The sequence below is a fragment of the Miniopterus natalensis genome, chromosome 9 (genome assembly GCF_054644295.1).
Source record: "Miniopterus natalensis isolate mMinNat1 chromosome 9, mMinNat1.hap1, whole genome shotgun sequence".
NCBI classification, from domain to species: Eukaryota; Metazoa; Chordata; class Mammalia; order Chiroptera; family Miniopteridae; genus Miniopterus; species Miniopterus natalensis.
Window position 1 is genome coordinate 8,773,072 of NC_142089.1, and position 52,005 is coordinate 8,825,076.

A 52,005-nucleotide genomic window follows, 5' to 3' on the forward strand; every position below is an offset into this window, starting at 1 on the left:
TGATCTGAAGAGCAGTGGGGAAGGGGAGGGAATCTTAGGGCTTGAAGTTCTTTCTCTGGGAGACTGCCTGGTATAGAGCAGTGGTTTGCAACCAGGGGCAGTTTTGCCCCAAGGGACATTTGATGATGCAGAGATTTTAATTGTTCCCAGTGGGATGGTGCTACTGGCATCTAGTGGCTAGAGGTCAGGGATGCTGCTAAACATACTACAATACACAGGTCAGCCCCCCACACGATGAATTGTCCTGCCCAAATGTTAAAAGCTGTGGTTGAGGAGCACTGGTGTGGAGGAAAGAGCACTGCACTAGGGGTGAGGAGACCTGCAGTTTAGCTCTGCCCGGTTCTCGTCTCAGTTTGATTTCCCCTGAGACAGGTATTTGGGGGCAAGTAGTTTAATTGTGAGGTGATCCCAGAGAGCATAAGGAGGGAGTAGGGAAGTGAAAGAGAAAAGGTCAAGAAGCAATAAAGGGTGTGTTAATGAGGGGCTGTCGCGGAGAGTATCCAGGCTTACTTTGTTGGGACATTTGACAGACCATATAGATTAGAAGATGCCTTCGAGTTGTCCCACTGAGTGAAGAAATCGATGTTTTACCACCCCCTCCAGTCTCTTGTTATTGGGAGGGTGCTTACTCGGGGTGTCAATTCCCAAGCTCTTCCAGGCACCCCGAAGCCCTCGGTCAGAGAGATGTGGGAAGATGTCAGAAGTATGTCCAGGAATTGCCTGCAGATGACCTCCAGGGAGGACAGGCAGGCAGAGGGAATAAGGGTACCAATAATGTCTGAAACAGTTGAACAATGCAAGCCTGGGCCTCAGTCTCCCCATCAGTACAATGAAGGGGTTGGACTCGTTTTCTCAGAGTCCTTTGAGCCCTGATGTAGGAGTCTTGGCTTCTTTTGTTTTAGTACAACTCAGAGTGGGAACTGGGTGGAAGTTTGAGGAAAATCAAACTTGTTTGTTTGTTATCAAATGATCTTTAATTGAAATATTTTCTTTGTAGTTCTTGACTAGCTGGGCTTCCACTGCACCACTGTTGATGTCACCTATGATGTCATGAGGTTGGCGGCCATCAGGACTGTAGCCCACAGACTGGGCAGTCCCCAGGATCTCCTTGATGGTTCCAGAAAGCTCTCTAGCTAAAGATCAGTGGCACATCTGTTGGGCAATGTTGACAATCTCATCAAAAGTGATATTTCCACTGTGCTTAACGTTTGGCTTCTTTCTGTCTCTGGCAGTTCTTCGAGGGCTTTAATGATCAGGGCAGAAGCAGAAGGCACTGCCTCAATCTGGGCCTGTCTTCTGAACGGTCAGTTTCACTGTACTCCGCAGACCCTTCCAAACACCAGTTGCTTTGGCGATGTCATTACCAACCTATTTTGGAGACGGACCCAGGGGCCCAATCCTGGCAGCGAGGGCAGATGTGGCACCAACTTCCCCACTGGTGCATGGTGGAGGCAACTGGTAGCTGATGAACCCAGATTCGGGACAACTAAAGACAGCTGCACCTAGGTCTCCTCCAAGCTGAAGGCCGAAAGCAAATTTTTTTTCTTTTTTAAAAGGCAATCCTGAGTAACTGCAGACAGCTGTCCCTTCACCCTAGAGGGGCTTGTTTGGGGGTTGGCCAAGAGACCTCCCCAAATTCCAAGCCATTAGTCTACCCTCCTGGAAGCAGCCTACAGTGCTTTACAGAGTCTGGCCCCACCCCCCCCCCCTAATTTTCTGCCTCATTTCTCCCCAGACTCCTCTCACCTCTGCTGCAGTCAAGCCAATTTTTCAGTTCCTGCAACCCTGACACGCCAAGTGCCCTCCCATCCCTAAGTTTTGCACATTTGAAACTCCAGGAGGACTGCTTTGTTCCCCTCTGAATGCCCACAGCTAGAACTTCCTGGCACATAGTAGGTGCGCAATAAGTATATACGAATGAATGTTTCTTCTTCTCTTATGTGAACACTCCCTTCCTTCTCCCTCCAACTCCCACTGTGCACTTCTGCCCAGTTTAAATTTTGTTTCTTCAGAGATGACACCCCCTCCTATGTGTCCTTAAGGTACCCTCCCCTTCCTCCTGCCCCTCACCCAGCTGTGATAATACAGAATTGATTTTGTCCTTACTGGTGGAACGTTTCTCTTGTCCACAGACCCAATCTCAGGCTTGCTGGGACTGGGTCCGTCTTGTTCAAATGCTCAATACATTTGCTGAATGAATGAAAAACCTCACCCCTTCCCATCTCCACCCCAGGACACACAGCAGCAGCTAGAAGCACAGGAGTCCACACCACACTATCCGGGCCTGGGCTGGGGTGGGATTCTCAAAGGTTCTGTCAGGAGAGTCTGGGGATTTCACTGAACATCCCAAACCACAGCTCCCCACGGGGCACACACTGTGGACCACTTTTCATGCTTCCCTTCCAGGTCCCTAAATACCCCCACCCTCCCCAAAGATAACTTCCTGTCAATTAAACTCACTTGTTTAGGAAGAGACCTGGCTCTGCTGGGGACCCTTGGAAGGTCCTTCCTCAGAAACACAGATGTGTGCACAGCTGTGCGGCACAATGCGGTTTCCTCCTCTCCGCCCAAGATGACCCTTCCAGACTCCATGCCCCCGGGAGGCAGTGCCCTGACCGACGGAGGGCACCCGTGCACCCGGGTCGGCACTGCCCTGAGCCTGGCGCGCTGGGGAAACCCGCGCCCGCGTCCTCGGCGCGGTCCTGGGACCAGCAGCACCCGACAGGGCTGCAGGACCTTGTTGGAAATGCGAAAACCTCACGGCTACAAACAGTGGGAGACAGAGGGCCTGGCCCCGCGTGCCCCAGGCTGTGAGCGAGCACGGCGTCGGGCCGCGCTGGGCTTCACGCCCAAAAGTGTGACCCGAGCGCACCCAGCCGCCTCCACCTGGGCGCAGGCACCGAGCTCGGGCCGCCCGCCTTGAACTGTAACGGTGCAGAGACGCCGGAGCTCCCGGGGGACACGCGGGCACCCTTCTCACCGCGACAGCCTTTTTGTCCCGGGACAACAGCCTCCCCACTCGCCAGAGAGCCGTCCGCCCCAGACCTCCCTTCAGCTCCCCCCGAGCCCCACCCCGGGAAGGGCCGGAGGAGACGCGCCCCCTCTCGCAGCCTCGTCCCGCTCGGGAGGCCAGACGGGCCGGCGCGGGCAATCTTTGCCCCGGCGAGTCCTTGAAATCTATATTTAGTGCACGCCGCCCCTCCCCCACGGCGAGGCCGGCGGGCGGGGAGGGGGACCCCGCCCCCGCCCGGCGTGAGTGTCGTGTGTGTTTGCGTCCCGCGCGGGTTGCGCGCCCTCCCTCCGCCTCCGCGCCTCCCGCCCCCGAGGCCCGGCTGCCGCCCTGCGCCCCTCGCCCGGCCCGGCGTCGCGGGCCAACATGGGCCAGGAAGAGGAGCTGCTGAGAATCGCCAAGAAGCTGGAGAAGATGGTAGCCAGGAAGAACACGGTGAGGCTGCGGAGTTCGGGCCGCAGCGTCCCGCCCCGGGAGGCGCGGCCCGCGCGAGCCCGGGAGTCCCGGGGGCGCGTGCTGGCCGGGCGCCGCGGCGGCGCGTGCGGGACGCGGGACCCCAGGGAGGCGCGGCCCGTGCAGGGCTCAGCGCCCCTTTGGGAACTGCTGGGCACCTCCGAGTGGGCGTGTGCATTGTTCGGGGCGCCGGGGGTGGGGATCGTGCGGGCCCCGAAGGCGAGGCTTGTGCGTGTCCCTCTGGACGTGAAGGGCTCAGGCGCCCCGGGGTAGCTCGTGTAGGGTCCGGGAAAGCGAGGGAAGACCTCGGGACCTGGAAAAGGGACTTTCGGAGTCCGGGGACCGACGATGTGTGCAAAGCCAGGGGAGTGGCGGCGACAGAGGGGTGGACGGAACAAAATCCTGGTGGCCCCAGAAGTGTCAAAGAAACTTGAGCCGATGAGGGGTGCTGAGCCGCGGCTGCCCCCGCGCCCGGCGTGGTTCTGGGGGTGACCAGCGAAGGGCCCGGATCCCGAGACCTCACAGTTTCGGGCGCCAGGAGCGGCTCTGTTTGCAGTTTTCCCTCGGCCGCGGGGTGGGGCTGCGCGGGTGGGGGCGAACAGGTGCGGGGCAGCCGCGGCCCTCGGGGCCCGCGCGGTGGGGGTGGGGGCGCGCCGGAGGCCTGGGCTTTGCGCACCGGCCGGAGGTTGAGGGGAGCCCGGCAGGGCTGGCGGTCCTGCCCGCGGATACCCCGCTCCCCGAGCCCAAGCCGCCTGGGAGTTAATGTTTGACCCTTCCCGTGATCTTTGCCTCAGGCTGGCGCCTCGGGATTGCCCGGCCAGAGCAAACTTGGCCTTCGTTCCGGGAGGATCTGGGCACACCCGGGGAGGGAAAGGGGGGAGGGTGGCCGGGCGGGCATGCCCCCTCCCATCCCGCCCCGTCCCGGGGCCCTCCTCTTCCCATTCATAGCCTTGTGTTGGAGCGGGACTGGCGTTTCCAGGGCCTCTGAGACCCTGGGAACTTGCGAGAGGGATGGAGCCTATGAGAGGTTTTGAAGCAGAGAAAAGAGAGGCGTTGCTGGAACCACCGCATGTCAGGAAGCCCTAGAGTAGACGTGAGCAGTAAGGACTTGATGTTGATATAAAGGCCAGAGTCTCAGTTTCTTCATCAGTAAGGAGCGGAGATTACATGCCTGCTGGGAAGGAGTGTCACTGGATTTTTGTCTCTGCTGGCTGTGGCGAGGGTGGAGGAGATGTGAAACCCTTAGTAGGACTTGGGACGGTGCTCGCTAAGAGTTAGAGGATGAGATCTGCTTCTGCACAGCCAGAGAAACAGAAACCTGCGGGGTGCTGGCAGCTTCTCACCCTTACATCCCAGCCTGCACCCGCCCTCATTCCTGGATCTCCAAGATTGGAGAAACTGAGCCACAAGTGATGGGGGAGGGGTGCACTTTTTTCAGCTGGGGGGCAGCACAGCCCTAACCCGGTCTTCTGAGCTAAATCCCACAGAAAGTAGACAGGTTATCCCAGCCCTGCTCCTTGTTGACTCAGGTTTGGGCCAGGAGATTCTGGGCCTCTAGGTGAGAGGGGTAGAGGGTGGGTGGTAGGGTAGGGATGCTTAGGAGACCTGAGAAAAGCAGCTTGGTTAGGAGTAGGGTTCTGGCTGAGAAGGAAGGGGCTGGCCCTGGCTTCCCCTCACTCCTCTATGGCCATAGGCCCACCACTCATAGGCTCCCCTCTCTGGGCCTGGCTTCTCTCTTCTATGAAAAGGGAAGAGAAATGGTATTCCTTGGAATGCATGCCTGGGGAAGTATTCAGAGCTCTGCCCAGGAAAGATGCAAGTCTGGCCACAGGGTCCCTGTAGCTCAGAGCCAGTCTGCAGCCACGTCTGTGCCTAGGCTTTTCCCAGCGTCTGAGTGGGCACAAGCTCTGGGCATGTGATCAAGAAAGGTGGGGCCTGCTCCAGGAGCGAAAATAGGCCTGGCCAGGGGTGGTTAGGGAGAGGACACACTTCCTGTAATAAGACGGATCCTCCACGTTGCAACTCAGGCCCAGGGTCTACAGCCAGTTACCGAAGTCCCAGCAACTTAGGGCTTTTGTCAAATGCTGTCAGTGTGCACCCATTGAAACAGCTTTGAACATACAAGTACCAAGTCACAGCTACACACGCACAATTACACACAGCAAGTATAACTACACACACAGCCACACACAACAATAACTAAACAAGCAACTATGCACATAATTGTATATGGGACATGGCTACTGACCCTGACACATACACCGACCGTTATATTTACAGAAAGATACACAAAAACAACTCCACACATGGGTTACACATATGCATGCGGACAATAGCGATGCCCAGACGTGGGAAACTACAAACTTAACAAACAGCCACACTCATACATTCAGACGTTATAACACAGGGAACATCCCACAAAGACAAATAAACACATTGCACTTTGAGCTGCATGCCCACAGCGCCACTCCTGGACCAGAGACACTGCTGGCTGCACGTCCCATACATGCGTGCAGAGAGACACACTCAGCGATGCGACGCTTGCACAAGGCTTTGTGAGCCCAGCTACGAGCAGGGCTCATGGCTATCCTTCAACATGAGCCAGCTATACAGTGTGACAGACAGAGACACATGCCCAGTGGTGAAATGGAACCGGCTTAACACTGGTGGTTGAACTTTCAGGAATTTTGCAAGCCTGTTGTTAAATACAGTCATTAGTTTAAAAATTAAATTGTAAGCTTACAATTAAATAAATGTTTAAAACAAAGGTAATAAATACTCCAAAATCATCACTTCCTAATTATTTTACTACGTTTTCCATCATCTATGGTCTAGAGGTTATTTGCTTCTATTATATCAATATGATGGAAATACAATATAAGGGTGTTACTCCCCAATACCGCCTTCAGTCCAATGACAGCATGTTGGTAACTTGAAATTGGCAATGGGAGGAGTATTTACACAGAAATTGGCAAACAATACAAATCAGGGTTTTTTCCCCTTGAGAACTGGTTGTTAAACATTGACATTGACCAGCATACCTCTGTTGATATTCCATGACTGTACAAGCCTGGACAGATCTATGTCCATACCTACACAGCAGTATAGAGGTTTGGGCCTGAAATGCCTTAATTTGAATCCTAGCTCTGTTCCTAGTAACTTTGGGCAAATTACTGAACCTCTCTTTCTTGGATTCCTCTTCTGTGAAGATGGAATCGTCTGTGAAAATGAGGAGAGGAATAGTACCTACCTCACAGGGTCATCGTAAAAATTAAACACATAAAATACTTAGAACACTGGCCAGCACATAGTAAGCCTCTGATCAATGTTACACACAGAGTTATATGCCCACAAGTTTCCACGCTCACATGAACCTGTGGGTCACACCTCTGAAAACATACTGTGAACCCAAGCTCGAAGGGAGGCTGAGGCCTGGCCGCCCTTGGGCCATCGCCCAGGAAGCCAGCCTGGCAGGGGCAGACAGGACACAGTCGGCTGGTGCTCCCCAGGGAACCGAGCTCAGGACAGGAGGCTGGGGCTGGTTTCTAGGAAGTGGGTGGGAGGAAGGAGATAGCTGAAGTGGGTCAGGGCTATGTCAGGGCCTGGCAGCCGGCAGATTTTCTTTCTTTTTTTAAAAAATATATCTTTATTGATTTCAGAGAGAGGAAATGGGGGGGGGGAGAGAGCTAGAAACACCAATGATGAGAGAGTCGTTGACCGGCTGCCTAGCCTGCAACCCGGGCATGTGCCCTGACCGGGAATCGAACCCCGATCTCCTGGATCCTAGGTCGATGCTGAACTGCTGAAGCCACGCCCGGTGGGTTTTTTTTTTTCTTTTTTTTTCAGATTTTCAAATCTGAGTCTCCTTTCTCCCCCTCCTGGCCTCCCCTCCCGCCTCTGCTTTCTGCTTGATGCATTTGCTCGGGGAGCCATGGCTGTGTACTGAACCCTGAGGTCTCAGAGATTCAAACCGCCCTCTTTGTGCAAGAGGAATGAAACTGTATGTCCACAACGACTTGCCCATGAATGTTCCTAGCGGCCTTATTTGTAGTGGCCCCAACCTGGAAGCTACCGAGAGTCCATCCGCAGGTGGCACATGCCTGCAGTGGGAAGCCACCCAGCAGTGAACAGGAGCTGCTGTGCACGGCAGCGAGGATGCGTCTCTAAGTACGCTGAGTGACAGAGGCCAGATAAAAAGAAGCCTCTTACGGTGCTCTTGATGTACGATCCGTAAAAATGCAAGCCCATCTATCACGACAGGAAGCAGAATAGTGTGGCCTGGGCATGGGGTTGGGGGTACAAGGAGGGATGGATTACAGAGGGGAACTCGGAAACTTTGGGGGATGGTGGCTAGGTTCTTATCTTGATTGTGGTGATTGGGTGTATACATACGTCAAAACTCATCGTATTGTAGCCTACAATATGTCCAGTTTATTGTGTGTTCATAAGACGTCGATAAGTCGTAAAAAAAAAAAGCCACAGTCCTCACCCTGCAGAAGCTCACAGTTGGAAAGTGAGGAGGGGAGGGTAAGACACAAAAGCAATAATAATAAGCTGCAAAGTAATTACTTTAGAGGAAGAGGTTGGGAAGGGGGAGCGTACCCCGTAGAAGAACCGCAGAGCCAATGGCTAGGGGTCAGGGAACGTGGTTAGAGCTGTAGCCTGGCTCGGAGGGGTTTGACCCCAGCCTGGGCGACAGGGATGAAGCGGAGAGCTGGGCTGGGGCAGAGTCTTTTCCTTCTCCCGCCTTCCTTCTGTCCCTTGCCTGTCCTTCAACTGCCTGTCTGCCTGTGTCTTGTAACTAGAACAGTCTCCTCCCCACCTCCTCCCCTCCTCTTTCCTACCAAGACCACACAGTGGTCAGAGAGGGGCCTGGGGCAGAACCCAGGGCCCTCAGTCCTCACCTTGTGGCCTCCCACAGGAAGGGGCCCTCGACCTTCTGAAGAAGCTGAACAGCTGTCAGATGTCCATCCAGCTACTCCAGGTGGGGTGGGGGCGGAAAGCTTTGGGGACAGTGCTGCGGGTGGGGGGAGACCTCCAAGGGTGGGGCCTGGGGGGAAGTTCTGGGAGAGGGCTGGGGGATCCCGAGGTGCTCTGAGGGTGGGGACTGAGGCATTTAGATGGGCACAGGGGACCTTCCAAGTACAGGGGCCCTCTGGGTCTGGGAGAAAGAATGGTGTGTTTTCCTTGACTACCCCACTTCCTAAGGCCCTGGGCTTGTGGGATGTAAGAGGCCAATGATCCAGAGAAAAGCCCCCCATTTTTCAATCCTCCCTGTGTTGCGTATGTAGCCCCCAAACATTACCAGACGCTCTTGGCCCTGAAAATATCAGCACAGACCCAAGCTTTGGTAGCCAGAGCTGTATCTTAAGGTGAAACCACACCCGGGGGCTGGGAATGAGGAGGGGTTCTCATCACTAGCTGGACCCACCACCACCTCAGCTTTTCACCAAAGCTCAGTTACCCATCTGCGCAGGGGGCTGAGCCTGGGGCGCTGGCCCTCGCAAGGGGTGGCAGGTCAGGGCCTCAGTTATAGGATCAGCGTTATTATCTCAGCCTCAGGGCAGGGCTGGGGCTCTGGGGAAGTTGAGGGGGGAGGGGAAGGGGGTGGTTGAACCAGGGCAGGTCTTGTCGATTGGGGCAGCCAGTCCTGTGTGTCCATTCCCAGGCCAGACCCTAACCCTCTTGCTTTGCAGACAACCAGGATTGGAGTCGCCGTTAACGGGGTCCGGAAGTACTGCTCAGACAAGGAGGTGGTGTCCTTGGCCAAAGTCCTCATCAAAAAATGGAAGCGGCTGCTGGGTGAGAGGGGGCTGCTTTTCTCCCAGCACCTGGGACAAGACTGCGCCTGCCTCAGAGCAGGCACTCAGTGTGTGTTTGTTGAATGACTTAATACATGACCGATGGCCTCTAGTGGGGAGTGTCAGTGTTTGCCTACTCAAGTGTGAGACTTGTAGATCTGTAAGTTTTCATGACGTGTGTGCCTATGTGCGTATTTCTGTTTGCTTGTGTGTTTGTGCTTGTCTGTAGATACATAGTTGTATGAACATGTGCATAGGTATGTGTGCAAATATTTTTCTGTCCCCACGTGTGAGTGTGGATTTGCACACATATTTGCATATTGTATGTGCATCTGTGTATAAATGTGTGTGTTGGGGGAATGTGCAGCTGTCCCTGTCCCTGCCCTTTGCTCCTTCCTCCACAGAGCCATGCTGGGCTCAACTGAGACAGAGCTGAGTGAGCAGTGCTGCCACGCTTTTGTTTTCAGACTCCCCTGGGTCCCCCAAAGCTGGAAAAAGAGATGAGAGAGAAAAAGCCAAGAAGAAAGAAAAAGAACTTGACTGTTCCAGTTGGAAGCCAGACGCAGGCCTTTCTCCACCAAGGACAAAACAAGGGGAAGAGCCCAAAGACAGGTATGTTTTTCTGGGATAGAGAGAAGGGGGCTGACACTTGTCGCGGCCCCTGCCAGCAGTTGTGTTTATATATAACTTCACTTAATCCTCACTACCCGAGAGGTGGTTATTATTATTACCTCCTACAGGGCCCCCTCTGGAGCTCAACCAGAGGGACTCACAAGACCCAGATAGGCCATCTCTGGCACTGGCTTCATCTAGAAGGATGCAGGGACAGGAAACGGTGTTGTTGACACACTCAGGCCTTTCCTCATCAGCAGGAGTTCTCATAGGGGACGACACAGCATCCAGAGCTGTTCTCTAGCCCACCCAGGTAACAGCCCAGGTGCAGGGAAATGCGACCACAATGGGTGGGAACTCCCTGTCTTAGGCATCCTATGTCCCAAAGCTTGTAACAGTCCCATAGACAAAACTTCCAGGATCCCAACAAGGGCACTGACCAGTGACAAGATTCCCTGCACTTGGGACAGCCCAAAAGCTGTGGATTTTCACTAATTACTTAGAGTTCACTCACAGCCTTCCTGCCTAGACACCATTTACCAATCAAGGCCTATTGTCCTAGGAGCAAGTTGCCTGGAAATGCAGCTGACATTCCACCTTTGTCAGGGCTGCAGGAAAATGGCGCTGGGAACTTACTTGCCCGTAGAGCGAGAAGTGTTTTGCTGGCTCTTTATTCAAAATTCCCACTTAGTGACAAGGAGACTGAAGGTTGGGGAGCAGGACTTTCCCAGGATCACACAGCCATTATGTCACCGTGGCTGAGCAGAGAGTTGGGGCGGTTGTCTCCCCACCTTGCTGGGCGAATCAAGTTGGCAAGGGTCCTATTTCAGCTAAATTGGTGAACCTCCCTTGTTTTCAGTTTTCTTAATGGTAATTTATTATCATTATTTATTATATAAACACTATAACCACATTAGTGAAATTTAAAATAAGAATTAAACTCTGGCCGGTGTGGCGTAGTTGGTTGGAGCTTCGTCTCATACACCAAAAGGTGGTCGGGGCGCTTAGGGGAGACAGCCGATCAGTGTTTCTCTCGCATTGATGTCCCTCTCTCTCTCTCCAATCAATTAAAAAAATAAAATAAGGATTGAAAATATTTGTCCGCAGTGTGCCACCTCTGACAGATAAAGCGGTTTTTATTTTCCGCCTTCCCTCGGGCCCTGGGCTGCTCGCGTAGGGAATTTGCCCCTCCTGTGCGTGGGGTGTACTGACAACTATGTTCCCGTTCACTCCTCTTCCTGTTGTATTCTAGGTATTTTTTCCTGTTTCTGAATACTTCCCATAATGATCATTTACAGTAACTGCAGAATATTTCTGGTAGCTTCCCCTCTGCCTCCCCTTCGTTCCAGCTGGAGTGAAGGGCCAGAGCCTGAGGGGCCTGGTCGCCAGGGTGCTTAGGCCTGGCCCCTAAAGCGGCCTCGCCCACCGTCTACCAGACCACCCGCAGGGGAGTTGGGGGCTGGAGATCCATTCAGGAACATTGCACAGGCTGGAAAACAAGAAATCAGATGCCCTGGATTATGGAGCATAAGGACTTATTTGTGCTGGGCACCGCTGTAGGGACATGAATGATCTCATGTCTTCCTCCCAGACAGCCCCAGGACATAGGTTCTTTTCTTCTCATTTGACAGGTGAGGAAACCGGAGGCTCAGAGAAAATGACCTGCCCTGGGGCAGAGCTGGGAATACAACTCATGTCACGGCCTCCCTTTTTAGAATGCTAAACGTTGTCTGTTTGTGTGCCTGTAGAAAAGCTCTGGAAGGAAGGACGTTAAACTTAAATAGTTGCTACCTCTGGGGAGGTTTGCTTTCTCACTTTGTTCGTTTTTATATTTCTATACTGTTTGACTTTATAGCATTCAGCAACAAATATTCACAGAGCAGCAACCCTGTGCCAGCCGGGCACTAGCCTCTCTGTTTGGATGCGTCACTGAATATATTAGATCGCCTCCTCCGGGAGCAGACCCTGAGACTTGGGTTCGGGTGCAGCGGGTCTATTTAGGAAATGACCTCAGGAAATGCCGAGAGACAGCGAGGAAGTGAGACGGGGAAGGGAAGGAAGCCAGGGCAGGTGTGTTGGTGAGCCGGTTACTGCTGCGGGCGACCAGGGCTTAAATCCTGCTCGGGAACTCTGTGTGACAGTGGAGGGCACAGCTGGCTTGACCCACTTGAGGGCCGAGGAAGGTGGGGCACACCCCCATCCACCTAGCGCCTCCAGCCTCCCGGCTGCCCGGCCCAACTGGAGCCCTGGGGAGCTTGCAGGAGAAAGTCCCTGGGTCCCAGCGCCCTGGGGAGATGCGTGCCCGAGGAGATGATATGGGCTCAGCAAGGACAGTGTCCACCACAGTGAACAAAACCCACCGAACTCGGCCCTTGTGGAATTTACATGGGGGGGGGTTGGACAATACATATAATAAGAAAATCATAGTCTGTTAGAAGGTGACACCTGTGCTGAATTCAAAGCGGAGCTAAGTAAGTGAGATAGGGAGTGGCGGTTGCAATTTACAAACTGATTAATTTTATCAAACCAATAAGAAGGAAAATTATATTCCATAAGAAAAGGTAGCTACATGCACTTTGGAAAATGGGGAAAAACTTCACCTCTAACCCCACCATCCTAATATGACCATAGTTAGCATTTGGATGTATTGTCTTTCGATCTTACTTCCTCGTAGGCATTTTCTTGCAAGGCTTTAGACAGAGTATACATCTAATTTTGTATCCTGATTTTTCAGTTGTCATTTTAACGCAGCTCTTCTCTCTCCAAGGCCCATGTGCTTCTCCTCCCCTCCCCCTAAGGTGCCTGCAGGGGAGGCGAGGCAATCCCAGGAATTCCAATCTCCGTGGACTCCAGCTAGCCAAGGCCTGCCTGACGGGAGAGGGGCCTGCCAAGGAGTAGTTATTTATAATGAGAAACACATGACACAACACCTGTACCATATCTGACCCGTGGGATCGAGGGTAGGCGGGGGGCCCCGCCAGCACCACCTGGAGCTTCCTCTCCCGCGGCCCTGGCCCAGGTGGGCTCGATCACCCTCAGGCCAGCAGGCCCGGCTCCAGGATGCCTCCCCCCGCCTCTGCTCTCTCTAGATCAGTACTGATGCTGGCCTGGGAGAGTCTCACCTCTGATTTCTCGTCTTTCAGGAGAGACTCTGTGGATTCCAAGTCTTCTTCGGCCACCTCCTCTCCAAGAAGACCATCGATGGAAAGGTAAGGGGAGCCGTGGACTTCTCCGCCCCAGAGGTCCCGTTCAGCATGTGTACCTCTCTCTGCTTTAATGTAGGACGCCTGAGGCTGGGGAAGGAGGAAACCTCATAAGTTGCCTCTAAAATCTAGGATCCACACAGGGAGACTAAGTTGGGGGCCTGGGTGAAAAAGGTGAAGAGATCAGAAGTGCAGGTTGGCAGTTACAAAACAGTCACGGGGATGTAAAGCACAGCATAGGGAATATAGTCAATAATATTGTAATATCTATGTATGGTGCCAGATGGGTACTGGAAATATCAGGGGGACACTTTGTAAAGTATATGATTGTCTAACCACTACATATGCCATACACTGCATATGCTATACGCCTGAAACTAATATAAAATAGTATTGAATGTAAACTATAATTGAAAAAAAAATTTTTTTAATAAACAAATATTTAAAAAAAAAAAAACTAAGGGGACCCCTAAATCAGAGGTGTGGCTCCTTCACTGGGGTGGCTCACTAGTCACTGTTGCCCCATCACTGTCTGGGGAACATTCTTGAAGTCAAGCTGAACCCAGTGAAGACAGAGAGCCTATGCCTGGAGTGGGAACTCTGGTTTGGGGCTGAACTGGTTAGGATATCTAGCTCAGAATAGCATATGTCATCAAGTCTTTCATTCATCAAATAGTTATTGAGGGCCTACTATGTGCCAGGAACTGCCCTAGGTGCTAAGGATACAGCAGTGAACAAAAGAAACAAAATTACTGCAGCCACGAGGCCTGTATTCTAATGGGACACAAAAATACATATAATCAGTAAATTATACAACGGTTTAGAAGGTGACACGTGCTGTGGAAAACAGCAGGGTGAGAGGACTGGGAAAACATAGTCATTGGGCGGTCAGAAGAGCCCTCGTTGAGGACATGACCTTTGAGCAAAAACTTAAACAGATGAGGGAATTAGCCATGGAGACGTTGGGGTCATTCCCAGCCTAAGGAGCTGTGAGGTGGCCAGTGGGGCTAAAGTGAATAGTGGTACAGTTGGAGGGTGGAGTGAAACAGGAGCCACTGGAGGGTATTAAGCATGTAAATTATATGATCAGGCTTGTCAGGCTCCCTTGGGCTGCTGTGCCCAGAATGGATTGTCAGGGCAGAAGCAGAGAGACCAGGAGACTCCATAATTCAGACTCAAGATGTGACGGTGGCTCCAGGTGGCAGCAGGTGGGGAGAGCGGTGGACTCCTCTCCAGATAGATTTTGAAGGCAGAGCTCACTGGACTTCCTGACAGATTGGATGTGGGGCACAGGAGCAAAGGAAGGGTCAGGATGACTCCAAGACTTTTCGGCTGAGCGTCTTTTATCTACCTGCAGGGGTGGAGTTGCCGTTGTTTGGTGGGGGGAGGACTGAGCGAATCAGGCTGCGGCGGGAGACCCAGAGTCCAGGTTTGGATATGTGGGCTTTGAGCCGTGTACCAGTCATTCCCGTGGAGAAGCTGAATGGGCAGTTAGGTTATACCAGGCTGGAATTCTGGAAGAAAGTCAGGGCCGGGAATATATGTTTCAGAGTCGTTAGCGTGTGGCTAGCGTTTGAAGCTGGATGAGATCACTGCAGAGAGGTTGTGGGTATGGAGTGAGTGTGAATTAGAGTCCAGGAGGGAGCTCAGAGATCAGAGCAGGAGAAGCAGCGCCAAGGGAGAGGCGCAGGCCGGGAAGTGGCTTGGAGGTGGATCGGGGCAAAGGATAAGGGCCCAGGGGCCATATCGGATGCTGGGACAACCAGGTGGGACAGTAAGTTGGCTTCTAGGCGAGTGCGAGTGGGAGGTGTACAGCTATTTTAGGCCTAATGTACCAATAAGACTTCCACTGGAAAGAAAAGAAGAGGCACAACAGTTAGGTCGTTGAAGGCTTTATGAGGATGGAACAGGCCTGAGATGTTGACGGGCCGCCGTCTTGCCTGATTCGCACATGGCAGCTGATGAGTGGAGGCTCTCAGAGTGCTGCTTGGAGAGGGAGTCAGGCTCATCCTGTCTCTGAAGAAGAGAGCTCTGTGGTCCATGAGCAATGTCTGCCATGAGGGAGCCCTAGGAGGCCCCAGCGTCATCCTGGTCCTGAACCAGTGGTTCTCAACGGAGGGTCATTTAGAAATTTGTGGGAGCATTTTTGGTTGTCACTGTTGACTTGAGGGGTATCTTAGCTCAGGCTGCTATAACAAAATACCATGGACTGCGAGGCTTAAACAACAGACATTTATTTCTCACAGTTCTGGAGGCAGGGAGTCCAAGATCAAGGTGCAGTCGATTCTGTTCCTGGGAAGGGCCCTCCTGCTGGCTTGCAGACGGCCACCTTCTTGTTTCTTGCTCTGTCTGCACATGACTGGAGGAGGGGAGAACACTCTGGTCTCTCTTCCTCCTCTTATAAGGACTATAATCCCATCATGGGCCCGACCCTCATCTAAACCTAATTATCTCTCAAAGGCCTTGCCTCCAAATACTTTCACATTGGCGGTTAGGATTTCAACATATGGATCTGGTAGGACACAAATATTCTGTCTCTAATAGGAGTAGGGGAGGAGCACTCCGGCATTTAGTAGGCAGGGGTCAGAGATGCTAAACACCCTGGCATGTGAAGGGCAGCCCTGCATAGTGAAGGATTGTCCTATCCCAAAATGAAACACCACTAATCCAGTTCTGGATTTGATGCTATAATATAAACATTCACCATTTGTGGAAGGATTTATACCTTCAGGCTCCTCTCTTGACCTTGCCTGTGGCCTCGAAGTCTCCTGGCTCCTCCACATAATGAACTCTTTTTCTGATGGTCAAACAGAATATGTTTGTCCTTTCAGCAGTTGTGCCATTTCCTGCTGGTTCAGGCAGGCAACCCAAAGGGACAGGAGCAAGTCTTATAAATTCACTTTATCCACTACCCAGACTGTTTCCTGCACTCTCTACCTCTGCCTCATTTTTCTCTGCCACCCACCCACCTATCCATCCGTACATCTGGTGTACACATTTGTTGAGCACCTCCTTGCAAGCAACATCCTTCAGGGGTCAAAGACATGTGCACAACCTGGGTGACTCGTGGGGACTATGGCAAAATGGGGAGTACCTGCCCACCTGTAGGGGGCGCCCACTGCCTAGCCCCAGCTGGAGGTGGCTTTATGGACATGCAGGCCCAGTGTTTCATGTCTCCCAGCTTTTTTTTTTTTTTTTAATCTTTATTGATTTCAGCGAGAGGAAAGGAGAGGGAGAAAGAGAGATAGAAACATCAATGATGAGAGTCACTGTTCGGCTGCCTAGCCCGCAACCCGGGCATGTGCCCTGACCAGGAATCGAACCCCGATTGCCTGGATCCTAGGTCGATGCTCAACCACTGAGCCACGCCCGGCCGGGCTCCCAGCTTTTTAAGAGAAACTGGACATCTAGATTTTAATATGAGACCCCCAATTTAAACACTGGCAGCATATTTGCCTTTTTCTAGGACACAGTAAGGCAAACAAAATATATTTGTAGCCCTCCAGTTTGCAACCTCTAAGACAGGCAAAGATTGAAACTCCTGATCTCTGCCTTCGTATAGCTAATTACCAGTGTAGAGACAGACACCAAAATACTTGTGTGTTTTTTTTAAGATACAACACACAATGGGAACATCGGAAGAGTGTTTCATTATGATCTGAGAAGTCAGAGGAGACTTCATGGAAGAGGGTATTTGTGCTGAAAATTAACAGCTGAATGAGCAGGCGTTTGCCTGGTAGACAACCCGAGAGCATCCCAGGCAGAGGGAATGGCTCATGCAGAGGTGTGGCAGTGTGAGTGAGTATGGCGCTCTGCGAACTGTGGCTGGAGTACCAGGGACAGACGAAGGGCGCCGCTGTGTCAGGGAAGACGGCTGTCCCTTTTCAGCGGCCCCAGGCCCCAGCTGTGGCAACTGGTCCTGTTCGCACCTGAGCAGATTCGGGGCTCGGCGGTGCAGTAACTGAAGTGCCCTCCAGATGGCGCGCGGGGGCAGCGAGCAGGCCTCCTGGGGTGGGAGGGTTGTCTAAGCGCTTAGTGGCATCAGACCGCAGGCTGGTGCTGTCGCTGACACATCCGGGAAGCAGAAGGAAGCTGTGATCAATCCATTCCCCCACCTCCACCCTCTCTGCAATTGGACTCAGTTCCCAGTTCTGTGAATTGAAAGCAAAATGAGGGTGGCTGCCTGAAATGCCACCTAGAAATGAATTCCAGCCAACCAGGGCTCCTAGCCAAGAGGAGGCACTGGGACTGGGAGTGCGTTGCCAGGAAGGTGGGGAAAAAATGCAGCCAGCAGCCTAGTCTCGCCCAGGTAAGGGGATTCTGGAAAACTCTGCCCTTTAGATACACAGTGAAAAGTATTAAAAGGGATTGGAAGGCAGGCAGACCTAGATTTGTAGTCTGACCTTGGACAAGTCAGCTCAGCTCTCTGAGCCTCAGTCTACTGACCTATAAAATGGGGATAATGACCCCCTTGAAGGTTATTGTGAGGATCAAATGAGGTCATGAAATGTTTAGCACTGTTCCAACCCATGTAAGTGCTCAATAAGCACATAATGCTTAGTAATAATACACTTAATGTGGTAACCTATGCAAATTGCCTAACACTTTGTAGAATTCTCTTAGGTGCTTTAATCCTGTTAACTCTATAAGATGGGTACTATTATGATCCCCAAAACTGAGGCACCTGGAGGAGAAGGTACTCACCCAAAGTCACATAGCTACAAAGTGGTGGTGTCAGGCCTTGAACCTGGGAGTTTGGCTTTGGAGCCTGGGCTCTTAATAACTATAGCACCTCCGTGTAGGCATTCCCTAAATGACAATGTTATTACTGTTCTTTGCTATGCTATCTTCTCCCAAGCAGCATCCTCAGGCTCCCCCTGGTGGTTCCCCACTGCTGAGCCCTAGACATTGAGGATGTGGTGATGGGGCACACAGGTCAGTGAGAGGCAGCACCAGGAAGGATCTAGAGCGCCATCACAGTTGTCGGAGATGGGTTGTCCAGGTCATAGGAGTTGACAGACACTGGCTCAGAGAGAGATCCTTCTCTTAAGTCACTGGCCTTCCAAAGAAGGCCTGTCCCCCAACCCAGCTCATCTATGTCTAGAGCCCTTGGATGTACCTTTCAACTCTCTGTGTTCAGCTCCCTCAACTCATTCTGTATTCATTCATCAACAAAGGTTCACTGAGTTCCTACCCAGAGCACTGTTACAGCTGCTGGAAGACAGTGGTGAACAGGCCAATGGGGTTCCTATACTGTGGAACCTGTAATCTGGAGATGGAGGCAATGTTTGTAAACACATAAACAAGTTAATTATAGACTTGGATAAGTGCTATGAATGCAAGAAATTAGGTCATGTGCTAGAGAGTTGCAGGGCAGGGCTGGGATGGGGAGGGAAGGCCTCCCTGAGAATGTGATATCTGAGCAGAGGCCTGATTGGTGGGAAACAACCAGTCATAGGAGAATCTGGAGGAGGAAGAGCCTTTTGGGAGTAGGGGCCACCTGTGCAAAGGCACTGTGGTGGGAGGACAGGTATGTTTAGGGACCAGAAAGCTGGAGGGCAGTAAAGGCCTCAGTGAATGGTGAGGGGGGTGCGGCATGAGATCATGTCAGAGGATGGTCAGGGGCCAGATGAGGGGGGATGGGAGGCCACAGTGAGGAGTTTACTTTATGCTGAAAATAATTAGAAGCCATTAGAATGTCAGAAGCAGGGGAGTAATGGGGTCAGGTGTGAGTTTTTAAAAGCCCCCTCGCCCCTGCCCAGCTGTTGTATAGCAAGTAGACTTTTGTAAGGGGGTCAAGACGATGCAGGGAGACTGACTTCGGGGCTCTTGTGGCTGTGCGGGGGAGAGCCCAGTGGTTGGGGCCAGAATTGGGTGCAGGGAGATTCATTTTGGTAGAAGGCAGCCCCTAGACTCTCCAGTTCATACCCCTCCCAGCTGTCTGTCACCCACACCTTTCCCTGCTGCTGAAATCTGACTCCAGGAGAGAGCTGGTTGGATCCCAGCTCCCCCATCCGTGTGCCCCGCTGCCAGGCCACCGGGTTGTCAGGCAGGGCTGGGTAGAGTCCAGGATAAGTTAGTCATAAAACAGTAAGGTTCAAACGGCATTTTTAAAAATATAAAAGCTAGAAATCCCTTTGGACAACATTTTTGGGAAGTTAAAATATAAACCTTATGAGAACAGAGCCTTCCCTCCCCAGCACACCCCACTGAGACACCCTGGAGGAACTCAAGGCTCCAGAGAGCACATCAGTCCCAGTGGTCCAAGACCAGGCCAAACAGCAAGGTCTAGGGGACGGAAAGGTCGCCGGCAGAACTCACCTTGAACAGTGCTCGGCGGGATGTTGGATGAGATTCTCTCGTAACCCCAGATTTTTAACGAGGGGAAGCCTGGGCCACTCAGTCGGCCTCACTGTCAGACACAGCTCCTTGGGCCTCACTTTTCAGAAGCCCAGCAGCATCTTCCCGAAGGGAAAACCTGCATCCATAGCTTCAGGGCTGTGGCCTGGGCAACTCCAAGAGGCACCCGGGCGCCAATGTGAATGGCGCCCCCTGGAGGTAGGAGACACAGCTGCCCTCGGGAACCAGCCACCGGGGCTCAGTGCAGCCAGAACCCAGAGTGGAGGAAGGAGGGGCCCCTAATTTCTTCAACTCTGATGAGTCAGCTCTCCCTGGGAGGCAGGGGGCTGGCTAGCACCCCTGATGGGTGACGAAAGAGGAGACTGGGAGAGCCAAGAGGTGACGGCATAGACATGTGGCCTGCCTGTCCCCTCCCAAGAGTAGTGCAGAAACCTGCCTGAAAGGGAGGCTGTTGGACAGCTATCACTCCATCCTCTCATCTGTGAAGTGGGGCCAGTAACTGTGACTCTCAGGCTCGCGGAGAGGAATAGGTGACAAAAGGCAGTAAATGGTGGCTTTAGCTGTTACCATCCGTAAGCCCAAGGGTTTGACCAGATCCTGTCCCTCCAGCCCCCGCCCCCTGGCGCTGCAGCCGCCCTGCGCCCTCAGCGCAGCCCCTGCAGACTGTGCCCCTTCGCCCTTCCCTGCGCTTCTGCCAGGAACGCCTTGTCCTGCCCCCCAGTGGCCAGCCCTACTCCCCATCTCTTGCTGAATTTCTTGGACCAGATTGCATGGCGCTGGGACCTGTGTGACCTTTCTTAAGCCATGTGGTGAGGTCGGGCATCGTGACGCTGATTGTCACCGGCCACCACCAGCGTCATCCAGCATCCTCTTTGCAAGGACCCGAAAGGGATCAACGTGGAGCTGAGAATCTGAACCTTGGCCTGTTTTTTCGCGTTTTTGTTTCGTTTGTTTGTTTTGGCTGCATTTATCAGGACTTCATTCTTTTTTTTAAAAAAAGTATTTTGATAAAATATATGTAACAAAACTTGCCAATTTAACCTTTCTTTAACATGAGAAAAAAAGAGATATTTTATCATTTCAAAGGGACTAAGATTTACCAAATATTTAAAACAGGTTTTCACTGCATGTTTCAGGTTTTCTGGCTACTCTCAGTCATTGAGGTTACTGTATAGGTTTTGTTACTGTGGTGAAATATACATAACAACATTTTCTCATTTGAACCGTTTTAAGTGCACAGTTCAGTGGCATCAAGCACATTCGCATTGTTGTGCAACTGTCACCCCATCCAGCTCCAGAACCCTTCCATCGTCCCCAACTGAAACTTTGGGCCCATCAAACCCTAGCTCCCCAAACCCCCTCCCTCTGCCCCTGGCAACCACCATTCTTTCTGTCCCTATAAATTTGACTATTCCAGGTGCTTCATATAAGTGAAATTATGCAATATTTGTCCTTTTGTATCTGGCTTATTTCACTTATAGTATCTTCAGGGTTCATCCATGTTGTAGCGTGTTTCAGGATTTCATTCCCTTTCGTGGCTGAATGATAATCCTCTGTATGCATATCCTGCATTTTGTTCATATATCATCCATCTATCCGTGGACAGTCAGGCTTCTTCCACCTTTTGCTGGCAGCTCCTTGACACTGCGAAGACAGGAAGCCTGTCTGAGCCATCAGCACACAATTACCACTCATAATTGTCAAATGTTTGAAAAAAAAAAGTGTTCCTCATTACAAAAGTAGATCTTTTTCATAGAAGATTTAGAAAATATGTATAAGCAAAAGAAGAAAATTAAAATCTCCTATATAATCTCATCTCTGAGAGATCATTGCTATTAATATGGTGTTCCGGTCTGAATGTTATTGACCCCTCCCTCCCAGAATTCATATGCTGAAGCCCTGGCTCCCAGTGTGACTGAATTTGGAAGTAGAGCCTTTATGGAGGTAAAGTTAGGAGAGGTCATATGGGTGGAGCCTGGCCCAATAGGAGTAGTGTCCTTATAAGAGGAGACAGCTGAGAGCTCGCCCGCTCTCTCCCCACCGTGTGAGGATACTGTGAGAAGGTGCCGTCTACAAACCACGAAGGAGAACCCTCATGTGAAACCAAACAGCGCCTCGTGGATAGTTTTGGGCGTTGTTACACTGTTCTGTAACCAGTAGAGCACAGTGATGGGTTAAGAGCCTGGGTACCCGAGTTCAACTGCTTGGGATTCTGGTTCTATGGATTTCCAGGTATGTGACCTCAGTAACATTATTTAAAATGCATCTTTGAATGCATCTGTCTCCAAAATGCACTTTAAAATACAACTCTAAACTGGAGATAAGAATGGTAGCAACCTCGTGGGGTTGTTAGGAGTTTAAAGGAGATCATTGCTCATTAACTGCTTTGTTTGCTTGATGTCAGAATGTCAATTACTGATTGTCATCCTCAGATCAAACAGCAGCAAATCGAAAGCGGAGACCTCCCCCAGAACACCCAGCAGCCCCTCGAGCCCCACCTTTGCCCCCTCCGTCTGCCTCCTGGCACCCTGCTATCTCACAGGGGACTCTGTCCGGGACAAGTGTGTAGAGATGCTCTCTGCAGCCCTGAAGGCGGATGGTGAGAGGCCCTGGGCCAGGGATGGGGGAGGGAAGGGCTTCCCAAGGGCAGATGAGATGTGGTCTTTCTCAGGGCCATGGGGGAACAGGACACTGTACAGCCCCCGGTACCAGCAAGCCTCACTGCCAAGGTCATGTCTGGCTGATGCCTGTGTTTCCCAATCTCTTTTAGATGATTACAAGGACTATGGAGTCAACTGTGACAAGATGGCATCAGAAATTGAAGATCATATCCTTGAGCTTTGCCAAGGCTGTTGGTGCCTGGACTGTCCAGCAGCAGGTCTCCCAAGTGCAAGGGACCCAGGACAGTGAGCAGGGAGGAAAAGGGCTCCAGGGACAGCTCCCTGCTCTGCCCCTGAACCAGAGTTCTTCATTCTAGCTAACATTTATTAAGTCTTGTACCTGCCGGCCTCGTGCTAGGCTCTTTATGAACAGTACCTCATTCAGTGTTGAGAACAACCCACAAGGTAGGTTTCCTCATTAATCCCGTTTCACAGGCGACGTAACTGAGGCTCAGAGAGATTAAGTCACTTGCCAAAGCTCACACAGCAAATAGTAGTGGCATAGCTGGGATTGGAACCCAGGAAATGGGATTCCCGAGGCTGAAGACCCAACCACTGTGCCAGACGGACTGTGTCATAACATATCTAGTTTGCGACGTCAAGTAGTTGAGTAGACAGTGAGGACATCATTTCTCATGCCCAGCCTTCCCCCTTCTTCCAACCTCTGAAGATAACAGCTCCCATTTTTTTATTGCCCGATATGTACCAAGCACTGTGATGGGCAACTGACACTTCCTACCTCTGTTAATTCTCACAACAATCTCTGTGAGGCAGGGGCTGTTGTTCCCATTTCACAGATGAGAAAACTGAGGCTTAGGAACTACTGGTGGCAGAGCTAGACTAAAAACCTTGGTCATTGGATTCCACGTCCTGAGCTCTCTCCATATGCCCCATTTTCTCACTCTCTGAAAGGGGCCTGGTGTGGGCAGAGGAGGTGACCACCTGCATGATATGGGCCCCAAAAGATTTGTCCTGGAGGCAAAAATCCCTCAGCGCTGTGCCCCATTGAGTGAATGCTGGAGTTTCTTTTACTGGAGGCAAAGCTTTGCATGTCAGGGAGCAGTGGAGGGAGGGGGACAGAACACCCAGGGGAGAGGGCGTCTGGTGTCACACTGAGGTGACCCTTTTGTGACCTCTTGGGCTTTACCTGGGGAGCTCAGCTGGGGTTGGGGCGAGCTGCTGCCTGAGGCCGCTCTAATACACTCCAGCACATCTGGGGGTTCGTCTGCATCATCACCCCGTTGTTAACAGCACGTCTTGAGCTGTCCAGCATCTCACCACGTACAGGTTCATAATGTCTAACGAATTCCAAACACAGAGCCCGGGCTTCCTCTTTGTCTTCCCCCGAGCAGCTGTCCCTCCAAGCAGGTCCCTTCCACCTTCAAGCCCATTTGAAGCAAAGGCGCGTGGTCCAGGGCCTCGTCCCACTCGCGGCCTCTCTGTGCCTCCTGCCCCCACTGAAGGGGGGAGTCCGAGCTGCGCCGCCCCTTGGGCTCTGTTCCTGGGGGTGGGAGGTCGGGCCGAGGCCTGCGTGTCTGTCGGCCGACAGCTCTGTGCTCTTCAGGGCGGCCCTGACTGGCTGGCAGCCGTGGGGCGTGCGTGTGTCCTTTGAGGGGCCCTTGGCACCCAGGGCCTGCTCCGCCTGCTCTTCCCCTGCGGCCTCGGGACAGAGCCGGCCCTCCTGTCCCCACGTGAGCAGGTGCCTCCGGGGACCCCAAGCACGGGTTTTTAAGCAAGTGGTTTGGCTTTCAGATGCATTATGGCATATTCTTCCTTTTTACATTTTTTTATTGTACAAACAACAAAAACAAATTATACCACCGCCCTTCCCACAGCTTCTAGCAAGTCAGCTGTTTCCCTTTCTCCGCGTTGCCCGCAGCCTCCCCCTCCTCTGGGGCTTTTCCCAGCAAGGGCTGCATCTTGCTCTTAGGAGATGAACAAATGCTGTCCCCGGGGCTCCTGCAGAGGGGGCCCGTCGGGGATGCAGCATCTGCAGGGACAGACGTCACTGTGGGCCGCAGCCAGGGGCAGCTTCCTGAGCGGAGAGCATTGGGGGGGGGGCTCTGGCTCCCAGCCCTGTCTCTGCCGGGAATTTGCCGTGACCTTGAGCGAGGGCCTGCACCCCTCCTAAGCCTCAGCTTCCTCACCTACTAATGAGACACCTAACTCTGACCAGCCAGTCCCGAAGTAGGTGCCGGGGACGGTAATAGGGTTACTAGAGAAAGGGGACTCTCACTGCAGAACTGGGGCACCAGGCTGAACAGAGCTCAGCCATTTCTTTCTTTTTAATCCTCACTGGAGAATGTTCTTCCCATTGATTTTTAGAGAGAGAGGAAGGGAAGGAGGGAGAAAGGGAGGGAGGGAGAAACATCGATGCGTCTCTGGATTGGTTGTCTCCCGAACATGCCCTTGGCCGGGAATCGAACCTGAGATCCTTTGGTGGGAGGGCCAATGCTCTAACCACGGGGCCCAGCAGCCAGGGCAGCAATGTCTTCATTGCAATACTTCTTAGAGCCTTAAACATGTGGCTCCCAGTCTTGTTTTTCTCTGCCAGCTGGACTCACAGCCCCTAGGTAGCTAGAGGTGATCTTCACCTTTTCATCTTAGCCCCTAAATGCTGAGCTCTTGCTATGTCCCAGACACCACACTAGTTCATTATGCAGCTTAGCTCACAGAATCCTCACAACAGCCCTGTATTTATAAACAAGGAAACTGAGGCACGAAGAGGTCAGGTGACTCACCCGAGGTCATACAGAAGGCTCAGCCTAACCCTGGGTGCCCATTCCTGGCGCCTCGGACACCACAGAGCTTGCTATGACCTGACCTCACCACGGAGGCTGTTCCTGTCCCTGATCCGTGGCTAACCCCGTATGCCCAACTGAAATCCCCTCAAGTGCCACAGAAGTGCCCGACCCCTGTACAAGTCCAAGTTGAGGAAGAGTCAGCCCTGGGTCTCCTCAGGCTTCAGGGAGGCTCCCCATCCTCCTGGGCCCCTCCTCGAGTGGCTGGCTGGCCCTTGACCATGTCACATATCTACCAGGAGCTCAAGGGCACAGATATGAAGTACCGGAATCGCGTGCGCAGCCGGATCAGCAACCTCAAGGACCCCAGGAACCCTGGCCTGCGGCGGAACGTGCTCAGTGGGGCCATCTCCACCAGCCTCATAGCCAGGATGACAGCAGAGGTGAGGGCGGGGGCCTCTGCACGGTGGGCTGGGAGGCCAGGCCCCTCCAGCCCTGTCCAGGTCTGAGAGGCGGTGGCTTGTGACTCCGTGAGGATGAGCCAGGGGGCTCACAGTCAGACCATCTTGGACTCGCTGTCTCTGAAGGCTCTGGGCCATCAGGATAGTGAACTCGCCTAATACATATTAGGACTGTGCTGAGCACTTGAGACACACTGGCCAGTTCTGTCTTCACACCAACTGAGGTGGGAACGTTTATTATACTCATTTTACAGATGAGGAGACTGAGGCTCAGAGGCTCTATCACACAGCTAGAAAATACTCAAACCAGGAGGCAAGCTGTCGGCTCTCAGACCACCCCCTCTTCACTGCTCTGTTCCCTGCCTCCCGCTCCTGCCTTGTTCAGTCCCATAGCCCATTACCCAGCTCTGGGCCCCAGCCAGGTCAGGAGTCTCTGCCTCCATGGAGCACAGGCCAAGGTGGGGAGACTGATGTACTTACAAGTATGTATATTTTACAAGTATGCATAAGACAGGTGATAAGTGCCATAATAGAGCCACCGTGGGAACTTATATGAAGGAAGACTTCCTCCAGCTTGAGAGGGTCAGTAAGGGAAGGAAAAGGGGTCAAGCCTGTTCGAGGAAGTTACAAACGGGGGGGGGGGGGGGGGGGGCTGTGCCAAACTGCCTGAGTTTGAATTCGGTCTCTGCCACTTAGCTGTGCAATCTTAGACAAGCCACTCAACCTCTCTGGGCCTCAGTTTTCCTATGTGTAAAATGGGAACAACAATAATACCTATCTCCTAAGCATTAAATGAGTTGAGAAGGTTAACATATGAAAAGCCCTCCCCAGAATCAGTAAATGATAGGCCCATTCACCAACCATTTCATGTAACCCTCAGCACAATGCGATGAAAGAGGAAATGTTATCCCCGTTCTGTGGATGAGAAAACTGAGGCCACACACAACTCATAAGTGACAGATGGAGGGTGTGAACCCAGAGCTGTTTACTTCAGAGTCTACATCTTGGGGAGACCTTGTGCATGCCCTCAGGCATGAGGGCTCTTTGCTGCCAGAGCTGACGGAGGGATTCCCCGCAAGCATCTGGAGATGGCGCCACTAAGCACTGGGAAAGGGAAGTGGCCCGGAGAAGGGGAAGGGAAATGCCCGACATCTGGAGGCTGGGTGTGCCCTCAGGGCGTCTGGGAATCCTCTGAAACTGTTGGTGAGAGTGGGCCTCTGTGTGTGTGGTGTGTGTGTTTAGCCTATGTATGTGTGGTGTATGTAAGTGTGGTGTGTGTGTGTGTGTGTATTGTATGTTTTTCTGAAGAGAGTGTTCACTGACTTCCTCAACTACCCAAAATAAAAGGGATAATATCCTTGGCTTTTGGATAAAACAGGGAACTTGGCACAGGTGGATCAGGGTTATCTTTCTGCCTAATTTAAAATATCTGATCTTTTTAGGCAAATAGCAGTGTGTGCCCAGAGTTACACATTGCAGCTTGGCTTTACAGCGTATGCTCCCTCCCTGCAAGGTGAAGCTGTGACCTTTATGGAAAGCCAGCCTTGTGTTTATTTCTCTCTGTCCCTCACTGCGGGGCTCTGGGGTCCCTCTGCTTCCCTTTATGTGTGTGCTGTGGGAATGCTATTGAGAGACTGTCTTACAGGCAATTCCAGAACCATGTTGGGAAACCAAGCCCAGGGGAACCAGAAGCAAGACTTGGCACAGGTTTGAGCCAAACCCAGCAAGTTCCCAGAAGCCAGAGGTCAGAACAGAGCTGAGTGTCTGGATTAGGACAGAGACAGGCCCCAGAAGTCCCAGCAAAGCAACTGGCCAAGACAGACATGTGGATGAAGTCGGGCCCCACCCAAGGACTGATCGCTAGAACAGGGCAAGCGAATCGGATGATCAATCCGGGCCCAGGAAGAGGCTGGCCAGGCCGAGGGGAGCAGGCCAGGAATCCAGCAGGCCCTTGACAAGGGACTGCCAGGGCCAGCCGCCAAGGACCGCTCCTGCCAGCAACCTAGTCAACATGGGTGTCAAGGAGGTTTTCTTCCTGGGGTCATCTTTTAGGACCATTTTTGCTCCAATAGGAAAAATAACAGCTTGGTGTTGGGCTGCTTGCTGCGTGAGGCTCAGAGGACAGGGGCTGCTGTCAGGGAAGGTCTGGGACAGTGGGTGCCCATGTAGGTGGACATCGCTCTCTGCGTCCCCTAACTCCCTTTTTGTGTCTTTCCTTGCCCACTTGATTCCCTCATTCCTCCTCTCTTTTCCTCTCTACCAAGACATATCAAAGAATGGAGTGGGTTCCGAGATACCCATTAGAGCTGAGCTCGGAGAGGGATTTTCTCTGCTCACTGTTCACCCGGCATTGAGACCAGTGCCTGGTGCATCATAAGTGCTCAACAAATATTTATCAAATTCATATTTGGGCCCTTCCCTAGCAGTGTGTACAGTGTGAGGAGTGTCTCTCTACCTTAATCTCCCTCACTTTTCTAGCTTATTTTCTTTTTTTTCTTCTTTTTTTTAAAAATATATCTTTATTGATTTCAGAGAGAGGAAAGGAGAGGGAGAGAGAGGTAGAAACATCAATGATGAGAGAGTCATTGATCAGCTGCAGCCCGCAACCCGGGCATGTGCCCTGACTGGGAATCGAACCCCGATCGCCTAGGATCGACACTCAACCACTGAGCCACGCCCGCCCGGGCTCTAGCTTATTTTCTATATCACCACACTTACTACGTGTGTCTCTGGTGCTGCCGCCTTCTAAATGAGTCAGGGCAGAGATAGATAAATGGGTTGGTGGGTGAGTGGATAGATTTTTTGTTCTGTTTTTATTTCTCAGGTAGCACGTAAGGCCATCTTTCCACAGTCTGACCCCCAGCCATGCCTCCCTCACTCCTCACCCTGAGCCCCACTCCAGTTACCCTTCCCCAAACATGTTTTTCTTGTCCTCTGATCTTTTGCATGGACTACTCTCTGTGCCTAGAATGTGCCCTGAAGTCCAGTTCAAATGTCAGCTTCTTCAATGAGCCTTTCCTGCCCCTAAGTAGTGAGGAGCCCCACACTGGAGGGGGGCTTTCCCTGAACTTTGTATGCCTTTGTTTTAGTACTTCATAGGCTGTCACCTTATCTTGTGTAAATGCTTGGCTCCTACACCAGATTAGCATTACCTCGGGGACAGGAACCAAATCTTATCTGAATCCTGAGGGCTTAGAGGCAGCAGTAGACTGAAACCAGCTCCTACCAGCTCAAGAGAGATGGTTACATGTAGCTATTCCCAACTTTGTATTCAGTTATATCACATTAGTAGCTTGAAATTGGCCATGATGGAAATATTTACACCATGGAAATTGGTAAATACTACAAATCAACCACCCCTACAGTCAAAACTGTTTTACCAGCATACCAATGCAGTTAAAGGCATCCACTAAATTGGCGTCCAGTAGATTTTGAATGAATGAATGGGAAGGCCCCCTGTGAAGGGCAGACTTGTTTCTCTCCAGGAAATGGCCAGTGACGAGCTTCGGGAATTGAGGAACGCCATGACCCAGGAGGCTATCCGTGAGCACCAGATGGCCAAAACGGGCGGCACCACCACTGGCCTCTTCCAGTGCAAGAAATGCAAGAAGAAGAATTGTACCTATAACCAGGTAAGGTGAAGAGGGGAGGGGCCCCTGGTGGAGGAAGCTATAGGGGCAGAGAGATGGAGAACCAGAGAGAGCTCAGGGAAGAGCCAGAGGGGGACAGGGTTAAAACTCCAGGCTGCAGAGAAAAGGGCACATCTTGATACACCAATATGTGCCCGTGGCTTCTAGAAAATCTTCTGCATGCACAATCGCCCAGATTTGTGTCTGTGAGGCTGGGCCGGCATGTTCTGGCTGGGCCTGCAGCAGGACTGAGAGGAACCAGACACGGAGCACAGAACTGTAGAGTCACAAATGGTTGGAAGGGAACGTGGCAATATAAAACTCAGCTCTCTTACTTCACACACAGGGAAACTGAGGCCCAGACAGGGGACTAACTTTGCAGCTTTGTCCAGGATGGCAAAGATAGTCAGTGGCAGAGGTAGTAATAAATCTAGATCTGGACCTTCCTGCCTGCCTCCCAGCCACCTTGGCGTGTAAAGCCTAAGGGGTTTACCCCGAGTCCTAAGGGTGAAGACCATTGCCCCTGTCTGGGGAGCCACACGAGGCTATGCAGGCCCCTTTCTGGAAGACTTTAAACCAGAGAACCACCTCCTGTTTCTGGGTGGCACATACTATGCCCTTGGGGCACCAATGTTCTTGGATTCTGATTGGTACCTAGTCATCCTGGAACTCTGTTCATTCTCCCGTCTGCTCTGAAAGCAAGGTTTATCAAGAGCACCTTGCTTGTGGGGGTCTGTGGCTGCAGCCACAATAGTCAGCCTTGCGATTCAGGAAGCATCCTCAGAGAATCCCAGTTCAGGAATAAATTCTAAGATGCTTGTGCAAGCTCCTGCTCCTCCAAGCACTTTCCATGTGGAAGGTGTGCTTTGTGTGCCTCTCCTCCCACTGGAAGTAACCACCCACTAGCGAGGTTTGTCTCACAGAGGGACCCCAGTGTTATCCTTCCTCCAGTTGTCATTGCTCTCCAGTGATAAGGCTGCACCAAGCTGTGTCCTCCTGGTCGACTGCTGGGCTCCCTCATGAGCCCGGGACTACCTCCCACCCCATAGACTCCCAGCTGACATCATTCACAGCTGAGTGTCAGCAAAGGGACAACGCGCTGTATGTCATGGCCATCTATAGAAAATCAAAACAGCGACTGTTAGATCTGGAAATGCCCGGGATTTGCTGTGGAAAACCCGGTTCCTGCCCCTGAATGGTTTGGGTAAGGGGATGAGAAACTAGAAAACATAACATTAAATAGTCCCAGTGATCCTCAAATCTCTTTTCCTCTCCGGGCCTCTGTTCTTCCACCTGTAAAATAAAGAATGAACTAAGTGATCTCTAGAGGTGCTTCCAGCTCACCCAACAGGGCATGTTCAGAGGTGAGTCAGGGAATACTTGGTGTAGGAGATGAGTCTTGAGGCAAGAAAAGAAAGATCAGTTCAGAAAGATCAACAAGAGTGAAAGTGCAAAGGCCAGGCTGAGCCGTGAGATGCTGGAAGTGAGCTGATGGGCCTGCAAGAGGAGAAGGTATACATGACAGGGTTCTCAGCGATAAGGGAATTCCCAGCGTGGGGTGGGAAAAGCCGTGCTAAGCTCTTGGGATTTGGACCTCCTCCTGCAGACAGTGGGAGCTATGGGAGGTCCTAGAGCAGGGGGAGTGACTTCCTGAGTGGTCTTTCTGTCTCAGGTGCAGACACGCAGTGCTGATGAGCCCATGACTACCTTCGTCTTATGCAATGAGTGTGGCAATCGCTGGAAGGTCTGTATCTTTCTCCCTTACCCCCGCCCCGTCATCCACAGGTGCTGCCCCACATAAGGAGCAGTGTGCCCACAGCCAAGAAGGGGTCTCGTGCACCAGAGGGCTTCCCAGCCTGTGCAGAGTGGGCCAGCAGAGCTGGAGATCGTGGCGGGTTGGTGGTGGTGAGGCAGGGAGAGTGTGCATGCATGTTTTTGTTTGGAAGGCTCCCGGCTGGGATGGGAGCAGCGGCCCCCATTTTGTCAGAGTTTGGGAAAGTCTGTCATTTGAGCACAGAGGGAATCAGTCACTCCCACCCCATCCCCCAGATCCACAGAGGAAAAACAATGCACTGCACTTGGACCACACCTCTCTACAAAGCGCTTTCACAGATGTTATTTCCTTTGAACCTGGCCTCAGCCGCCGAAGAGGAAGGCTGAGCCCGGCAGAGGGGCCTCGCCCTCAAGTGCTCCCAGGCCACCCTCCCTTCCCAAGGCAGCTCTGGAAAAGCTTACATTACCCAAGGCTGTCACCCGGGCTGCCGCAGCTCCTGCGAACGCAGAGGTTTTCTTTCCAGACATGGGAGCCAAGCAGAGACTCGTCCAGAGTGCTCCTTCCTGCCATGTCTTCTGAAGGAGCTCAGGCATGTGGTTAAGGCCAATTTCCAGTCCCACAGGACTTGCACGTGCACCGTGTGACATCCGGGCCACCAGGCAGGCTGCGGCTTCTCCACAAGTTCTTTGCAAGGAGCCCCGGGCTGAGCGTGGGGCCAGGAGTCAGCAGCCCTGGTTTCGGGTCTCTGCTCTGCCCCACTCGCTGGGTGACCCTGAGTGTCGCACTCCCTCCCTGAGCAAGAGCGTCGATGCCTTTCCCCAGTGACTGACGCGAAGGGGATTATGTACGCACGCACACTTTGCAAACAGCTAGAGAAATGTTCCTTTATGCTACTGCTCTCGCTTTCTGACGAGGAAACTGAGCTTCCGAAGTGCGGCCAGGCTTAAGGTCACACAGTCTGGAGCACGAAAGGCAGTGTTCCAAGTTCCTGATCGATGGAGTTTCTAGACTTGACTGGGGGCCTCGATAGCCCTGGGGCCTCGTTAGATCTGCCCTAGTTTTAAATGTGAAAGGCAGACGATTGTGTCTTTTCCCTTCATTCATCTGTTGAGCACTTAAGGATCGGGCCAGGACAGCAGCCTCGTGGTTTCGAGTATGGGCTTCGGCATCAAGTTCAAATCCTCATTTTATCGCTCACAAAATGACTTAGCGAACTGACCTGAACTCTCCAGGCCTGGATTTCCTCCTCTATAAAATGGGGATATTACTATCTAGCCCACAGACCTGCTGTGGGAATTAGGAGAGGTGATTCACATGAAGCATTAATAGGGCTTCCGATGGCTCATATGGTATCTTTGTCAAATTAGGAAATGGCGTCCCTGCCCCCGAGTAGACACAGCCTTGCGCCAGGGTACAGAGCTTGGCAAACAGAGCAGAGGCTGAATTTGAGCCTCAGCTCGCCCCTTCTGCCAGGCTCTCTCGTGCAGTGAGCAGCCTGTACAACCCTCCAAAAAAGCCCTGGGCACGTATGTTCCTGGTGCCTAGGAACCACCATTCTCGTTATTCCGAGTTTGTCGCCCACTAGTATTACGAGAGCTTAGGCAGGTCACTTAACCTCTCCGAGATGCTTCTTTACCTGTGAAAATGGGAGTGACAGTGCCTGCCTCCTAGGGTGTGAGGATGAGCGAGTTAATACGTGTTAATACCTCCTAGCCCCCAATAAGTAAGTGCTCAATAAAAGATAGCTCTTGTCATTGTTACTGTGGGGGAAAGGACATTCTGCCTGCTGCAAACCCAGCTCCTCCTCCCTTAGAGGTGGCAGCTACATGGCCTCTGACCACTTTTTCGGGTATGTCCCCTGCCATGTGGAAGGCCTAAAGTCTAATCAAGTGATTAGTGATAATCATGATATTCTGACCATGAGCTAAGAGCACACCGGATGTCTGGCATCAAATTTCCATTCATTTATTACCCAGTATCCTCACATTGGCTGACATTATGATCCCATTTTACAGATGAGTGATTCGTTCAAAGTCACACAGCTAACAATGACAGAGCTGGGATTTGGACTCTGCTCCATGTGGCTCCAGACCCTTCTTTTCCATGTCCCCTCCCCCTGCCCCTAGTCTCCTCGGGTGACACAGGGACAGCACTAAAATTCTGTTGCCTTTTTGGTTTTGTAGTTCTGCTGATATAACTGCCAGCCAGGATTTCAGTGAACAAATTGAGGAAGAACAAAGAGAAAGCACTAAGCCACCGTAACTGGAGAAAAAAATAAAAATTCAACTGAAGAAAAGTGCCGAACTCTGACTGGGGTATAGGGGTCAGAGGGAGAATCCTTTTGCAAATTAATCACCAGTTGGTAATAACGACTGGCTAACTGAGGGAGCCTAAGTGGGCTACGGTGCTAAGAGTCTGTGTTGACAAACCTCGTAGAAACTCAGAGACTCGGGTGTTAAATCTTTGACAGTAGGTGGCAGACCTTTGCTTTGAGTCCCTTCCCCCACATCCGAACCTCTCAGCCTTTTCTGGACTGAAAAATAACAGACTGTTGCAAATCTTACCCCACCCCACCCCACCCAGAGTCACACACGCAGGATACTTGGCGCACAATTTGGCTCAGGCATATATGACTTCCACACCACGTAGAAAGATTTCTTCCCTACTCCGCATCTTTTCCCAAACTCTCTTCCCTGTTCATAGCTGCCTTTGGGGGCCTTTGAGCCAGGGAACAGATTATCTTGAACTGAGTCTTTTTGCCTGAAGGGTATGGTGGTGGCCCCGCAGTTCCATGGTCCCCGGAAGGTGCTGAGTCTCGGAAGCTGCCAGGGCCCTGGCCATGAGGTCCTCACAGCTCCATCTGTGGCCCAAGCTTCATAGGATGTCTGCAGGGAGAGTCCTTGTCATGCTTCTCCCATGATGACATCGGCTTGCTTTTTAAGCTGATAGGAACTTTAGGCAAAACTGGAATCTTCTGGAAAAGCCTTGGGAGCAGGTCTGGTGGGCCTGTCCTGAGTCTTAGTCCCTGATTGTCCCTGGCCTCTGGCAGCCCCAGCCTGAGCCTCCTGGGCTCTTTGTTTCCTAAAATGGCTAGCATGCAAGAGCCTGTGAACTCTTGGGAGCCAGAGCACGTCACTTACCCTCTCTGAGCTGTTTCCTTACCTGTAAAAGGAGTGGCACTAGCGCCTGTCTCATAGGGTGACTGTGCAGAGGCCGCTGGGTCTCCATCTGCCTCGATGCACCCTTAGGGCAGCTATTCAGAGTAACATCAGCCCAGGTTCTTCATATGCCCCGGGCATCATCCACTCGGACTTGGTGTCACCTCCCTCCTACCCGCCAAGTGCCTCCTCCTAGATGAAGCCTGTGAGTAAACTGTGTACAGAAATCTGCCACCATCTTCCATTTTTCAAGTCAGATTCGGGGTGGGTCCTTTGGAAGGCTTGAGAATCCTCTCACAGAAGGTACAGCACACAGCCTGTAAGTGGCAGAACCAGGACGGAAACCCAGGTCTCCCTCCTGTCATTGTGCCTGATGCAATGAGAGATCCAGGGCCATACACAGTGCTTGGCGTGTACCTTCCAGGAATTCCCAGCCTGGAAAGAAATCACAGGCACAGGCTTCCATACCAGGCAGGATGTGATACATGCCCGAGGTACGAATATTACCCACAGAAGTGTGGAGGGATGTTGCTCAGACACCCAGGAGCCCCTTAAGCTTTAATCTGAGTGGGAATCCCCTGGGGATCCTGTCTGGGGTGGGACCTGAGATTTTTCATTTCCAACAGCCTCCCAGGTGATGCCCATGCTGCTGGTCCTCACTGAGCAATAAGGGTTGAGATACCCAGATTTGTTTCTGCATCATCTAATCCTCCATCTAATGTCTAGAAAATAAAAGTAGAACAAAATAGCAAGTACTCTTAATTTAAGGATGTCAATAAATGTTACTTTCAGGCTTTTTAAAGGTGGTACCCTGAAGCGATTTTCAATAGTCACTGTCTAAATATTCACTGTGCTCCTGGTGTCATAGGGATTTACAACCTAGGGGAAAATACAGAACTGAATCTCCACCCTCAATAACCTTGCTGTTTACAGAGGAGATGAGTCAGATTAAACAGCAAAAGAACAGGTCGGCTCCAGTCTGCACATCTCCACAGGACACATCTACGTTCACTAAGGACACAGAAAAGCCTGAACAGGCCCCAGACTGTGTTCACCAGCAGGCGTCTACACCCTCCCAACTGGTCTTCTTGTATCCCCCCGGACCCACTTGGGTTCGTGCTCTCCAGGGCGCAGGCCAGAATAGACATTTCAGAATTACAAAGCTGGTCGTGTACAGCCTGTCACTCTACCACCCCCATTTAAAACCTTCCATTTCCCCCCACTGCTCTTGGCCCACACTCTGTGCTCCAGCCACACTGGCCATGCTGTGCTCCCCTTGTCCTACAGTCTTTGCACACGCTGTTCATTGAAGCACACGATTTAACCCCATCTTCACCATCTCAAAGATGACGAGAAGCTGCCTCCAGGGAGTTAGACCATCCCGCAGTAGCCCGATCTCAAAGATGACAAGGGCGGCCCAGCCAGGCGGGGCTCAGCGGTTGAGCATCGACCTAGGATCTAGGAGATCACGGTTTGATTCTGGGTCAGGGCACATGCCGGGGTTGCGGGCTAGGCAGCCAATCAATGACTCTCTCATCATTGATGTTTCTCTCTCTCTCTCTCTCTCTCTCTCCCCCTCCTTTCCTCTCTCTGAAATCAATAAAGACATATTAAAAAAAAAAAAAAATGAAGAGGGTGTGAGCTGTAAGGGAGTTAGCATTAACTTGGGCAACCCAGGAGGGCTTCCTGAGGGAGGGGAGATTGCTGCCTCGCAGGAGGAAAAAGACCAGGTCAGGCGAGGTGAAACAGGCAACGAGCTTGGGATGGAGGAGCGAGGGTCTCAGCAGGAATGTTATGGCCAAAAGACCTTGAAGACAGTATAGTCAAGATCCCATGACAAATTTAGAAGATGTTTCCAAAGGTTACAGGAACCTGAAATACTATATGGAATGAGAAGTCTTTCTTAGTCTCATCCAGACGACCAAATCTCTAATTTTAGCCCTGAGTTTTCTTGAGCTCAAGACTTAAGTCACCAAGTGCCTATCTGGATATCTCCCCCACGTCCCTACCCTGGCCCTCCCAATACAATTAATCTGAAATTGTGCTCACATCTACTCTTTCTTAAGTCCCATCTTCTGCTTGTTTTCCTCTTTGTCAACTACTAGCTCATTACTGAGGACCGTCTTTGACCCTTTCCCCTGCCCCTTTCACTTTATCAGCTACCAGTTGTAGAGTCTCTCACTTGTCCAACCCTTCTGTCCATTGCCATCACTATCAACATTGTCTTTCAGGTTTTCTTTTCTCTTGGACTTACACAAAGACCTTCTACTCGTCTCCCAATCCAAAGCACTCCCTGCCGTCCCTGCATCTTCCCTGCATGGCTCTGAGCATCACTTCCTTAATCACCTTCAGTGGATTCCCACCAGCTAGCAAAGAAAATTCAAACTCCTTGGCTTGGCCTTCAAAGCTCCCCTCCACCTGCCCTCTGCCCGTCCTTGGTGGCTTATCTTCTGCCCCTGCTGCCCATGTGCTCCAGCCTAAGGGAGACATTGCCCGGTTCTCGAAAACCTGATGGACCTTCCCAAATGTGACTGCGTCTTCTGATTCTCTCTCCCAAACCTTGTCCAAATCTTCCCCATCCTCCCAGGCTCGTCGCAGGTGTACTGCACATCTATGAAGTCTTCTGGCCACGAGAGATGGTTCCTCAGAACTCCAGTAGCTCTGTGAAACTCTAATAATCACACTGCAGTCTACCATGAGGATGGCAGTGATGGTTTCTTTGTACGATGGTATCTGTTGATAATCGATTAGTTTTTAAGCATTTGCTAGCTGGGTATCTCGGACACCATATGTAGCTTCTCCATGCCTCCTTTTGTCACCTGTAAAATGGTGTAATAGCACATAACTCAAAGGAGTGTTATGGGGACTCCTTAGGATTCATTAGAATCACGCCTGACACAAAGTATTCGCTGTTATTACTCTGAGTACAGGGGAGTCCTTTATATTGCTCAACCAGCCCTCAGACCCCATGAGCTAGGTTACTATTATTATACTACTTCTTTATTGTAAAATATACATAAAATTTACTATCTTAACCATTTTTAAGGGCACATACAGTTCAGTAGTGTTAAGTACATTCACATTGTTGTCCAGGCAATTTCCAGAACTCTTTCCATCCTGCAAAACTGAACCTCTATACCTATTAAACAACAATTCCCCATTTCCCCCTCCCCCAGCCCCTGGCAAGCACCATTCTACTTTCTGTCTCTATGAATTGCATTACTATATATTTTTTACAGATTGAGAAAACCAAGGTTCAGAGAGTAATCTGCTTTTAGGAGACAGAATCTGAACTTGAACCCAGGCCCCTATTCATACCACTTTGAGACATGGCTTCACCTCACAGCGCATGACGCATTTTACTTCCCCCATGACACTGATGGCCGCTGTGTACCCAGGCCCTCCTCTGTGCCTGTGCCCATGTGTTTTGCAGCCATTCTCACATTTAATCTTTTAAAAAAAATTATTGACTTTAGAGAGAGAGGAAGGGGGGAGAGAAAGAGATCGATTTGTCGTTCCACTTACTTATGCATTCATTGGCGGCTGCCTGTATGTGCCCTGGCCTGAGATCAAACCTGCTCTAACCGACTGAGCGACCTGGCCAGGGTCTCTCACGTTTAATCTTCACAGCAGCCCTGCAGTCATTGTAGGGGGTGGTGTCCTATCTCCCAGCCCAGTGTCTGGTATAGAATAGACACAGTAAACATGTTTGGTGCGTATGGGCCTATTTGATGCCTTTAAGTAGGCTAACCAAACTAAATAAGTTTGTTGTACATTTTTAATGCAATTGTTCATATTTTTTTGAAAATGTCGATTCTCTCAGGAGAAAAACACCTGAAATGCATGAAGGTCATAAAGAGCTTCCCAATCCTCTCCACTCCCCCCCCCTTCCTGCAGGGTCAATCTGCTCTTCTCACCCCAGGCCAGCCCCCATCTGCCCCCCATCTGCACTTCATCACTGGCTTTTGCTGATCCACAGCCAAAGGCAAAGACAAACAGGCAGGCAGGCAAGGGGACATAAGACTGTCCCTGCTATGCTTCCTCCCCCTGCCACTCCACCCCCACACTCTTCCCTCTAGCCATACCCAATCCTGACCATTCTGGAAGAGATGGCAAATCAAGATCACAAATATTGAGGCATATTTTTAAATGTTTAACAAATGTTTCTAATACAAAAAAATTACAGCGTAATTGTGCGGCTCACAAGGTAATTATAAATTTATTAAAACATAATAATTTACAGTGCTCCATAGGCACTGTGGTCTATTTTTTTTTAATATGTCTTTATTGATTTCAGAGAGAGGAAGGGAGAGGGAGAGAGATGAGATAGAAACATCAATGATGAGAGAGTCACTGATCGGCTGCATCCTGCAAGGCCCCTACTGGGAATGGAGCCCAAAACCCAGGCATGTGCCCTGACCGGAAGTCGAACCTTCGTCCCCTGAATCCTAGGTCGACGCTCAACTGCTGAGCCACGCTGGCCAGGCAGTACTGTGGTCTATTAATAAGAAACAAGCTTAAGGATATACAAGGAGGGTCTTTAATCAAATTGGTCAGTGTATCTGACATAACCTGTAACTCCATCTGGAGACCCTGGACAAATGGTTCTCCTGGCCCCTTTCCCCAGGGATAGGCTGTGCTGCTGGCTCTGCACACAGTAGGTGCTCATTGTTTGCTGAATGATGGGACAAATACAGTTTTCCAAATTGGTTATTGAAAACCCACACACTATAAGCATTCCTGAGAAACAATGAAGTCCTGAACAATGAGGCAGGAAGCCACCTCCTACTCCAGTGACCCAGCCCTGAGAGTCCAGCTGAAGGGTGCAACAGGAAGCCCCTCAGCCACTTTCTTTCCTCGGTCTTCCACTCCCCACCCCCACCCCCACCCCACCCCCAGGGGCACCAAACACAGTGGTGCTTCCCAGTTCTCTCAGCCTCTTCTCCACCCTCTGGAGGTCCCAGGTGAAGAAAGAGAAAAGCACTTACTCACAGGAGGCAAGCAGCCAAGCTGGGCTGAGAGAGTCGCCCTGCCCCCAGCCAGGCCTAGGAATAAAACAGCCGAGGACAAAGAAGGGTTTAAAGCGCTGGAGCAGAGGGAAGAAAAAGCCTAAGAAAGTTTACAAAGCAATCTGTCAGGGCAGGGGTGAAAAGGGAGCCCTGCTGGGCTGAAGGGCTTGGGCGCTCAGCTCACTTCGCATTAGGCCCAGTTAGAAACCTGCAATTATTCAGCCCAAGTATGAACCGATCTCCCTCCTCCTGTCCCAGAGGTTTTCTAAGGGAGAGGCCTTAACTTGCTGGGTTCTTGGCAGCTCCAGATACCTCTGCTCTACTGGGCTCAATTCACCAAGTTGATTGAACCCACCAAACTGGTCCAACTTCCAGTTCCCTCTGGATTTCCAGCAGAAACATTATGTGAGGATAAGGTCACCAGCAGATCCGCACAGCTATGGAGCCACTCTGACTTCCCAGATTTTCTGAGCCACTGAAAATATCCTCAGGCCTTTCTGAAAGTCTTCCCAGCCACCCAAGGCAGGATTAATAACAGCTATCATCTGGGTGGTCACTTTAAGTCATCTCACTTAGTGCTCACCACTGTCTTAGGTGTGATTACCCCATTTTACAGAAAGGGAAACCGGCCCAGAGAGATTAAATGACTTTCCAAAGGATACACAGCCTGATTTCAAACCAGGTCTGTTTAACTTAACTGCCTTCTGGTGACCCACGGTGATTCCATTTTTTTGTGTGTGTGTGGTACCGATATCAATTTTAGGTGGAATAAGATGGTACAATTCTGTGATATCTAAAAGAATTCCTAGCCGCACAGTTGGGGGTGAGGAGTGGGAGAGTTTGCCTCATGGCTGGGTTGAGTCCTAGTTCTTTTTAGACACTTGAGTAATTTAACCATAAATAACTGGGCACTGGGAACAGGACACTCACTAATAAAAGCATAGCCTGGAGTCATGTTCGAGGGGGGAAAAAAAATAAAAATCAAGTCACTCAGTGGGTGGATGTATCTGCAAAACAAAAGAAAAGCCCCTTTCCCAGTGCAGGCAGAGAAGTCTCCTGTACAGTTAGAGACAACAGGCTTCTGGGCAGGGAGCCAAGGTTCTGGGGATATTTATAACTTGAAGAGGGTGGGAGTCCCTAATAAGCTGCTATATTCTTTTTCCATCACTTCCCTCTCCAAGGCTACAGTGAGCTCAGAGCTCTTCCCCACGCAGAATGCCTGCTTTTCCTAGTGCTGGACTTCCATTGTCTAATTTTCTCATCCTGGCTGGGGAAGGGGAAGGGGGCAAGTCCTTCCGTTCGGAAGAAATCCAGTTGAATGCAGCTTAGCTGCTGCTGGTGTTTCTTGGCTAGCTGCTGTGGTCTCAGAGGGATCTGCCTATGAGCCTGTGGTTTCTGAGCTGCCTGAGAATCTGAGGTCTCGGGAATCTGTGAGTCTTCGGGATCCGCCTACGATCTCCGGGCTTTGCCTGCAAGTCTACGGATTCGAGCTCTACCTGCGGGTTTGGGATATCCGGAATCGGCCAGTAGTGATCTCTAGAATCTTTCCAAACGCCTGAAGTCTCAAAGAACTGTGCCTGCGTATTTGGAATTTGTTTGGGGCCTCTCGGATCTTGGAGCCGGCAATCTAGTGGATCATTTGCAGGCCAGGAGGTAAGTCTGTCAGTTCGTTCTCGGCTCGGGTTTTCGGCTTCCTATCTTCAGCGGATCAGACTGCTAATATCTTGAGGGCCCGGGGGGCTCAGGCCCTCAGAGGCCCTTCGGTGCCGGAGGCCGCCAGGAACCGAAGCAGACAAGCCCTCAGGATGATAAGGTCGGTTCTTCCCAGCGCTGGGGTCTGGCTCGCTCCTTCTTACGCGCCCTATCCCCCGCCCTCGCTCAGGGTTTTGGCTTCCCCTCTGCTAGGCACAGCTCATTCAGCCCGCCCCTCAAGGGGCGCCCTCTTTAGAAGGACGCGGTCAGGCTCCCCCCTATAGGGTTAATTGAGACGGAGCTTGGGCACCGCCTGTCCTAATCGCGGACTGCACTCGCTAGCTCCCCGGCGGCGCGGGGCCTCTTGGGAGTTGTAGTCCGCGTAGCAGGATGCGAACGTCGCAGGCACTGCTGGGCGATGTAGTGCATGGGCGGAGCTCAAAGTTCCAGCGCGGCCGCTGAGTCTTCCCTGGGGAGTGGGCAGCTGCCTCTTTCCTCTCAGGCCCCAGCTGTCAAAGAAGGGCTAATCCGAGCGGAACCCAACACAGGCCAGCGCCTAAACTAAGCCAGACGTCGCAATTAAGGTCCGACTCAAGATAAGCTTCTAGGGACGTGAGAACTTCCCTGGCTTTATTGGGCTGTTGCCTCCCACGGAAGAAAGCGGGAGATACTCTGCCCTGTCTAGGAGGACGCGCTTCTTTCTCCACCCTTTTGTTCTTTTCCCTCCTTGGCTTTTGGCCCCTGACTGGCCTTTGTACGCGGGAATGGAACTCAAACTCCCGGCAGGCCACAGGGCCAGGCGCAGGCGTGATAGAGGCATCCAGCCATGCTACAAGGGGCGGGCCTAGTGTTCGGCTTCTAATTGGTAGACCGTTTTTCGAGGTTCGCTCGCTGATTGGCTGAGGCAGCTGCCGGAAAAGGCCCAGCCTCGTGATGGAAGAGCGGAGGCGTTCTGTGGGCTGGGCTGAGAGCCTCCTCCCTGAGACTGCAGCGGCTTGACCCCGCCGGGCCCGCGAGGGACGGAGCCTGGGAGCTGTCCTACTAAATTCCCGCATTGCCTCCACCCCGTGGTGGCGGAGACGCAGAGGGCAGGTCGCGCTCTAGGGTCAAGGAGGAGAGTGACCCTGCCCGGGTCCAGGGCCCTCCCCAGCCGCCTGGCGGCCAGAACTCCAGCCCTGGGGAGTGGGCAGGGCCTGTTTTCTGTGCCTCACGCCCTGCTTTTCGCCTCCTTTAGTGCTGTCTGCTAGCTGCTTTTCCTGCTCTCTCTCCTGGGAGGCGAATCCTTGAGCCCGAGATGGCAGCCACCCTGCTCATGGCTGGGTCCCAGGTAAGCCGGGGGTGGGTTCGCCGACCCTGCCTCTGCTTACCCACCTGGTCCTGGCGCTTCTGTGCTCTGCAAATCCCTGTGGGAAATTCCCTGGGAAAAGTAATTAGCTCGCGTCGGTATTGTACCTATAGGGACCCAGTACCAGACCAGTTTAGCCACAAACAAGCATTTATTGAACACCTGCTGTATGTCTTTAAATACCGGGGGGGACAAAAGATGGATGAGACGAGCCCTCCCTCCTGCTCACAATCTATAGGGAGACAGATGCATCCGGCTAACCTTGATACAACGTGATAAGGGCTCCATTTGCTGTAGGAGCAAAGTGCTGTGATGTGGGAACGAAGGAGTGGGGGTGATTAATTCTGTCTGAGGAGTCCGAGGGAGGAGTGGAGCCTAGCAGAGGGATGGGGAGGGGTACTGAAGAATAGTTGGTACTGGAACAGGGCCTGAAAGAATACTAGGATATCCGGAGGAGGAGGGCCCAGCTCTTCCATTCGTAACTTATTTTGCTACTTACATTCTTTTTATTTCTTGAAAGCTTTTGTCACTTAAATATTGGTCAATTAAAGATTTTCTTCATCTGGAATAAAAAAGAATAATAGGATCTCTTCTAGTTTGGGAAAGATATTCCAGGAAAAGAGGAACATTGTGAGTAAAGTTATGGCACCATGTAGGTGCTAGATGTGTTCTGGGCAAAGTACATCTGGAGGATAAGTTTCCGGTGTGGGGCAGGGATGTCTGATCATTGGACCAGAGCAATTAACTTGTGAATTGCTCTCTTCTTTACCATACCTCTTTTTTGCTTGTTTATTTCTTCTTTGGACTCTACAAATCAGATTTAATACCTTTTGCCTCCTCCGTAATTCTAGCCATGTCTGTAACTTCAAGGAGAAAATCTGATTCTAACCTCCAAGACACCAAGTAATGAGGAAGCATTGTGTGATTTCAGGCACCGGTGACATTTGAAGATATGGCCATGTACCTCACCAGGGAAGAATGGAGACCTCTGGACCCTACACAAAGGGACCTTTACAGGGATGTTATGCAGGAGAATTATGGCAATGTTGTCTCACTAGGTAAGTAAGGATTCTCTACCATTCTTCACCCTACGTTTTTGAGACTGTCAAAAATGACTTAGCTCTTTCAACACAACCTAGTTGTTTGATTTTGAAAGCATTTAGTTGGGTATTGGCTTGAGTTGAGTCCTCAGACAAATGTTTGAGTGGGAACATCAGTGTCATATTGTCTATTTTTATTTATTTATTTATGTTTAATCCTCACTTGTGGATATTTTTCCCGTTGCTTTTCAGAGAGAGTAGAAGGGAGAGAGAGGGAAAGAAACATCGATGTGAGAGAGACACATTGATTGGTTGCTTCCTGCACATGCCTGGACTGGGGCCAGGGCCTGCAACCAAGGTACATGCCCTTGGCCAGAATCTAACCTTTGGGCCAACGCTCTAACCACTGAGCCAAACCAGCCAGTGCTCATATTGTCTATTTGTAAAATTTATTTATTGAATTGAGAGCGGGGGGAGAGAGAAACATCAATTTGTTGTTCCACTTACTTATGCATTTATTGGTGGATTCTTGTGTGTGCCCTGACCGGGAATCAAACCTGCAACCTTGGTATACCTGGATGACACTCTAATCAACTGAGCTACCTGGCCAGGGGCAGGGTCATGTAGTCTAAAAAGAAGAATGTTTCTGTACATTTTGGAAACATTCAGATTTCTTGTGCCCTGAATCATTTGCCATTTTCCAGCCTGTTTGTACAGATCACTGACCAAACAGGTCTCACATAATGGTGCTTGCTAGGATATAAATGTCCCCGTAAATGGTGCTTTTACTAGAAAATGATGAGGTTCTGACCCAGATTCATGGGAGAACAAAAGCCACCTTTCTATGTTTGTTTTGGCTTCAGTGCCTTAGCTTTGCCTCAGGTCCTTTATCTGGAGTAGGTGCTTGTCTAGAGATGTTTCAGAGTTTATCATAGATTTTGAGTATGTCAAATGTTGTCCCAGGAAAATCCTGAACTAAATGAGATCACAAATTATATTAGTGAAGGAAGCTAATTTTTTGATGATCTGCAAACCTATCTTTTCCCTCAGCTATCCTTTGGTCTGTGTGAAACCAGAACAACAGTATATTCTTGAGCTGAACAGCCGTTAGCCTCACTTTGTCTCCTGTTTAGATTCGACAAAAGCTAGCAACCATATGTGGTTCACTAGGTCATCTTCAACTCATTGAGGACTACTCCTTTTTTTGAAATCTTTATTCCTATAGCCTTTTCCAGAACAAAAGGCAAATATGAGGTGTTTTCTTTTTTCTTTTTTTAAATCCTCACCTGAAGATATATAATTTTTTCATTGATTTGAGAGAGAGGAGAAACATCCATCAGTTGCCTCTTGCACATGCCCCAATGGGGATTGAACTCACAACCTGGGTATGTGCCCTCACCAGGATCAAACCCAAGACCCTTCAGTGCACTGAAGGGTGCTCTAACTACTGCACAACCTCACCAGGGTGAGGAGTTTTCTTTTTAAGTTGGGCTTTCTCTGATATCCCAAGTTTCTTGGATCCTTCCTTTAGAAAAGCAACTAGAAATTAAGTTACCTACCCATATCTATGGCAGCCTGTTACCCATATATTCCACTCAATCCAACAAAAATAAGAAACAAGAATCTTAAAGAAATATGAATTTTCATGTCTATGGTTGAGTCCAAGGAGCACTTAGGGATAGAAGCATGGAAGCACCAAAAGTTTTTGCCTAAATAAGTTTAGGAGTGGGTTAAATAATGTTAACAAGGCTTTTTTACCTCAAGACTCTTTAGAACCTTTAATGTGTTATCAGGCATTGTGAATTTCTAAGAAGATGTTGCATGCATCATCTACCAAACTAATTTATCCATGGACCCTTTTCCCCAGCATACCGACCTCTTTCTGAAGAGTGTACTAAGAAACACAACTTAGAAAATGCAGTGTCTGTACAAAGTGTTTTTTGTACACAGTGGATATATATTTTGATTTTCATTTGAAGACTGTACTTAGTCAGTGCCAAGAATGTTCTAAGCTAGGCATCTTTTTTGCCTTCTCCAGCCTTCCCACCTCTATTTTCCCTAAAAGACCACTGAAAAGTAGCATTTGGCAGTCACTTTTTCTGTCAGCTGGTATAAATAGATAGAAATGCATTTTTCTCCATGCTAACCCAGTAGGTTCTTAGTAAATGTTTTATAATGGTAATGATGAAGGCTTGATCAGTTAAGAACACATACATACATGCATTTGCACATAAAATATCTAGACTCCTGGCTCTTAGAGATTCTAATTTAGAGTCTCTTATATTCTCTATTTCTGGTTTTCTCCTTTTGAAAAACCAGGAATATATACAGTTTTTATAAAGAACCAATAACTATTGATACAGAGCATGAACTTTTTTTCTTTTTATTCTCACCTGAGGACACTTTTTCCATTGCTTTTCAGAGAGAGTGAAAGGGAGAGAGAGAGAAACATCAATGTGAGAAAGACATATTGATTGGTTGCCTTCCACATGCTTGGTGCGGGGATTGAGCCTGCAACAGAGATACATGCCCTTGGCTGGAATTGAACCCTGGACCCTTCAGTTCACAGGCTGATGCTGTAACCTCTGAGCCAAAATGGCTAGGGCCAGTGTGTGACCTTTAGTCAGACAGACCTGCATTTGAATCCTGGCTCCACCATTTACTACTGTATGACCTTTTGTGTGTATATGTGTTTTCAACCACAGTTTACATTCAGTACTATTCTGCAGAAGTTTCAGATGTACAATAAAGTGGCCAGAAAAGCATGTACTCTACAGAGTGGTCCCTCCGCTGCCCAGGCACCCACCTGGCCCCATACCCAGTTATCTTGACATTATTAATTATATTCCCTATGCTGCAATCCGCATCTCTGAGGCTTTTCTGCACCTACCAATTTGTACTATTTAATCCCCTCACCTTTTTCACCCAGGCCCCCAACCCCCTTCCCATCTGACAGCTGTCAGTTTGTTCTCTGTACCTATGAGTATGACCTTTTGGAAGTCACTTCCTCAATCTTAGATTTCTAGTTTATAAAATGGAAATCATAATGCCTGACTCTCAGGGCAGTCAAGGTAATTCATGTAAAGAACTTATTAACACAGTGCCTGGCACACGGTAGGTAATTTTTTGTGCGTTTACCAGTATTACTATTATTATTATTATTATTATTATGTACTCTTTATTACAGATTTTGAGATCAGGAGTGAAAATGAAGTGAATCCAAAGCAAGAGATTAGTGAAGATGTAGAATTTGGGACCTCATCTGAAAGACCTGTTGGGAATACTGAGGAAAATCCTGAAAGTGAAGAGGCCTTTGAAAGCAGGGATAGATCAGAAAGACAGTGGGGAGATTTAACAGCAGAAGAGTGGGTAAGCTATCCCCTCCAACAAGTCACGGATCTGCTTGTCCACAAAGAAATTCACACAGGAATTCAATATCATATATGTTCTCAATGTGGAAAGGCCTTCAGTCAGATCTCAGACCTTAATCGACATCAGAAAACCCACACTGGAGACAGACCCTATAAGTGTTATGAATGTGGAAAGGGCTTCAGTCGGAGCTCACACCTTATTCAGCATCAAAGAACACACACTGGAGAGAGACCCTATGACTGTAATGAGTGTGGGAAAAGTTTTGGAAGAAGCTCTCATCTCATCCAGCATCAGACAATCCACACTGGAGAAAAGCCCCACAAATGTAACGAGTGTGGGAAAAGTTTCTGCCGACTATCTCACCTAATCCAACACCAAAGGACCCACAGTGGGGAGAAACCCTATGAGTGTGAGGAGTGTGGGAAAAGCTTCAGCCGGAGCTCTCACCTAGCTCAGCACCAGAGGACCCACACAGGTGAGAAGCCTTATGAGTGTAATGAATGTGGGAGAGGCTTCAGTGAGAGATCTGATCTCATCAAACACTATCGAGTCCACACAGGAGAGAGGCCCTACAAGTGTGATGAGTGTGGGAAGAATTTCAGTCAGAACTCTGACCTTGTGCGCCATCGCAGAGCCCACACGGGAGAAAAGCCTTACCACTGTAATGAATGTGGGGAGAATTTCAGCCGCATCTCTCACTTGGTTCAGCACCAGAGAACCCACACCGGAGAAAAGCCATATGAATGTAACGCTTGTGGGAAAAGCTTCAGCCGGAGTTCTCATCTCATCACACACCAGAAAATTCACACTGGAGAGAAGCCCTACGAATGCAATGAGTGTTGGCGAAGCTTTGGTGAAAGGTCAGATCTAATTAAACACCAGAGAACCCACACAGGAGAGAAGCCTTATGAGTGTGTGCAGTGTGGAAAAGGTTTCACCCAGAGCTCTAACCTCATTACACATCAAAGAGTTCATACGGGAGAGAAGCCTTATGAATGTACTGAATGTGAGAAGAGTTTCAGCCGGAGCTCAGCTCTTATTAAACATAAGAGAGTTCATACTGACTAAGTTCTGTAATTATGACTGAGAAACAATTTGAAGGTACAATTTTATTTGATATCAAAGAGCTCTATCAAGACTGAGTTTCTTATAACGTATGGAATTTCCTTGTTGTAGGCCACAGTTTTAAAACATCAAAGAAGACAAGCCATTTGAAATTCTGACCCACGGCTTTGGGAATGTTCTTCCCTCCCCAAAATAGTGATTTTTATTCACTCAATATTAATGAAGTGCTTCATCAAAATCAGTCCCACAAGTAACTGGAACTGTGAAGTCTAGGGAATAAATGCTGGTAAATGCTTAGGCCTGGGCCTGGAAATAGAGTACATTTTTAAAAGTTATTTCTCCTAGCCTTGGCCCAAAAAACTGTGGTAGGGAAATGTTAGACTGTAATAGGGGATAACAGCTGCTTTGGAAAAAGACAAGAGACTTTGCCTGAATTACCACACTTACTCACTTACCATAGTAGTTGGGCACATACATCTTCCCCTTCAAAGGGCTTTTTCCTTGAGTTGCTCATGCACTTATGTCTTTACGACTTTCTGAGAGCTGGATTCTGCATGATGAAGGCAATGATCGTAACTTTTTTCCTTCTCATTGTTTCTAATTAACTTTTTTAAAGCTTGCATCTTTGTGAAAGCTAACTGAAGATACAGATTGCAAGGAAAAATGAAACACAGATTTGGGGACCAAGGACTCATCAATGGTGGTGACTTTAGCATTGATGCCTACTGTTGTTATTGCCATTAATCAGAATTTATTAATTTTCTTTGGGGATCACTGTAGGGAACATTGTAGGGAAAATATCTTCAAGGAAAGATAGAACCATAAGTGTTGGTGGAGTGTAAGGAGCAAGAGGAATTGACAACTTCAGGGAAGGAAGCAGAGTCCCTTCCCAAGGAACACAGGTCATTTCTGTGTTCTTTCCCCTCTACCCTTTAAGATCAATTCTCCTTATACTGCTAAGTAGGATTTGATAAGGGCCACATCCCAGTGTTTCTCTTAGCTTGCATAAGGGCATGTGTATGTACAGTAAAATGTGTATTCCTGTGGTTTTTCCAATAGCAGAAACTGAATTCACACAGAATTAGCATGTTCTTGGGTGATGTTGATGGTGTGACAGAACTACAGACACAACTCCAATGTGAGAAATGTCCTTTTTTTCATTCTTTATGAAGAAAAACTTAAACACTAGTGCTCTAGTGTGCACTCTTGTAAGATCTGTCTTTGTACAGAACTAAGCACTTGTTTATATGTATCAGTCAATTGTGGGATATAATGATTGGACAAATAGGTTGATTGTCCTGTTCTCAGACTGAATATCTTTTCTTTGGGCTAGTCACAAGGAATTAATACCTATAGGAACGTATTTTCACCCCCAGCCTACAGATATAAGTGGTTAAGAGTTGACTAATGTAAGCCCAGTAGTGTCAGTTCTCCTTTCAGCCCAAATAAGAATTAAGAAATATCCCAAATGTTGGTGCTTACCTAAGTATTTGGGGGTGTGAGTGAAAGAAAATTGATGCCCAGGAGATGGGACTCAAGTAAGGAATTTTTTTTGTTGCGCGTGCCTCAAGTTATTTCTACTGTGCTTTATTGTGAGAGTTGTAACATTTGAAAACTACTTTTGCCATAGCTCTTTGGGACTTGTTAAAGAGCCAGTCATCTCTAGGATAGTGTACTGTAGTGAGTTATGATCCACAGCTGTGTGGGACTACACCCTTGCAAATGACACATCCTTGAAAGTAAAATAATGAAAAAAAACCCTCTACCGAGGAGCTTTCTTTCTGTTGCCACTCCTGTTTAAACTCTGGCAAGAAGCATGTTTTTTGTTCTATACAGAATCTAGCTGACTGTGAGTATTCATATTTTAATTGTTGAATGACTTACATGTTCTTAATGACTAAACTCAAATATGTCTTTCACCATATTAGTGTTGCTGGTGGTTTTAATGAATATCAAAGTTCTGTTTCTGTGAGCCACTAGAGCATCAGCTTTGGAGTGGCCGTAGAAGACAGCATCTTCATAACTTAACTGTATTTCTCCTCTTTTCCTTCCTTTCTTTTCTGCCCCACCCCCATACCGTGCCAGCTGCTGCTTTTGGCTTCTAAGTATCCCAGCCATTTCTCCATACATGTGCACTCCAGCTGGGAAGTTAAAAGGGCAAGGGCCAGACCAGCTCTTTCTCCTCTTTTTCTGTCAATTGCTGCCCATTTGTTGAACTTTGTGTAGAAGTTATGCATCGGACTCTTTGCTAATGCTTTTTGCATGCCTTTCTGCTCCCAAGACTCTGGCTGCTTCTGCACATACCTTGAACACTTTGTGCCTGTTTTCTGTGGTTGTGGAGAGTGAATGGACAAGTAAGTATGTAGAGCAGTTTTCCTTATGGTATTGGTCAGTTATCCTAGTGTCTATATATGTATTATTCTAACAATATTATATAATTAAAAGTATAATTTTTAAAATCAAAAAGCTGAGAATTATTTCAGTAATCCAGCACCGATTCATAAAATGGGTTTTCATCCAATTCATTAAAATTGGGTGCAGTTGTTCTTTACATTCATGCATTTGTACAGATGTTCTTGTGGAAATTTGGGAGTATGTTGTGGTCACACATTGGTGAGCCCTTTGGATACTGCTGTATTTTGGGAAGATGCAAAAACCTGAACAATTTCCTATGAAGATTAGGCTGGTGGCAAGGCAACATGAACATATTTGTTATGAGTGACTGACTCATTAGCTTTGGAGAAGGGAAAAAGAAAAGACCACATTCAAAAGGAAAAATAAAAGGAGGCCTTGTTGCTTTAAGGAGATGTTTTTTGGGTACCTATTAAAAATACTAAAACAGCCCAGCTGGCCATGGCTTAGAGGCTGAGCATCCACGTATAATCCAGGAGATTGAGGTTTAATTCCGGGTCAGGGCACATGCCCAGGTTGTGGGCTCTATCCCCAGCAGGGGGCATGCAGGAGGCAGCTGATCAATCACTCATCATTGATGTTTCCATCTCTCTCCCCTCCCCTCCCCTCCCCTCCCCTCCCCTCCCCTCCCCTCCCCTCCCCTCCCCTCCCCTCCCCTCCCCTCCCCTCCCCTCCGCCCTCCCGTCTCTCTAAAATCAATAAAGATATATTTTTTAAAAAGAAAAGAATACTAAAACAATTTCTACTGAACCAGTGTTGGGATTCCAGAACAGATACCTTAGAAACAGTCAAAGGCTCTCTATTTATGACATAGTTTCACAGTCTGCCTAAAGCAGTGATTATGTGTTACCAGAGTGTGGCCACAATTTTCAAATTACTTACCAGTAGTTTTCTCCTATGAAACCTTTTTTTTTTTCCCTCCCAGTCCTCACCTGAGGATATTTTTTCCACTGCTTTTCAGAGAGAGTGGAAGCAGGGGGAGGGAGAAACATCAATGTGAAAGAGAGACATTGATTGGTTACCTCCTGCACATTCCCCAACTGGGGCCAAGCCTGCAACCGAGGTACGTTCCCTTGGCCAGAATGGAACCTGGGACCCTTCAGTCCACAGGCTGACGCTCTAACCACTGAGAAAAACTGGCTAGGGTTGAAACCTTTTTTTAAATGAAGGTCCAGTCTAGGCAGAGGTAAGGAGTGGAAGTGCTTTAAATTGGGCAAAAAAACAAAGATGGAAGAAAAATTGAATTAATCTTATAGCCAAGACTTGGAAAAAAAACTTTATTAAAACATTTTTCTTTAAACTATTTATCTACATGTTCTGAATTTTTAATTTCTGGGAAGGAAAATGCCAGTTCACCAGGAGAAATACATCTATTTGATGTGTTAATATTTCACCATTATTATAACGAAGCAGATTTTCTCTTTGTTCTCTAGGAAGCTAGGGGTTGGTTAGGGCTGTGCTTCCGGGACATTAGGACCCCACTGAATGCAATGATAATTTGTTAAATGGTTCCCTAGTGTTTCAAAAGTTAGTGTTCAAAGAGGAGTTCCTATGCCCTGGGAGAAAAGGACTCTGAAGTATGGGTTAGATACCTGTGTCTGTCCTGGAGTAGCCAGTTTGGGCCCTGCTTCTCTATAGGAGACTTCAAGATAAAGGGCCATTAGTCAAAACAAAACAAAACTGAGGAGTAAAATTAATAGGGGAAAAGCGACCCTGTAATGACCTAATATTGTTTCGTAATTAAAACCATTGTAGTATGTTTTTCTAAATGCTTCATGTCCAAAGTTTGTATTGTTTTCAGCTTCTCCAGAGGTTTTTGTTTTTACTTCTGGGAGAGATTGAGGCTGATGACATCAAATTTTCACTTTGAGTTTCATACCAGTCCCTGCAGGTAGCTGCCTTATAGACAACTCCACTTGGAAATTAGCACCTTAAATCAAACCTCAAACTGAGCTTACCACTTTCTTCCACCCCCCCCCCACCTGCTTCTGTATTTCCTAACTCACTGATTGCCTAGTTATCCAAGCTAGAAACTTGCATGTCATACTTGACCATTCCTGCTCCTTTAGCCACCCTCCGCAAATCAATAACATTGGTTGAATAATTAGTCATCCAAAAAAAAAAAAAAAAAAGTCATCTGGACATGACCATACCACCTCTTTTTAAAAAAATACATTTTTACTGATTTTTAGAGAGAGAGAGAGAGAA

At 49.7% G+C, this 52,005-nt stretch overlaps 2 protein-coding genes across 3 annotated transcripts; both read left to right on the top strand.

The window, feature by feature from the left end:
* The first annotated feature begins 3,373 nt into the window (after window positions 1-3,373).
* Window positions 3,374-34,337, top strand: TCEA3 (transcription elongation factor A3). The gene is made up of 11 exons (XM_087820163.1): window positions 3,374-3,445; window positions 8,385-8,447; window positions 9,160-9,265; window positions 9,732-9,876; window positions 13,020-13,085; window positions 21,872-22,038; window positions 22,210-22,265; window positions 25,128-25,283; window positions 28,787-28,933; window positions 30,603-30,674; window positions 32,888-34,337. The coding sequence occupies exons 1-11, from the start codon at window positions 3,377-3,379 to the stop codon at window positions 32,894-32,896; spliced, it is 1,056 nt and encodes a 351-aa protein (XP_087676289.1). The 5' UTR covers window positions 3,374-3,376; the 3' UTR covers window positions 32,897-34,337.
* Window positions 34,338-39,925: 5,588 nt separating this feature from the next.
* Window positions 39,926-49,307, top strand: ZNF436 (zinc finger protein 436). 2 transcript variants are annotated; one of them, XM_016214614.2, is made up of 4 exons: window positions 39,926-40,524; window positions 41,798-41,890; window positions 42,840-42,966; window positions 46,136-49,307. In XM_016214614.2, exons 2-4 carry the CDS (start codon window positions 41,858-41,860, stop codon window positions 47,386-47,388), a joined length of 1,413 nt encoding a protein of 470 aa, XP_016070100.1. In that variant the 5' UTR covers window positions 39,926-40,524; window positions 41,798-41,857; the 3' UTR covers window positions 47,389-49,307. The 2 variants fall into 2 exon arrangements, with proteins under 2 accessions (XP_016070100.1, XP_016070102.1); XM_016214616.2 differs by lacking the exon at window positions 41,798-41,890 and having other exon boundaries at window positions 39,927-40,524.
* Window positions 49,308-52,005: the final 2,698 nt, after the last annotated feature.

Bases quoted from the DNA above. Each gene is read 5' to 3' on its own strand.
- TCEA3 (XM_087820163.1), top strand. From the start codon at position 3,377: ATGGGCCAGGAAGAGGAGCTGCTGAGAATCGCCAAGAAGCTGGAGAAG. The intron at 22,266-25,127 runs CATATCCTTGAG...TTGACCATGTCA, and splicing joins TGGCATCAGAAATTGAAGAT to CATATCTACCAGGAGCTCAA. The intron at 28,934-30,602 runs GTAAGGTGAAGA...TTTCTGTCTCAG, and splicing joins AGAATTGTACCTATAACCAG to GTGCAGACACGCAGTGCTGA.
- ZNF436 (XM_016214614.2), top strand. From the start codon at position 41,858: ATGGCAGCCACCCTGCTCATGGCTGGGTCCCAG. The intron at 41,891-42,839 runs GTAAGCCGGGGG...GTGTGATTTCAG, and splicing joins TGCTCATGGCTGGGTCCCAG to GCACCGGTGACATTTGAAGA. The intron at 42,967-46,135 runs GTAAGTAAGGAT...TCTTTATTACAG, and splicing joins TGGCAATGTTGTCTCACTAG to ATTTTGAGATCAGGAGTGAA.